This window comes from Cannabis sativa, chromosome X, assembly GCF_029168945.1.
Source record: "Cannabis sativa cultivar Pink pepper isolate KNU-18-1 chromosome X, ASM2916894v1, whole genome shotgun sequence".
Classification (NCBI taxonomy): Eukaryota; Viridiplantae; Streptophyta; class Magnoliopsida; order Rosales; family Cannabaceae; genus Cannabis; species Cannabis sativa.
The window spans coordinates 47,104,182-47,176,270 of record NC_083610.1 but is presented as its reverse complement, the minus strand read 5'-3'; the positions used below and the strand labels follow the sequence as shown (position 1 = coordinate 47,176,270).

At 33.6% G+C, this 72,089-nt stretch overlaps 3 protein-coding genes and 1 non-coding gene across 6 annotated transcripts; 2 read left to right on the top strand and 2 right to left on the bottom strand.

The window, feature by feature from the left end:
- Positions 1 to 27,257: 27,257 nt before the first annotated feature.
- LOC133031867 (HMG1/2-like protein) lies at positions 27,258 to 28,909 on the bottom strand. Its single transcript, XM_061105617.1, has 8 exons — positions 28,771 to 28,909; positions 28,630 to 28,678; positions 28,428 to 28,544; positions 28,273 to 28,330; positions 28,133 to 28,177; positions 27,965 to 28,045; positions 27,758 to 27,853; positions 27,258 to 27,643 (listed from the first exon to the last, which is right to left on the bottom strand). The coding sequence occupies exons 2-8, from the start codon at positions 28,668 to 28,670 to the stop codon at positions 27,626 to 27,628; spliced, it is 456 nt and encodes a 151-aa protein (XP_060961600.1). The 5' UTR covers positions 28,671 to 28,678; positions 28,771 to 28,909; the 3' UTR covers positions 27,258 to 27,625.
- A 7,079-nt stretch (positions 28,910 to 35,988) lies between these two features.
- On the top strand, positions 35,989 to 39,756 carry LOC133031866 (uncharacterized). Of its 2 annotated transcripts, XM_061105615.1 has the most exons (6): positions 35,989 to 36,144; positions 36,302 to 36,412; positions 37,936 to 38,095; positions 38,189 to 38,342; positions 38,423 to 38,772; positions 38,869 to 39,756. In XM_061105615.1, exons 5-6 carry the CDS (start codon positions 38,431 to 38,433, stop codon positions 39,481 to 39,483), a joined length of 957 nt encoding a protein of 318 aa, XP_060961598.1. In that variant the 5' UTR covers positions 35,989 to 36,144; positions 36,302 to 36,412; positions 37,936 to 38,095; positions 38,189 to 38,342; positions 38,423 to 38,430; the 3' UTR covers positions 39,484 to 39,756. The 2 variants fall into 2 exon arrangements, with proteins under 2 accessions (XP_060961598.1, XP_060961597.1); XM_061105614.1 differs by lacking the exon at positions 37,936 to 38,095.
- Positions 37,990 to 38,053, top strand: LOC133032874 (small nucleolar RNA snoR101). Its single transcript, XR_009685460.1, has one exon. It is a non-coding gene; the product is annotated as a small nucleolar RNA snoR101 (small nucleolar RNA).
- Positions 39,721 to 41,409, bottom strand: LOC133031865 (uncharacterized). Of its 2 annotated transcripts, XM_061105613.1 has the most exons (5): positions 41,142 to 41,409; positions 40,860 to 41,052; positions 40,456 to 40,671; positions 40,162 to 40,353; positions 39,721 to 40,059 (listed from the first exon to the last, which is right to left on the bottom strand). In XM_061105613.1, exons 1-5 carry the CDS (start codon positions 41,222 to 41,224, stop codon positions 39,883 to 39,885), a joined length of 861 nt encoding a protein of 286 aa, XP_060961596.1. In that variant the 5' UTR covers positions 41,225 to 41,409; the 3' UTR covers positions 39,721 to 39,882. The 2 variants fall into 2 exon arrangements, with proteins under 2 accessions (XP_060961596.1, XP_060961595.1); XM_061105612.1 differs by having other exon boundaries at positions 39,721 to 40,353; positions 41,142 to 41,404.
- Between the last annotated feature and the right edge of the window lie 30,680 nt (positions 41,410 to 72,089).

The window sequence follows — 72,089 nt, the reverse complement described above, 5'->3', positions numbered from 1 at the left end:
TTGCAAATATTTTATTATTAGGTGAAAACTTTAGTTTGATGTTGTTTTCGATAGGCATCCCCCAGTTTTGCGGTACTTTCAATAGATTTTGCCAATATTGTTAGGTGAAAAGCTTAGTCTAATATTATATTTGATAGAAATTCAACATTTTGCAATAGCCTTTTGATAGGTTTTGCCATTATTGAAATTGTTAGGCGAAAAATTTAGTCTGATGTTATATTTCGATATGAATTCCATAGTTTTGCGACAACCTTTCTATAAGTTTCAACGATATTGAATTATTAGGTGAAACTTTTAGTCTGATGTTATTTTTTATAGGAATTCAACATTTTGCAAATATTGTTAGGTGAAAAGCTTAGTCTAATGTTATATTCGATAGAAATTCAACATTTTGTGATAGCCTTTTGATAGGTTTTGCCATTATTGAAATTATTAGGTGAAAAATTTAGTCTGATGTTATATTTCGATAGGAATTCCACAATTTTGCAATAGCATTTCAATAAGTTTCGGCAATATTGAACTATTAAGTGAAATCTTTAGTCTGATGTTATTTTTTATAGGAATTCAACAGTTTTGTGATAGCCTTTCTCAATAAGTTTTGCCAATTTTAAATTGTTGGATGAAAATTTTAGTTTGATGTTCTTTTTTATAGGAATTCAACAGTTTTGCGATAGATTTTCGATAGGGTTAGCCAATATTGACTTTAAGTTTAAAAATTTAGTTTGATGCTGTCTTTTTTTGTGATAGCCTTTCGATAGTTTAGCACTAAGTTATTAAATTTCCATTTTTAAACTTGTGTTTATTGTTATTAACATTCCGTTCATTTTTTGTCCTAAACTGATTGTCATGAAGTGTATATTTGCTCGTCCAAATGTGGAGGAGTATGTCAGGACATTCACTAATAATGATACTCAGATTATTATTAAGATGGGTATCAACAAGGCGCAAGCTAAACTCTAAATCCTAAACTATAAACTCTAAACCTTGTTGCCTTCTAAAGCCAACCATTGAAAATAAACACATACATAATGTTCTCTTGGTTTTCTTGAGAGCTTTATAAAGAAGAATAAATAAACAAACAAAATATAAAATGAATAATGTTTCTATCTTTTTTATTAGGCGATCAGCTAATAAAGTGGCTCATAACTTTGCTAGAGCTTCTTTATTCTATCCTGATTGCACCTTCAATTTGGGGTCTGTCCCAATTGATTTGTTACCTGATTTGGTAACTGAATTCAATGGTTAATAAAATGATGATTTTCCATTCAAAAAAATATAAAATGAATTGATGATGATGGTGATACGTGTATCAACCGTTGAAAGAGAGCTGACACTTAAAATAGATGATTTCTAAAAAAGGACGTTAAAATTCATAACTTAATTTTTACTATATAATTTTTTTTGAATGCAAATATCAACTTTTATTAAATGCAAACTTCAGCTACTAAGCAAGGTAGCAAATCAATAGGAACAGACTCCATACTGAAGAGACGTTCAGGATATAATATAACAACTTTAGCGAAATTATGAGCCACCACATTATCAGATCATTTAACAAACGAAACCAACACATTTCTCAAACTTACAAGCAAGTTTTTACAGTCATTTATTACTTCCCCAAACAAAGAAACCATGGATAGTGGACTCTGTAATGCTTGTACAACACATAAGCAATCAGTTTCCACTTTACACATTTGTGGTATTGAATTCTTTATCCAACTGAGGGCTTCCCGAACACCTATGGCTTCGGTAAGGGAAGGGTCTACTTGGGCGTGGGCAAAAGTGGTACGGCCTTCAATTAGCATGTCGTTAATGTCTCTAATAACCATCCCCAAACCATAGCTACAACCCCCATCAAATATTGCTACATCGACATTGATCCTCACACTATTAACATCATTGGAAACCCACTACCCATTACCAACTGTAAGCTGAAAACCAGCTTGTGTTGTATCATTTTTCCGAGCATCTAGCCATTGGTGAAGATAAGTTTTAGCGAAAGCAACTATATTATCAGGTCGTACCTCTTTCCGATTCTAAACAAATTCGTTCCTTGTCCCCCAAATCGTCCAACAAGTGACTGCCAATAGGCACTTCAGGTTATTGCAGGCCACCTGAAACACCTTGCTGCACCAGTCGAAAAAATAGTCTCCAGGGATAGTCTGGGTACCTATTCCCACACAGTCCCAGCATTGTTTAATGATGTTGGAAGTAACTAAACAATGGAGAATGGTCTCCTCATGCTCACCACAAATTAGACAAATACTGGAAACATCTACCCTCTTAACCCGAAGCTGAGTAAGAGTTGGAAGGCAGTTTGCACCAGCTCTCCAAACCAGATTTAAGACTTTTGGGGGGAGTTTCAGACTCCAAAGTTTACGCCAGAACTGGGACGCTTCATCCTCAAACCATCTGCCCTTTAATTTTTGAAGTGTCGAGTATGCACTCTTAACTGAATAAATGCCCGAGTTTTCTTTACACCAGAATAATTGATCATTATTTTGAGTGATCGTCAAATGGATGTTAATGATTAGTTGTTTGTCCCTATCATTGACGAGATCAGAGATTAACTCTTCATCCTAAGATAAACCATATGTGGTCATTAAACTGGACACAAACGCACCAGTAAGTGCGGGATGATCTGATTCCACCATGGGATTATTGTCATCATTTAACCACGGCTCACCTAGGTCTGGGATAGAACAACCACTCCCTACACACCATCTAATTCCACTTTTCAACAGATCTTGAGCTTCAATGATGCTTCGCCACACAAAGCTCGGTTGGCGCCAATTTGGGCAGATAAAAACGAACCATGCGGAAAGTATCGCGCCTTGAAACCTTCAAAACAAGTGAGTTTGGCTTTGTCAAAATTCTCCAACCTTGCTTCCCTAGTAATGCAAGATTAAAATCGTGCAAATCAGGAAAGCCCATACCACCACCACTTTTGTGTTTACAAAGCTTATCCCATGACATCCAATGAATTCCTTTTCGATCCCCCTTAGATTGCCACCAGAATCTATTCGTAAGCTTCTCAATATCCCGAGTGATGTCAAGAGGTAGGAGGAACACACTCATGACATAACTTGGTAACGATTGAACCACAGCCTTCACAAGCACTTCTTTCCCAGAACGTGATAGAAATCTGCCTTCCCAACTCTGAAGGCGCTTCTTCACTTTTGTTTTTAAGTAGCCCAATACAGCTGTTTTGTTGCGACTCATAGTGCTAGGGAATCCCAAGTAAAAGTTATCCTCAGTTGCTGCATTCATTCCCAATAGAGAGCACAATTGATTGCGAACATTAGGCTCCATATTGGTGCTAAAGAAGATCGAGGACTTGGCAAAATTTACTTGTTGACCTGAAGCTCTTTCAAACTTTTGAAGAAGCTCATGAATTCTCCTTGCCTCATCCACCGTAGCCTTGCAATAAAGATAATTGTCGTCAGCGAACAGCATATGTGAAACCTGAGATGCACCATTTGTAACTTTGCAATCGTGGATCCATCCATTATTCTCATACTTACGCAGGATTACAGAAAGACCCTACGCACAAAGAATAAACAAGTATGGGGATAAAGGTTCGCCTTGTCTTATCACTCTGGTTGGGACGATAGGACCTAGGGGTGTTCATAAAATAGCCGATCCAATCCAATCCGCACGATCCAATCCAATCCAATCAAAGTGCATATATCCGCACTTGTGCGAATTGGATTATATTGGAAAATTCAAAATCCGCACTTGTGCAGATTGGATGTTGATTGACATGTAAAAGTAACCGATCCAATCCAATCCACACATAATTATAACAAAATTAACAAATTATTTATACAAATAACATTTTAATGTAAAGAAATAGTAATTTAAAAGTCTAATTCATATAATACAATTATATTGCAAAACTTAATAGATAAAATGTATATTCTATTCTTATATATTTTTTTTCTACATACAATTTAAAATGAAATTAAATATTTTTTATATATACAATTTTTTTCCTTTAAATTTGTTATTTTACTAATTTAATGTGTTGTTGTAGACATAAAATAACTATAATTTATTTTATTTTGTTGCTAGTTATGTGAAAAAAAAATATTTTTTTTATAAATATTAAAAAGTAACCAATCCAAAGTAACCGATCCAATCTGCACTTTTGTGGATTGGATTGGATTGGATTTGAGCTATTGTGAGGATTGGATTGGATCCAAAAATGAAATTCGCACTTAGTGCGGATTGGATGTTGTTTGACAAAAAAAGTGTGAATTGGATCGGATGAATAGCCCTAATAGGACCGATTTCATGATTGTCATGGATGACTGTATATGTATATGAAGCAACACAACTTAGGACTGAACATTTAGACCCGCAAACCCGAAAACCCGACAACCCGCCCCGACCCGCTGCCGAAAAAAACCTGAAAATTAAAAACCCGTGTGGTCGAGTCGGCTCCAATCCGAAAATACTCCACACGGGTATCGAGTTCAGATTTTAAAATAAGCTAAATATTATTTCGGGTGTTAATCCGAAACCCGAAAATTAAGCACAGCACAAATTTTCGTGCTATGAAAGTCAAAACAAAAGCACAGATTTTTATGGTGGATAATAAAATAAGAAAAGAAAGTGTGAGATAGAGGTTTTCTTTACCTCTGCCACCTATAAAAGTAGGTCATACTTCTTATGCCACGTGGGTACTTTTTATTTGATATGCATATTCAAATTGTTTTACTTAACAAAGAAGCTTCGTTGGTTTGTTTTATTTTTTCTTTTTTTATTTTACTTTCATAAAAATAAAAGTTATTACTTGTACTTTCTATACCAGAGTGAAATAAACACAAGTTTTTATTTTATTTTTCGTTTACAGTGCTGTCCAGAAATTTAAACTGTACACTATGATTTTTTTCTATGTAAATATTGATTCGGGTGTCAATCCGAACCCGACCGCAGCAAACCCGCCATACCCGACTCGAAACCCGCAGGACCCGACCGCCGAAAATCGGGTTCGGTTACACATTTAAAACACCCAAAATCTGAAAAACCGAACCCGACCATCCGAAAACCCAAAAATCTGACCTGTGTGCAACCCTAACATAACTCATAATTAGTTTAACTCATCTGTCCAAGAACCCCATCCTTTTAAGAATAGCTTCAAGGAACGACCATTCGATACGATCATATGCCTTACTCATATCGATTTTTAAAGCCATGAAGTCGGTCTTGCCTAACCTTTTCCATTTTAAATAATGAAGGACTTCAAACGAGATAAGCACATTGTCAGAAATTAATCGATCGGGGATAAAGGCGCTTTGGGATTCGGTAATGATAGTATCCATAAACGGCTTCATTCGATTAGCCATAACCTTCGTGATCACTTTATAAATGAAATTGCACAGGGCAATAGGCCTCAAATCTTTCATAGAATCGGAACACTTCTTTTTCGGGATTAATACTACATTGGCAGTAGCACATGTCTCCTCCAGTACACCATATTCGAAAAAATGTTGGACATAGGCTACCACATCCGCCTTCACAATAGGCCAGCACTTTTGGTAAAACGCAGGTGTCATACCATCCGGTCCCTGGCTTTTATTCGGATGCATATCAAACACAGTCTTATGAACTTCTTCCTCAGTAATTGGTCTATCAAGATCAAGGTTCATCATCTCAGGAACTATTTGGGTAACACATTCCAAAACTTCAACACAATGGGCATCAGACGAAGAAAATAACTCTGAGAAATACTCATAAATAACCTCAGCCAAACCGTGTTCCCAGTCAATCCATATACCATGCGAGTTTTTCAGCTTAGTGATGCTATTATTCCTTTTACGAGAGCTTGTTGTTGTATGAAAGAACTTACTATTTTGGTCTCCCTCTTTAAGCCACATTTGCTTAGATCTTTGCTTCCAGAATACTTCTCGTTGATCAAGGATGTCAAACAATTTTTTCTTCATCTCTATATAAGCCTGAATCGAAGCAGAGTCTCTCTTATTCTTTAACTGGTTTAGCTCTGTTTTGCACCGCTTGATACGTTGACGGAAGTTACCTGTAATTTCCTTTCCCCACTGCGATAACTTAGAGGCACAAAGGTTGAGCTTCTTCTTCACCAACATAGTTTGATCCGAAAGCCAACAGTCCTCAACAATCTTATAACAGATAGGCTCCTTTAACCACTTTACTATATAATTAACAATCCACATTCAACCATAGATTAACCATCCATTCATCATATATCATACATATATACAAATGCATAAAAACACACTTCAAAATATTCAATTTATGTAAATATAGAAACATCTCTCGTACTATTTGTTAGTTTCTATAGTCCAAATCAGAGTAGAAAGCGGAAAAAAAATTTAGAAAAACAATTTATGATGAAACTAATTTGAACCATAAGCCACAAGATCTCACCATATTTATAAATTATATCTAAATTACATGAAAATAAATTTTACCTCTTAATGTCTATCAGGGGATCCTCGATTTTTATATCTTTTAACGATCATCCAATCCAAAAGAAAATTGATTTGTGAAGAATTTATACCAGTGTCTTTCAGACCAATCCTCAACACAATAGGACAAGTGTAGTGTAAAATAATTTTAAGGAATGAATTTTACTATCATAGTGTGTACTCCACTCATGAGACACTGTGAATATGAGAGACAAGGATTACACCACCACCCTTGAGAGAGAGTGAGGTGCACGAGTAAGAGCGAGAGAGAGAGAGAGAGAGAGAGAGAGAGAGAGAGAGAGAGAGAGAGTAGGGTGGCTAGGGTTTTAAGTTGAAAAAAAATATATCATATATTTTTTTAATCTCAATTCTCATATATCTTATTATGTATATCATATATATTGTTTATAATTTAGGGTTTTTTCATTTTTACACTTTAAAATAGTTTTTTTTTTTTTGCATTTTTATGGAGTTTTACATAGAAACACATATTGCAACTAACGCTGCAACCACTTTAGAAACTCAAACCGTAAATTTGAAAAAAAAAACAATATATAGGATAATTCCCCTATAATTTAATTCTATAAAATAGAGATAATTTAAATAATATAACTAAATAATTATATTTATTTTGTCTTTATTTTATTGAATCATTTAAATCTTAAATATCCTATACTATAAAATACTTAATTAAATATTTAAATGATTTATTTATTTTGATTAATCTATTTAATAAAATAATCAAAACAAATAATTAAATTCTTATAACCATATTTAAAAATAAATACAACGACAATCAAGGTGAGAACAAAACATTGACCACAAAAACAACAAGAACACATCATGAAAACCCTAATATTACATAAGATCCAATTAGGGTGAGAATAAAAGGAACAAGTACTCCAATAAATTCAAAAATGCATTAACAACACATGTTTCAAATGATGGGTAGATTCATACGGGTAGGCAATGCACACTTTATAGAGATATAGATCTTGATAAGCGTACATGTATGAGAAGGTCATTAATGCCACCAACTCATTCGGAATGAGACTACAATTTTAATACAAATTCCACACAAGACTCATTCAAATCCAATTAGTAAGATAGTATCATATCATTTCTCCTTTCTTCTTCCTTTTTCTTTTCTTCTTTTTTTTTTTTTAACATGAGGCTCTTTTTAAATCATGTAGCACCATCTAACACTATCACTGTTTTCTTTTATTATGTTTGACTGCATTATGATTGAAACACTAACTATTTGTAGTTTATTTGTGGAATTTCTTTTTCTTTTTTTTTTTAGGAAAGGATACTTGTTATTATAAACTAAAAAAGAGTTTCGTTTACAACAACAGAGTAAATAGGAGGAGGGATATTCTCCAACCAAAAACAGGCTTCATCCACCCTTAGCGCATGTTTAGCTAACCTATGAGCAGTCATATTGGCATCACGTTTGACATGAGAAACACATACATTTGGGAAAAATATTAAAAGACTAACAACATCAACAATTAAATCACTAAAAGATAAAATTGAATTGAAGGGAGCTCTTAAAGCATTAGAGACCAAGAGAGCATCAGTTTCCACACAATTTATTGGCAATTGGTGTTGCAAAGCCATGTTTAAACCCAAAAAATAGTGATTTAGCTTCCATTTCATGTGACAAGTAGTTGCCTTCATCGGCATTGAAAGTGCTGCAACCACCTCACCATATTCATTCCGCACTACTGCACCCAAGCCAATTGTGTTTGTTGATGCTTGGACAGCAGCATCGACATTAAGTTTTAGTAGCCCAGCAGCAGGTGGTTTCCAACGTGTGTGAGATGCAGCAGCAACTGATGAAAGTAAAAATTATTAAAAAAAAAAGTAAAAAAAATATGCTCCTCTAATCCATATCACTTGAAAAATACATAATAACTCTTATAATAGTCACATTTTATTACTGTTAGTCTAACTAGAGTACATGTGGCAAGTATTATTAGAAATAAATTTCGTTTTACTTTGGCATGGTTAAACTTCACCCACAAATATTTGTACGAACATTATGTAATATTGTTGTAATTCCAGCAACAATAACATCAAGAATTCAATCATAAAACCTATAATAAACTCACAACTTGGACAGCAATAATGAACATAAACCAATTAACAACGCAATGAATCAAAACCATAAATTAAACAAAGAACAACACGAGAATTTATCCTGGTTCCGGTCCTAGAGATCAACATAATCCTTGGCCATACTCCAGCTAAGAAACATCACCAATTCTTCATTAATATGTAGAATAAGAGAGTATCAATACAATTACAAGATTCAGAGCAATCTCAGCCCTGTGGTACTCGAAACAGACTAGAGAAAACAGTCATAGTTTTCTCACTACCAACCCGAGTACACCCCCTTGTTCTTGACCCTCTTCAAGAACAGAACTCTCAACTTAGAATCCTAAGCAACTCTCTTAAATCCTCTCTCTTATTCTCCTACTTTTAAAGTGAAAAGACTAGACATATTTATAGGCCCAACTCATACAAGGAAATAGCACCAACTAACTAACTAACATAACAGAAAGTTAGTTAAGTTAGTTGGTTTAAGTGAGTTGGATAATAAGTTGGTTTAGAGGATCAACTTTCACAAATTTCCACCTTGATTCTCTAAAGCAATCTACCAGAATATTTTCACTAAAGCCTTGACGATGTGATATCTCGAAATGTTCAGCAAGAACCAATGTTCAGCAAACTGAGACAATGCATCAGTTTGCTGAATGTAAGAACCTTTGTTCCCATGTCAGCAGGGTTGTCACTTGTGTGCACCTTTTCCAATTCCAGAACCCTATCATCAATCTTCTCTCGAATCCAATACAATCTAATGTCAATGTGCTTGCTCTTCTCATGATATACAGGATTCTTGCACAGGTGAATAGATGGCAGACTATCAGAAGAGATTGTCCCTTTGTCTTTGAGCAGTAGCAGCTCTTGCAGTATTCCTTGTAACCAAATAGCTTCCTTGAAAGCTTCAGTGGTGGCCATGAATTCTGATTCAGTAGTTGACAGTGCCACCACTGGTTGTTGTTGTGATTTCCAACATATGCAGCTTTTGTTAACCATGAATACATAGGCAGTGGTGCTCCTTCTATTGTCCATGTTTGATGCATAATCAGCATCAACATAGCCTTCTAACCTCACATCAGATTTGTCTTTCTGATAGATCAAACCATACTTGATTGTCCCTTTCAAGTATCTAATTAGCCATTTTATAGCATTCCAATGCTCTAACCCAAGGTTTGCCATAAACCTACTCAAAACACTTAGAGAATGTGATATATCAGGTCTAGTACTAACCATGATATACATTAGACATCCAACAGCCATAGAATATGGAACACCTCTCATATTTTCCCTTTCAGTTTCAGTTTATGGCAGTACTCATTAGACAACTTGAAGTGCCCTGCAAGTGGAACTGCAGTGGTCTTAGATGAGTCTAAGTTAAACTTCTTTTCTCAGTGTAGCTTCTCTGAGTTAGCACCATCTTTCCTTCTTGCTTGTTCCTTATGACTTCAATCCCCAAGATTTTCTTGACTGCTCCCAAGTCCTTCATTTCAAATTCAGAGTTGAGTTTGTTCTTAATGGCTTGTATTTCAGCTTTGTCTTTGCTAATGATCATCATATCATCAACATATTGTAAAAGGTACACAACCTTAGGTGTCCCTAGTTCCTTGTAGTAGAGGCAAGAGTCAAATTTTGACCTTGAAAAACTTATACTCTGAACAAACTGGTTAAACCTTTGATTCCATTGTCTAGGTGACTGTTTCAACCCATACAATGACCTTTTAAGGAGGCAAACTAGATCAGTTTTGCCATTTTCCACCTGAAAACAAGGTGGTTGTTCCATGAATATCTCTTCATCCAGAAAACCATTTAAGAAAGTTGTTTTGACATCCAACTGCTCAACTTCCAAGTCATTGTGTGCAGCAATGGCTAACATCATTCTAATGGTTTTGTACTTCACAACAGGTGAGAAGATGTTGTTGGAAATATTTTACCAGGATCTAGATTTACTACCAAGTATGTTTCATTAACATCCTAATATGAATTCTAAAACAATGAAATAAACACATATAAAGTTTAGTAAACCTTACATTAGGTGCAGCGGAATATAATGACTCCTTCCGTTCAGATCTCTAGCCCTTGATTCCTTTCTATAGCAGAGCATAATCAAGATCTGAACCTGGATCTCTTTCTCTCCTTCCTTGATGCTGATTCTCCTTCTTGTTGTTTGGATTCTCCTACAGTCTTACACACTATGATTGAGATACCACTTGATGTGTGTGGGCACTACTCATTCACTCAAGGATTTCGAAATTGAAGAGAGGAAAAGAGAGAGAGGGGCGGCAGAGGCTTTTTCTGAAAGAAACAAATGTGCAAGTCATAGTTTCCTGAAGCTAACACTTTCTATTTATAGAATGCCATCTAGGTTTAGGTTAGAATTGTATGGCAACAAAATAATGGAAAAATAAATGGTAAAAGGCTTGCATAGTGGCCGGCCATATAAGGGATAATGGGCCTCACTTTGTAATTTTTCCATTTTGTTATTTTTCAATCCCATTTTCTCAAAAATGCCAATTTTCTAATTTTAGCCATTTAAATGCCAATTCTAATTATTTAATAACTAAAAATTAATTATTAAATAATATTACCATTTAATATATTTATTAATTTAGACATATAAAGTCTCTTAATTAATAAATAAACCTAGAATCTCTTTTCTTTACAATTTCGCCCTTGCTTAGTGAAAATTCATAAACTAGACATAGTCTAACTTTAGAATTATAATTGATTAATTAAAATCAATTAACTGAGTCTTACAAGCAGTATGGTCTCAACTAGTATGGGGACCATGGGCCTATATAACCGAGCTTCCAATAAGTCGAATCGAATTTACCAAGTAAATTCCCTAACTTATTAATTCCTTATTGAATCCACACTTAGAACTTGGAATTGCACTCTCATTTATATAGAATGCTCTATATGTTCCACGATATAGATACGCTATTAGTTATCCATTGTTATAATCCTAATTTGATCAATGACCCTCTAATAGATGATCTACATTGAATAGGCACTAAATTACTGTTACACCTTCAATGTACTTTATCCTTAAAACACTTAGCTCCGTATATATGATGTTTCAGCGAAGTGAAATGAGATCTCAACCATTTATCTCTGTTTAGCCAAGCTCGAAGGATATCATCGTTTCACTTCTAAATTCCTATAGAAGTTATAGACTCCATATTTATGTTAGCGCTCCCACTCAATTATACTATCATGTTCCCAAAATGTACGTATCACCCTAACCCAAAAGTAGGCTTAACTAACAAATCAAAGAACATGTATAATACTCTTGAGATCGAACCTAACCATATTAGGATTAAGATCATTTGATCTAGGATCAATGGGTGATATTGAATTGAATAGATATTACGGTAAATTTTAATATATCTAATCAAAGTTCAATATCGGTCCCTTCCGATGTATACTCCATACATCCGATACTGTTAAACTTTGCCAATGTCCTGGAAAGGACATAACACTTATCCAAGGTGTAAGAATACCTATCGTTGATTATCATGTCAGTGTAAATCCAGTGAACTGACAAATCAGAGAATAAACTTTCGAACATATAATTAAGATTATATTCCACTGTACTGACAACACTATAATCATTAACAAATTCATATGTTCTGGACTTAAATAGAATTCATACATTATATATATAATCATGAAATAAATCATGTGAACCATGCAACATAAAATGTTATTTCTGATCTTTATTAATAAGTAAATCTAATTATATTGAAATGGGTTTTATTTAGGGCACAAAACCCAACAGATATCTGTGTAATCAACTCCCTCAACCTGTGTGAATCTCTTAGCTACCAATCTAGCTTTATATCTAGGTGGTTCACCCTCTGTCATTCCCTCTTTTTCTTTGAACAACCATCTGCAGGAGATAACTTTCTTGTCTTTTGGCCTTGGCACCAGAATCCAAGTTCTATTCTTCTTCAAGGAATGCATCTCTTCTCCCATTGCAGCAAGCCATTTCTTCTTTAATTTGCATGCAATTGCTTCTTCATAGGTAGTTGGTTCAGGTTCACTATCAGATTGTATCACAGCCAGAGCATAGGCTATCAAATCAGCTTCAGCATACCTTCTGGGAGGTCTAATTTCTCTCCTTGTCCTGTCTCTAGCCAATCGATAGTTGGTCAAATCTGGTTAATCATCTTGACTGGTTTCCAGGGATTCCACCTCAGTTGTATTTGTACCAACCTCAGATGTGTCTACACCCTGTGTTTCCACCTCAGTAGATGTCCTTGCTTCTGGTGTCTGTGGTAATTCAATGGAGACTTCAATCTTGTCAGTGTTGATCTCCAACTCAGCAAGGTCATCCCTGTTAGTACCTGCAACATCAGAACCCTTGCCTTCCTTGGCTGTCAAGTGCATGAAATCATGCTCATTAAAGACTACATCCCTATATATAATAATCTTAGGCTTTCCATTTTCAACATGACATAGTCTATATTCTTTAACACCCTTAGGATATCCAAGAAAGAAACATTTAATGGCCCTAGGTTCCAATTTGTCAAGTTTCTGGTGTGCATATGCAGTGCAGCCAAATATTTTTAAGTGATTCAGTTTAGGTGTAGTGCCATGCAATTTTTCATAGGGAGTTTTTAAATCAATCACTCTACTGAGGCTCCTATTAATCAAATAACATGCAATGATCAAAGCCTCTCCCCAATAGATTTTACCTAAACCAGAACTAATCAACAAGCACCTAACCTTGTTCAACAAAGTTCTATTCATCCTCTCAGCAACACCATTTTGCTGAGGTGTGTGCTTAACAGTCCTATGTCTAACGATTCCAAATTCAGAACACAACAAGCCAAATTCAATATTAATTAACTCTAAACCATTATCTGTCCTAAGCACTTTCAATTTCCTTACATACTGATTTTCCACTTCAATTTTCCATTCTCTGAATTTCTCTACACATTCATTTTTAGTTTTAAGTAGATAAACCCACACATGCCTTCTGAAATCATCTACAATAGACAAAAAATAGTGTTTACCTGAGTGAGTTCCAACCTTGTGAGATCCCCATAAATCAGCATGAACATATTCTAATGGTCTTTTAGAACAATGATGACCTGCCATGAATTTCAATCTGTGATGCTTTCCCAACACACATGCTTCACAGAAGGGTAGTGAGTTTGGTTTGAAATTGCCTAAGAGCCCTTGCTTGGTTAGTTCTTTGATCCCTTGTTCACTCATGTGACCCATCCTTTAATGCCACATTTCCATCTCAGTTTCTTGGTGTTGCACAACACTGGCTTCACAAGCCATCACTGTTTCTCCTTGCAGAATGTACAAACCATTCTTCTTTTCTCCTTTAATGATGGTAAGAGACCCCTTTGCAATCCTCATCTGACCATTGCTAGACTTGTAACTTTAGCCTTCATCCTCAAGAGTACCAAGGGATATCAAGTTCCTTCTAAGTTCTGGTATATGCCTCACTTCATGCAGCATTCGAACAGTACCATCAAAGTGCCTAATAGCAACCTTTCCAATGCCAATTACCCTGCAAGAATTGTCATTTCCCATTAGTACAGTACCAGAATTTACTTTCCTATAGTCAATAAAATTTTCAAGAGTAGGACACATATGGTATGTGCATCCAGAATCAAGAATCCATTCATTTGTGATTCTTTGATCTGAAACCATGTACAAGTCACCATCAGATGAGCAATGATCTGATTCTTCAACATTAGAAGCAGAATCATGCTTCTTTTCTCTGTATTCCTTGAGTTTGTTCTTGAACTCAATGTAGAACCTCTTGATGTGACCTACTTTCCCACAAAAATAACATTTTCTGTCCTTATGGTATTTTCCTCTTGATTTCTATCTTGACTGGGATCTATGTTGGCCTTTGAAATGATCTTTTCTGTAGTGATCTCTGCCCCTATTGTTGTCTCTTCCTCTGGCCAGGTAAGCTTCATCCTTGACATTGTCTTTCTCCTTGGCCATTTCTTGTTCTTTGGGTTTCAGGGCTCCAAGAACATCATCAAGGGTAAGAGTATCCCTCCAATACTTGATAACAGATTTCAATTTCTGATATGCAGGTGGCAAAGATCTGAGAAGAATGACAGCTTGGCTTTCTTCATCAACAGTGTGCTTCAAGTTAGCCAATCCTATAATGATTTGGTTAAATATATCAAGGTTATCATCTAAAGACAAATGAGAAGACATTTTAAAACCATATAAAGATTCTAACAAATTAATCTTGTTAGTTAGAGAGGGTTTCATGTAAATCTCTTCAAGCTTGCTCCATAGTTCTCGAGCTGTCTTCATATTCTGAACCTTCCTTCTCACTGTATTGGACAAGTACATTATGACAGTGTAGTATGCCAATTCCTCCATATCTTCAAGTTCTTCCTTTTGTAACTTGTCAGTGAATTCTTCCTTGGGTTTCAATGCTTTGGCAACTTTTTGATGAACAAGAATTCCCTTCAAACTTTCTCTCCATAGGCCAAAGTCCCTTGTCCCATTGAACTTCTCAAGTTCAAATCTTGATGATCCTGTCATGACTGGTTGCAGATGAGTCTTGATTGAATCTTGATTCTTGACTTCCTCAATTGGATCTTGAACCTTAGCTTTGATTTTGTTGTAATTCCAGCAACAATAACATCAAGAATTCAATCATAAAACCTACAATAAACTCACAACTTGGACAGCAATAATGAACATAAACCAATTAACAACACAATGAATCAAAACCAGAAATTAAACAAAGAACAACACAAGAATTTATCCTGGTTCCGGTCCTAGAGATCAACATAATCCCTGGCCATACTCCAGCTAAGAAACATCACCAATTCTTCATTAATATGTGGAATAAGAGAGTATCAATACAATTACAAGATTCAGAGCAATCTCAGCCCTATGGTACTCGAAATACACCAGAGAAAACAGTCACAGTTTTCTCTCTACCAACCCGAGTACACCCCCTTGTTCTTGACCCTCTTCAAGAACAGAACTCTCAGCTTAGAATCCTAAGCAACTCTCTTGAATCCTCTCTCTTACTCTCCTACTTATAAAGTGAAAAGACTAGACATATTTATAGGCCCAACTCATACAAAGAAATAGCACCAACTAACTAACTAACATAACAGAAAGTTAGTTAAGTTAGTTGGTCTAAGTGAGTTGGATATTAAGTTAGTTTAGAGGATCAACTTCTACAAATATAAAAAAGAGTAATATAACAATTAATCCCTAAAATAATAATATTATTAAATGTGAAATATTTTGGCGCCACTATATCAAGTTACCAAAACTGATTAGAACGATAAAATTAAGCAATTTGTACCGCATGTTTAAAAATAATATTATATATAACCGAACCAACATTATATATATTACTTTCTTCCATACATAAATTTACATCCGGAACCTCTATATATATATACATATTTAATGGAGAATATTCATTTGAATGATAGGCTTAAAGTAAACAATGCCTTGTTTTAAAATTTACCCAAGGTTTAGAAGCAACCCTGATTAATAATGATTTTAAAATGACTATTGATCATACTTTGCTTGTAATGACTGGCTATTTCCTTTAACTATTGTCCTAGAGAAACTAATAGTGTTGTGTTGCCACTCATGGCAAAATTATTACAATGATTAAACACATATTTTTTTTTACACTTTCTCCATCTTAAAATACAATGACCAATAAAAAAAAGAGCATCCAAGGCTAATATTAACTTAGTACTTTTTCAAATCGGCAATTTAAAAGTAGCCGTAATTTTAACTGGTGAATGTTTGTTTGTTTGTTGGTACATAGACAAAACTTTACACCAATAGTATGGATGCCTTTCTAGGGGAAACTAATTTGTGAATATCCTTTTAATATTGTTCTTTCTAAATTTAGATTTATATACCGCATTTAATATTATACAAAATGCTACCTTCAACTTAATATTCAACTTCTTTCTTTATCTTTGTGTTCAAAAATATAAGTCAAAATATATAATATATAACCTGTAAATTTTAAAAAATTCTAAATAATCTACATTACTGATTATAGAATTCCTAATATTCCAATTTACTATTTATTCGATTTTAAAAAAAATACTGAAATAATATTAAAATTATAGAGAACATTGTGAAAAAAAAAATAGTTGAACATCGGACGGATTGACCAGATTTCAGGTCTGAAAAATGGAACCTAAACTAGCATGTTCAAAGGATTCAGGTTCGCGGGTTTTGCACTTACGGGTTCGAGTTGACCCAATCAACTCTCAGTCAACAGTTTCTTTTAATCACCCAAATTTTTTAGAGAAAAAGAAAAACATTTAAAATCCAAAGTAGAAACGTAAATCTAATAATTCAAAATCAAACAAATCATTCGTTAAACTTATGTTAATTGTTCATGAAAGAACATAATAATAAAAACTAGAACTGTCAAAATAAATTGTAACTAAAAATCAAAGTCCATCTATACATTTCGTAGTTATTGTCCACTATAATCCATATATATGATACATAAATACTATTTTGGATCCTGTGTTTTGCAAAAGTTACCGATTGGACCCTCTAATTTGTTAAATAACAAAATTGAAATTCTGTATTTTAATATTCCCAGTTTGATTATTTAATTAATAGATTAATTAAATGCGGAATAATGAAACTGGTACTGAAAACAGTTTTTCCGTAGTTACAGAATACAACTCTGTAACTCCAGAGAAACCCAGAAAAACAAACAGTGCATAAAAGTAAAAACACACAAGATTTTTGTACGTGGTTTCAACAATCCTTTCAGATTGTTACTAGTCCACGGGGCCACGCCCAGAGATAAGATTCATTAGATCGGTATCAAAAATACAAAGTAATTGACTTATGCATAAATAGACTCCCTCTTATTGTATGCCGCAAGCTTGATGTATTCCACCTACTAACCGAATCTTGATAAAACTCCAAGAGCTCGAACTCCCTTCGATCACCTTGAAGAGTGCTTGAATCCTCCTGATTCAAGGCTTAAAGGCTATCTCCCAAAAGCCTATACAACCATCTCCCAAAGGTTGTGTGCTTGTATCATCCCGATGCAAGACTTCAAAAGCAATCTCCCGAAAGCTTGTAAAAACCCTTCTCCCGAAGGTGTGCTTGTATCCTCCCGATGCAAGACTTCAAAAGCAATCTCCCGAAAGCTTGTAAATACCTTCTCCCAAAGGTGCACTGATGTTCTTCTTCGTTGTAGACTTGAATACAGACTCAAGACAATACAAACAACAAATAAACAAAGTAAGAGTAGAACAACCCTTCTCTACATAACAAAGACACTCTTTTCTTAAGATATGAAAATGAATAAAAGAGTTAACAAAACAAAGACATTCTTTCCTTAAGATATGAATACAATTCTAAGTGTGTGAAAGAGATAACAAAACCTAGCAGCTATAGGATGTATTTATAATGAATATACATCTCATAGACAGCTTACATTCGGTCTGAACAAGACCTCTACTCACTAGAAACTTCCCTAAAATAATTCTTCAATCAGTCCAGGAATTTTCGTTTCTGTACCTACAGAATCGTGGGCAGTAACTACAACTTTCCTTTTATAGAAAAGGAAAGTTTAGCTCCGATTTTCTCTTCAAGAAACCTGATCTTAGAAAATGGGAAACTCAAGACAAAATCAGATTAACAGCTGGTTAGAAAAGAATACATGTGTAATCAAAACTTACCATATTTACCTCAATTTCTATAAATAGGAAAGCTAGACAACTTTCCTTCCAAGTTTAGATATACACAAATAGGGAAACCATATCAATATATGCCAGCTGAAAATATATTAAATAATAAAATATTTTTGTCAATTAAATATGCCAAAAATGGAATTAACAATCTCCCCCTTTGGCACTTTGATTGACAAAATATTTTATTATGAGAAAACCTGCATCAAGTGTTAGAAACCAAAGCAAACAGCTTCTTAAAGATAAAAGAGTATAGAAAAATACTCCCCCTGCATGAAAGCACTCTAACACATAAAACAAAGAACTTTTTTGGACGGAAAAGCTTACAAACCGAAAACAAGCAACTCCCCCTAAAACCAAGGGTCCAGAGTTGTAACAAGGAATCCAAACAATGAATCCAAAAAATAAGTATTACTCCCCCTTTTTGTCTATCAAGGAGCCAAAGATAGCAAAAACCATGAACAAAGTCATAATAGTTTGAGCATTCACAAATAAAAAGCAAGAGATAGAGAATTGAACCACTTATTCATCATCATTGGATCGGAAGTATTTCATGATGTTGTTCATCTTCCTGAGAAGCAAGGCTTGACTTGTCTCCATTCTCCCCAAACACAAGTTGAATTCAGCCATTTCTGTAGAAGCAGAAGTGGAAGCACAAGCAGCAGCAGGTTCAACAGTAACACCAGGGGAAGCAAGGTTGTAAGTCGACTTTCAAGCTTTGGTCTTTGACTTTCTGGCAGTTTTCGTCGGAGCAGATGACGAACCAGGAACTTCGGTCACTGGAGCAGGCGGCGCGGGTGGGGCGATCGAAGATGCAAAGGCAGAGCCACGAGAGGGCTTCTTGGATGGTTGGGCATTCTTAGTTTTGGCCATTTCTCTTTGAAACCCTAGAACACAAACACTTGCACACTTTGAAAAAAAATTAGACCTTTGAGAAAAAAAAAATAGAAAGAGAAGAGAGAGTGGTGATCGTGGGTGAATGGGTAGTTGAGAATATATACACATGATTTTACTTACCCAAAATCAGAAAAATAACTGAAAAGGAAAGTAACTTCCTTACCTTTGAATCACGTGGGGAGAGAAAAAAAAAAAAGGAAACCAAAAAGGGTTTTAAAAAAAATGGTCAATGTTTCCTTAAATGGAAAAGGAAACCAAATATCCCCACAAAATCTAAGAATTTAAGTACCCCACCAAAACCGAAATTGCCACTAAAAAGGAAACCAAAAATAATTAATTATTTAAGGACAAGTTTTCTTAATTAATTATTTAAGGACAATTAAACCATGTTTCCACAAATGAAAAAATAAAAGAAAAAATATCTACAAAGAATCGAAAAATATGCCCCCCATTTTCTTTGATTTTTTCAAAAAATGCCCCCAAAAAAAAATTTGCAGATAATGAACAAGAGAACACAAAGAAACACATAAAGCACTAATCACCACTTAAGAGCAAAAAATAGTGTCTAAGAATATAATGAAACATAACAAGAATTTTTAAGAAAGCTCAATTGACAAACTCGGTCACAAATTTTTATTTTTTTTTGATTGAAAGACAGAAAAATAAAATAACCTTGATATTTTTGTAACTAGAATTCACAATGTCTGCTTGTCTTTGTCCCTGATGAAAAAATCAAACTCATAAGAATAGTCAGAAATTATTTTATCAAGCTAATGAAGTAATAGAATGAGGTCATACCGGTTACACAGGAAAAAATTGACTCAGGCACCAAGAATATTAAAGCAAATCAAACAGTATGTAACAGCTTTATAACACCATTTTCGAGAATGAAAATTTTCTACCACAAACTGTGTCAAGCATAAGTGTGTGAAAGTGTAAGCAGGGAACATTGCCCAATTTGTCAAAAAGACTTTTTCTGATAAATTGTAACCATAGGAGACGCTGTCACACTACCTCAATGGTAGCCCTTTTCAATGGTAGCGAATCTTCTACATAACTCCTAATTACATAGTTCCAACTTACTCAGAGATGGCTTTCACACATTGAGATAGGTAGCTCTATTCTTCCAATGGAGCTTGAACACACAGTTTTTAAACAACATTATTCAAAAATGGTAGCTTACATAACACTGTTTGATGAACCCGAATATTCCTGTGAGGAGTGAACAATTTTCCTGATAAACCTGTATGACACCATAATATTACAACATTAGCAATAAAATAATGACTGTAATTCTTCTGAGGTTGAGATTTTCTTCTAGGACAAGGACAAGACATTATGAACTCTAGGACAACTCAAATATCAAGGATTAAGAAGAACAAAAACATTAAACAGTACAAACCCCTAAGGATTTCCTTAGAGAAGTAAAACGGACCGAGTCAAGAGCTTTAGTAAAAATATCTGCAATTTGTTTGCTAGTTTCAACATATTCTAAGATAAGAATTTTATTTTCCACAAGCTCTCTAATAAAGTGATGACAAATGTCTATGTGCTTTGTGCGAGAGTGTTGAACAGGATTCTTAGAAATGTTTATAACACTAGTGTTATCACAAAAGATGGTTAAAGTTTTCAAATCAAACCCATAATCTGCCATCATTTGTTTCATTCATAACAATTGGGTACAACAACTACCCGCAGCAATATACTCAGCCTCAGCTGTGGACAGAGAGATTGAGTTTTGCTTCTTGCTGTGCCATGAAACAATATTGTTTCCAAGATAGAAACATCTACCACTAGTACTTTTTCTATCATCTGCATTACCTGCCCAATCAGCATCACTAAAGCAAACAAGGTTAGAGTTAGTGTCTTTAGAAAACCAAATCCCAAAATCAATAGTGCTATTTACATAGCGAATGATTCTTTTCACAGCAGAAAGATGGGATTCCATGGGATTTGCCTGATATCGTGCACAAACACCAACACTATAACAAATGTCAAGACGATTAGCAGTAAGATAAAGCAAACTACCTATCATACTTCGATACAAAGTTTGATCTACCTTTACTCCTTGTTCATCTTTGCTTAATTTCAAGGTTGTGCTCAAGGGAGTGTTGGTATGTTTGGCTTTCTCAAGACCAAACTTTTTCACCAAGTTCTTTGCATATTTGCTTTGAGTGACAAAAGTTCCCTCATCTGATTGCTTCACTTGAAGATCGAGAAAATAAGTGAGTTCACCTACCATGCTCATTTCAAACTCCTTTTGCATTTGGGAAACAAAAACCTGCACTTCAGAGTTAGAAGTAGATCCAAAAACAAGATCATCAACATATGAAAAAATAATATCAAATTGAAAGTGTGTGATGAACTGTGTTTTAATAACATTTCCTTTTCTATAACCATGAGAGTGTAAGAACTCAGATAGACGCTCATACCAAGCACGGGGTGCTTGTTTCAAGCCATACAAAGCCTCGTCTAAAACATGATCAAGAAGGTGGGAATCCTTAACCGCTCCATTTTGTTGTGGGGTTTTAGGAGCAGAAAGATTATGAAAAATACCATAAGATTTACAGAATTTACCATACACAGTATTTTCAAAATCTTTTCCATGATTACTCTTACCACGAACTATCTTACCAATGTTGCAATCTTTTTGAACTTTTAATTTCAAGCAAAGATACTTAAAAACATCAAAAGTATCAATGTTTTCTCTAAAAAATTCTACCCATGAAAACCAAGAGAAATCATCAACACACACAAAAATATACCTCTTACCATTCAAGCTTTCAACCTGGATCAGACCCATTAAGTCCATATGTAGGAGTTCGTGAACTCTGGAAGTATTCACATTAGAAACACTCTTATGAGAAATTTTCAGTTGCTTACCAAGCTGACATGGTCCACATTTTCCCAAAGACTCCTTACCTAATTTAGGTAATCCTCGAACAATTCCTGCATTAGACAATCTCCTCAGATTTTTAAAATGAATATGACCAAGTTTTTCATGCCATAAATCAGTGGTGTTAATAACAGAGTGACAAGTAGCATAGGTAGTGATGGTGTAACAGTTATCATTAGATCTGAACCCTTGCAAGACAATTTCATCAAGAATATTATACACATAACAATGATTACTATCAAAGCTCACAGTATAACCCTGATCACAAATTTGACTAATGCTAAGAAGATTAGCTTTTAGTCCATCAACCAACATGACATTCTTTAGTCTAGGAAGCCCTTCGAAATTGAGAGTTCCTATCCCTATGACTTTTCCAACAAGACCGTTACCAAAAGTAACTTCTTCACACTGCATTGGTCTAATGTTCTCAAGAAATTCTTTTTCACCTGTCATGTGTCTAGAACAACCACTATCAAAATACCACATGTTAGAAGCAATAGTTTTAAAACAAGAAGAACCTACCAAGCATTTATTTTTGACAACCCATTTTTGTTTTTGTAAAACATGTTTATTTCCAAGGTAATTAGATTTAAACATGTTTTGCATAGTGATGCATTTAGGTCGAATGTGACCTTTTCTCCCACAAAAATGGCAAATAGGGATGAAACGTCTTCCATTCCCTTTAGAATTGTCAAACTTACCGTGCTGCTTCTTTTCTGTAACAGCAGAGTGTTTCGCTGAAGTGACAGAATCCTGCGAGGTAGAAACAGTTCTTCCAGAAACAAAAATATCAGATTTAACAAAAGTGGTATTGAAATCAGATTGAGTAGAACCATAACCTAGACCAGTATGATTAGTTTGGCCAGATTTTTGAATCTTTTCAAAAATGTTGGAACCTGGATTTAACATTTTGACATTCTTTTTAATGTTTTCAAGTTCCTTAGTCAAAGAAATAATTTCAGACTCTTTTAAAGACAGTTCAGATTCGCAACATTTAATTTTTTCATCCAGATCATTAATGTTGTTACACAAGTCTTTATTATCTTTAACCAGGGAACGATTTTCAGCACATATTTCCAACCACTTACCAAACATTACCTTGTAAGATTCAGCCATAGAGTTCTCATCAATTTCTGACTCATCTGATTTGGATCCAGCTTCTTCTTTGTTGTCATCGATCGAGGTATTATTCATGCACATGAATTTTCCTTTTTCCTGCAAAGACACTCTTTCCTTAAGATATGAATACAATTCTAAGTGTGTGAAAGAGATAACAAAACCTAGCAGCTATAGGATGTATTTATAATGAATATACATCTCATAGACAGCTTACATTCGGTCTGAACAAGACCTCAACCCACTAGAAACTTCCCTAAAATAATTCTTCAATCAGTCTAGGAATTTCCGTTTCTGTACCTACAGAATCGTGGGCAGTAACTACAACTTTCCTTTTATAGAAAAGGAAAGTTTAGCTCCGGTTTTCTCTTCAAGAAACCTGATCTTAGAAAATGGGAAACTCAAGACAAGATCAGATTAACAGCTGGTTAGAAAAGAATAAATGTGTAATCAAAACTTACCATATTTACCTCAATTTCCATAAATAGGAAAGCTAGACAACTTTCCTTCCAAGTTTAGATATACACAAATAGGGAAACCATATCAATATATGCCAGCCGAAAATACATTAAATAATAAAATATTTTTGTCAATTAAATATGCCAAAAATGGAATTAACAAAAATGAACCATGTATTTTCTAAAATATTAAAAATAAGACTCTGAGCTTAATTTTTAACAACTATTTTTTAATATAGCCACCTTGAAGACAATCCCTAACATGAACAGACACAAAAAATGTTAACAATTGTGTCATAATACTTTTAGATTGGATTATTATTAAATTTTATTTTGACAAAAAATTAGTTTAAGGTGTTATTTGTAGGCCTGAACATAAAAACCGCTAAACCGTGGGAACCGCCTAACCCATTAGAATCCGCCCGTATGGAAACCGCCCATTAAAAACCCGCAAAAATTGGATTGGGTTGAGTTTTAACCCGCTGTTTGGCGGGCGGGTACGGGTTTGCCTAAAAACGGGCGGGTCCAACCCGTACCCGTAATATATTATTTTTTTTTATTTATTTTTTAAATTTAATTTACACCTAAAAAAGGCTGCCTAAAAAAACTAAAACAAAAAAAACCCTAAAACTAAACCCCTCTTCTCCGCTGTCGTCCCCCCCTTCTTCACAGCCGCCATCGTCCCCCCCCCCCCTTTCTTCTCCGCTCGTCGTCCCCGCCCTCTTCTCTGTTCGTCATCGTCTTCTCTTCTCCCATCATCGACAGTCGCTGCCGCCCATCCTCAGGCCATCAACAACTCAACCCCTATGCTTCTCCAGAAAATTGTCGCCAAATAACCACCGGTAAGCGCCCCGACGAACACTCAACACAAAATTTCTATTCTTCACCATTTTCGGTGGCGTAGCATATTTGAGGTTAGCTTTCAATCTTCATTCCTATTTTTTTTTTTTCTTTTCTGTTTGTTCTTTGCTTTACTTAATTCTTATTTTTTGAATTTTTTCTTTGCTTTACTTGACACTATTTCTTTATTTTTCCTTTTATTTACTGATAATTTTGCTATTTTATTTTTTGATTCTTTGTTGGAAAAGAAAAAAAAATAGTTGCTGGAAAAAAAAAACTTGTTGTCTATCGATGACTTCTTTTTTCTTTTTTTTTTAATCATGTAAATGTTATCTAGTAATGATATTTTATTGCGCCCAGTCAAAATTTAATTTGATGTGTTGATTTTTTTTTCTTTCGTTCAAATGTATGAATGAGCTAGAATGAGTTATGTTTTTTCAAATGTTACAAGCTTATATTACACTTTATTTGATATTAAACTTATTTGTGTGATGTTGATAATTGTGAGTTCAATATTCTAAAATGTGAAAGATTGGTGAAAATGTTGAGGGCCTCACACTTATTCCTTCACATTTATATTTGATCCAAAAAACTAGTTCTTCTATAAGGTAGAGGTGGAATCTATGATCATTATCAAAGTGTGCCATTGAAGAGTTCGTTTGTGTACTCTGTTACACTTAGTACACTAATCCGTAAAACTGTATTCTTAAATTGAAAAATGACATTTTTTCTTGAGAGTAAATATACAAAATGGATTACTAAATTTAATTAAATTTTTTTATTATTTTGCAGAGTTGCATTTCATTTGGAGCCAACTTTTGAAGTCACTTTTGTTTTAATTATGGAGACTTTATGAATTATTATGAACTTAGATTGTGTTATGGACTTAAATTATGGACTTTTTTTTTGGATTGTTATGAACTTGTATGGACTTTTTAAGGACCTTTTCTAGATTGTTAATTATGGAGTAGTACTATGGACTTTATAAGAATTGTTACGATATTTTCATGGATTATTATTATATGCCTTGTTATAGAGTTTATAAAGATTCATATGAATTTTTTAAGGACTTTTATGCATTGTTATTAACCGGTATAAATTTTTAGTTAAATATTTTTTTTTTTTCTTGTGACAATATATTTTGAAAGTTTTGATTTTTAAGCAACCCAAGCCGCCCAAAAAACCGCATAAAACCGCCCCCTAAAAAACCGCCCAACCCAAACTTTTATTGGGCAGGTATGGGTTGTGATTTTAAAAAACCGCCAAATAAAAAAACCGCCAAACCGCCCAAAAACCGCCCAACCCAACCCATGTGCAGGCCTAGTTATTTGTACCATTTTAAAAAATACATGATTCATTTTGTCATTTAACAAAACAGATGATCCAATTAATAAATTTTACAAAATACAAAGTCCAAAATAATATTTACCCTATCCATATCCGTAAAAATGTCTAGATTAAAAAAATATTTAATATCCACATGATACAAGTCATAAGCCTTTATAAAATAACAGTTATACACTAATATGGTATACACATATTATATATTACATACATAACATAATATAATTATAAGAAACACCATTAAAAAAAAAATACCAACATATGTTTTGAGAGACGGAAGGTTAAAATAGAAATTGTAATAATTTGTAAATAGCACTCTTGTAGATAAATCAAAAGAATAAAAGGTAAGAATAGAATGATAAAATGATGAGTGTCTTCTTTTTTATAGAAAACAAGTCGAACAAAACGAAGTACATATTTATGGTTGGCATGGGGCACAGATACATAACAAAGTTTGGATGGATATACAAACATGGATAAGAAAACACCACATCCCAATTGTGTGTTCTAAGTTGCACCATACACCTAAAAGAATTGGATGTACCTTTAGGAAAAAAATAGAAGCCTACAAGACAATAAGTGATCCCTTAATCAAATAAAAGCTTATTGAAAAGATGTGAAACCACAATTAGTATTATTGGTTGGTGAGAAGTGTGAACCCTTCCTAATCATTACCAAGCCCTTTATTGCCCAATAGTTGATATGTTTTACTCTCTTAAAATTTAATTAACAACCTAATGACCACCACCCGTTAAACTTGGATCTTTTTTCTGTATTGTTTAACGCAATTAATGCACTAATTTAGTAATTACTATAAGATATCTCCAATTCTACTCTCTATTTTTGTAAGCTAAAATGTTAAAATAGTCATTAATATTGATGTTACTCCCATAATGCTCCCTAACTATTAAATTATTTTAATAATATTTTATCATTTAAATTTGTCAAAAAAATAAATTAATTTTACAAAATATAAAAAAGTAATAATACATTTAATTTAAATACTATTAACTTACTATAGAAAACCCTGTATTTATTCCCTAGAGATGCTCTAATATAACCAAACCCTTGAAAAATAATCACAGAAATTACCAAAAATAAATAAATAAAACGATAAGGACTTGTTATAGAAGGTAACAGTATAGATGACTTAGATTAGTACAAATATCTTCAAAAGTAGCTTATTTCAACGATTTTTTTCAAAGAGAGCATGTGAAATGACAATAAATAAACTAAAAAACTACGAATAACAACGTGGCCCATGTTATGCAGATCACAACAAACTTTGAAAATATCTTTCGTCGATTTTTAAATAACGTAGATAAAAGGGAAAGAAATAATAATAATTCTTTAACTTAATAATGTCAATTAAAAAAGAAGACAAAATAGATGACCAATCGATCAAATTTGCAACGATCAAAAGACATATAGAACACAAGAAACAAACAATAAATAGTAACAATAGTAAGTAGACCAGATTGGAATTAACATTTAACAGTTATAAACTAGTTAGCAAAGTAAGTATGCCAGCAGCTCTACAAAAGACAGAATCACCTAGCTAGTCATTAGAGTTTTTCAAAAAAAAAAAAAGAGGTACGATTACACAGATGATTCTCCCCTTTTCTATAACTATAAAAATTCAAGAGCCCAAAATTCAGTGGGCCAAAAGGGGGAGACAGCACAGGAGTATACTTCTTCAACAAAATAAATATTAAGAAAAAGAACCGATGATTAACAATTAACAATCAAACCAATCACATGGTATTGATTCAATCTTAAGACAGCCTAGAAGACTATGCTATCATCTTCTCCAGCCAATTCCTACTCGTCATCATCATCCTACACACCACAAAACCAAAAAAACAGTATCACAAATTATAAACCCCAAGTTATGGAATGAAAAAACCATGACACAAATTAGATATTAAAAAAATGAATTCAATTCTAACAAACCTCTCCACTGCCATCTTCATCTCCTTCATCTTCATCATTCACCTCAGACATTGATTTCTCAGAACCTTCTTCCTCAGCAGCATCAGCACCTTCAGCCTGCAAACAAACAACAAACAATGTTGAATACACAAATAAACAATTTCTAGAAGGGTATATATGAATATATCAAAATCAGCCAAAATAACACAATTTTGATATCCCACTTACTTGTTTCTTGTTATATGCTTTCATGTTTTTCTCATACTCAATCTTTCTTTTCTCAGCTTTGGCAACAAATGGTGCCTTGTCCTGAAAATAGTTTGCATAACATTACCATATATATAAATATATATACTTGAAAAGGTTTTACCACTAATAAAAACAAAATACACTTACAGCCTCAGTCATCGACTTCCATTTCTCACCAGCAGCTTTACCAACCTAATATATTCAATAAATACACAACGTCAGATCATAATGAAGAATAAATATAGATTCCTAAGAGCAAAGTTAAAACGACGAATATAGATTCTTACAGCAGAGACTGCTTTGTTGTTAGGGTTTTCCTTGTTAAATTGCTTCCTGAACTCCTCCCTTGAACCAATAAAATTAAAAGTAAATTAAACTAATATTAAGAACTGAGAATTACACTAACAAAAAGTTATTTTTATTATCATAACCGAATACTTACATGAAAACGAAGAAAGCACTGGAAGGCCTCTTAGGCTTGTTAGGATCCTTAGCAGCTTTCTTCGATGCTTTCCGACCTTTAGTAGCAGCACCAGCGGCCTTCTTATTCACCGCAAGCCTACAATAAATACGACAATCAAATTTAATCTTCATAGATCTAAAATCCCATATCAGCATAGAAAGAAAGCCAAAACACAACTCACTTGGGTTCAGCTCTCTTGGATGTAGACTTAGCTCCTTTCATAGTGAAATCTGCAAAAATAAGAACGATTGAACTAAGAAAACAGATCGAATTTGGAAGATAACAGAGAGAGAGAAAGAGAGAAAGAGAGAGAGAGTGGTACCTTTTGAGTTTTAGGGTTGAAAGGAAAAAATGATTTTTAGGGTTTGAAAAAGAAGGGAATAGAAATAAAAGGAAAGGTATAAAGAGATATTATTATTATTAAGATTTTTTTGGGGAAATTGAAATTCAATTGCGCACGAAATGAAAATTTAGGGGTTTAGGCGGGAATTTAAATTTCATGCCACGTCATCAATCCTCGTACTTATTTCTTATTGGTCCATTCTTCTTCTTCTTTTTTGGCCAGTCTTTTCTTTCCTTTTGTGTTTCCTTTGTGCCTGGTTTCTCTCGTTCTTTTTCTTTCTATTGTACTGTAGTTCTTTTTTTCCAAAAATATTTATCATTTTCTTTTAACTATTTTTAAACTCTTATTTTTTATTTATTGTATAATATGAATTTGTTGGTCTTAATAAATGTATGTAATGAATTATCTTTATTCGAAAAATGTAATAAGATAATAGTTATGTTTCTTTCTTTTGGATTGTTTTCAAGAATATTTATATTATATTTTAACTATTTTTTTTTATTTAAGGCATTATTTTTTTACTATGAATTACTTCATCTTTTTTATTTTGACTTTGTTGGGTTTAAAAAACATGTATAATAAATTATCTTTTAAAATACAATAACTTATAGTTATTGTTCTTTTTGTTTCTCTATTAGTAATTTGTATTATTGTGTCGTGTTTGTGTTAACATATTTATAATACGACACAAAACGACATAATGAATTAGCATGTCACACAACAAGCGACAATATATTTATAACAATTTTTAAAAAATAATAATAAAAAACTTATGAAAAATAATTCGTGTCATTGTATCATGACACGACACGATTATAAAATGTGAATACGACTATAGCATGACACGATTATGGTAAATACTAACACAACAGAATTATTAAATGTATTAAAAACTCAAACGCAAATGCGACACGAGTATTAAATGTGTCACCCAAACCCATTTATTTTGTATCGCCTTTAAGTTGTCTCATCGTGTCCTGACACATCTTGCCAATCTTTCATTTACGTTATTTTTCAAAAATATTTATTTTATTCTATTTAACCATTTTTCACTCCATTTTTAATTTTGTACTTGTTGGTTTTTCATAAATCTATATATAATAAATTATCTCTTAATAAACTAGTTCATTTTTCCACACTTCTCTTCTTTATCAGATTGTTTTTCAAATATTTTTTGACATTTTATTTGAACTTTTTTTATTTTAATTTTTTCGGTTATAATATATGAATATGATAAATTACATCTATTTCTATTAGTTTTTATAGAATTTGTTCGGATTTATTGTCTAGAATTTCTCCCAAAATACGTGGCAATTCTGGAGAAAGCCACGTGGCGATAGGACCCACACTACGGAGTGCGCAATCTAGATTACCCCTAGAGCTTAATGTTACAAAAGGATAATGACAAACTGGTCATCTTCGAGAGGTGCTAACTAGACAATGGGCATTCGCTGCTTCTTCCTCTCCGCGAGTGAATTCGACCTGGAGAAAGGTACGAGAGGACAGGCGAAGTATACACATTACTCGAGGCTAAAAACACAGTATATGCATTTAATGCAGTATGTGGAAGAGCATCCGACACTTTACACTGAACAAACGTGCTTAAGAGTTTAAACTCGTAATTCTCTGATTTTACAAGACCTCATACATCAATTGACGGCTGCATAAATGAAATGTCTAATCATAATTAAGAGATGAGTCAAGTCTCATCAAACACCTATAGACAACCTAAATATATCATGGAAAGTAGGCATCATGCCCTAAGATCATTTTTTTTTTGGAAATTGTGCAAAGCATGACTCATGTAAACACGATAAGAGTGGCCTTTTACCACCATTATGAGACTATAAATATCCCAATGATGTATAAAAAATCAATCAAAAAATTATATGTAATGAATACTCCTCGTTAATACAGTGACTCGTGGATTAAGGTTCATTAATGCTCCAACCACGTAAAAATCTTTTCTTCTACCATTCATTAACTACTTCACACAGCTCTAATTATTTGCTGCCAACAACCTTGGTCAATATTTCGGTGCTTTCATTGAGAGTTGTAGGAAGCTCCTAAACATAAAATCATAAATAACCTTGTGGTACGATGGTGATGACAAGAAACACTTCACGTCCACAATAACCTAACGACCAAAAAGACCCAGGAGAAGAAGAGGCAGCGTCTAGGGTGGACGCTGAAAGAGAAGGAGACACCAATGACCTCGAGGATACAAACCAAGAAGAATATGAAGAATACGATAAAGACAACTACACGAAACTAGTTGAGCTAAGGCAAAGGTTTGCTGACCATGAGATTGTTGTCGTCAAAAGTGAGTGTTTTAATATTTATACTCGCAAGTGCACGAATCATTTCGAAATATAGTGTTCATGTAAGTGCAAGGTCAAACTCATGGGAGTTGACTAACATCAAAAGAAACTATTTCAAACAAAACAAGAATATTCTAACCTAGCTCCAAATATTTGATGGGATTTTGGTTTTGCAAAATAAAATAAAAGACAAGTAACTAAAATACTTAAGATTAAATATGAGTGAGTATGAAAATGATTTTTAAATAAGATGTGTAAATAAGATTATTAAGATATTAGAATCCACAAAATGCAAGTTCAATAGTATTTATAAGTATATTGATTTCCGAATCCAAATATGGTTGAAATAAATCACACTATATTTTCCAAAATATATTTTCTATTTAAGCACAAGTTATTGTAAAAAAGATAGGATTTTTCTTCACTTATAAAATGTATAATTTCTAAGCATTGAATGTGTTACAATTTAATGAAACTACACAAAATCAAAGAAACTATGTTTAGGCAAAATATAATACTTATATTCTAAGAAGTAGATGTAAACAATTTAATGAAAGACATTTAATCAAAGAGTATTATATTTTTGCATGATGAAGTTCTAAGTGGAAATATGCTTTAACAATCAAAAATACATGATATTGAAGATGAAAAATACATATTTTGATAAGAAAAATTCATGAACTTCAAAGCACAAATAGGAAATCAACATATAAAAATAAACACTATCTAATTACATTTTGCTTCATCATTATCTTAATAATCTTGAAAAAAGATTAGAAGCTCATAACTACCATTGGGCCCTATCGGGCCTTCATCCCTATCCTTGGAACCAATCATTATATCAGACTAGAGTTTTTAGCGGCTAAACCCTCCCAATTGTTGTTTCACTTGCATTTAACCCTTCAAGCTTAATTTTTGGTGTTAAAACTCTTTAAACTACTGAACTGGTGCCAAATTTAAAGTGTTATCCGGTTAACTGTCACTATGGACTGCTTATGTGTATACTATTGTACACATGACACGTTTATATTGGTACACTTAAAATTATTATTTAAGAAATATTTTTAAAATTATAAAAATAAAAAATAAAATATTAAAAAGTAAAAAAATATTATAAATTTTGAAATAATTGTATTTTTTTAAATAATAATATCAGGTATACTAATATAAATGTAGCACATATACAAAAATACACATAAATAATTTATATTGGCAGTTGTGGAAAGTGAATGAGACCTTAAATTTGTTAGCAATTTAGTAGTTGGAGGGTTGTACCATCAAGATTTGAGTTTAGAGTGTTAAGTACAAGTAGAGTAATAGTTGAGAAGATTTTGCCGCAAAAAACTCTATCGGACTATCATTCGGGCCCTATCGGTCTATATGAAAAAAATCATTGAAACTAGAAAAAATACAGTATTCGCACACAATAACTATTTCAACACACAAAACAACAAAATAACAACAACCCACAAATCATTCATGAAAATAACATTTCAAATTAAATATAAGAACCAATAATAATAAAAAAAATAACTTACCCATGATTGTTTCCTAAGTTCGTTCGGTACCAAAATATGGAGTCTTACACCAAACTTCCTAACTTGTACTAGTTTGTAGTAGCTTAAAGAGGTTAATTGTATACTAACAATAAAATTTTAGAGTGAATTGGTTAGTGAATATGAGAGAAAATAAAGTTTCGAGAGAAGAGAGAATGAGAGAAAGAGAGCAACTGAGAGAAATAGAGACGTGTATAGGGGCATTTTGGGAAAAAGGAAAATGTTGACCTTTTCGGCCAATATTTAATTTTTTTTTTTGACAATGAACTTTCATTGAAAACACTCAAAAGTTTATACATAGAGAAAAGATGAAAAATCATCTATCCAAACTAGTTTATCATCCACCCTGAGTGCACGAACTGCTAATTCATGTGTACAATAAACATGAATCAGAGATGCCTCAGGAAAATCGGATAGCAAACTAGCAAAAAAAACTAGGAAAGATCCTACTTTAAAACAAATAAGAAGGATCTCCTAGAAAATAATCAACTAGCCTCAAAAGATGTATTAGGTAGCCTAATGCAAGAGATCAATACAGTGCAACCACTAAAGCTACATAAGTTTAGCTTCTGCTAATCTGCGAACTTCCCTACAAAACCAAAGAAAAAAAAAATAATAATTAGAACATATAATAATAATAATAATAATAATATAATAGATAAAATAAAAAAAGATAGAAACTTATCTCCGACTCGAAAATTTGAAGAGAGATCTTGTTCAGATGTATGCATAAGGTCCAATATTACATAGGGCCGGCCCTGATGAGGTTATTGCAATGATTGTCGTCCCAACTACTCTATTACGACAATTTTTAAACCTAGTGCAATGAGAAATATCATCAGAATAGCCTTTTATTATTTTTAAGACATTTTTTTTAGAATAATAAGATTGCCATTAGCAAGCGTTGAATTTGGCTGTAAAATTTTTGTAGATAGGGTCTTACATAATTACAAAGATTTTTATGCTCTAATGTAATCCAAGACATAAATTACTGATGCTCCTAGACAAGCTAATCACTTTAGCATATAAGATGGCTAGGAAGACCTAATGACGAGATGGAGAGATGGTATGGAATTGTTATCTACAAGTTTCTAAGTTGTAATTTGTTTCTGTATAATTAATGGAAATTACAATCTTTTAAAAAAAACATATTGTTAAGTATCCCAATGATGTGGGAATCAATGAATTGTAGTGGTGGAAATAGTTGTTCTTTTGATGGCTTACCCATGGGGGAAAAAGAAAAATAGGCTAAAAATGAGTTTTCCATATATTTTGAAAACAAAGATTTTCTTTTTTATAATTTTTAATTGAGTTTTTTTGCGGTTAAACCATTTCAACTATTATTTTATAACTTGCTCTTCCAAGCTTAAATTTTGTTAATAAAACTCTCTAAACTACTAAACGGTTAACAAATTTAATGTGTCATTTATTTTTCATTGTTAACAATTAATATGGACTGTTTATGTTAATTAAAATTTATAAAGATTATTTTAAAATCTATAATATATTTTTTTATAATATTATTTAATTTTAAAATAAAATTTTGAAATAGTATTATTAGGTGTATCAATATAAATGTGTTTATATGTACAAAAATGTATACATAAGCAGTCCATAGTGACAGTTAACCGGATAACAATTTAAATTTGCTAACAGTTCAGTAGTTTAAAGGTTTTACCACCAAAATTTAAGTCTGGAGGGTTAAGTGCAAGTAAAACAATAGTTGAAAGAGTTTAACTGCTAAAACTTTTTTTAATTTTCACTTGAATAAATGGTAAACTTATTGTGTTATAAATGAAGTTTGATAGTAAGAATTACTTTCCTAAAGGTTTTTCTTTTAACCGTATATTTGAGACTAAATGTTAAAAGTAAATCAATATTATAGAATTGTAAATTAATTTAAAAAATTAGAGTTTTTCATTTCTAAATTTATAGCTGCAGGCAATCATCTTTTTTCTTCGACCAAGCTCGCCGACCTTCTCTGGGCATAGGTACAGCTTGGTTGGGGTTATGTTTTGCTATCGTGATTCGATTTTTCTATTACGATTAGTCTTATTTCTATGACATAGTTTTAAATATTTTAGTCTTGTTTGTATGACATGATTTTGTTTTGTTTTGTTTTATTTCGTTGTTGGTTTTTCTTTGTTTTTCAATGGCTCGTCATCAAATTACTGTTAGTGGTTGGGAATAACAAGGTTTTTTTTTTTTTTTTTTTTTTTTTTTTCTACCGAAGGGGTTGTTAGTAGTGCAGTTACGTACCTTGCTATGTACCTTGCACAATAGTACGAGGTTGAATGAACCTGCTTAAACAATTTTACTGTTGTATCTTCTGAGCTGTAGATGAAACTGAATATAGGTGTTCTTAAGGTTAACTGTGATGCTGCAATCATTTTAATTTGATTTTTTTTTTAGTTTTTTTTGTGAAACGATCTGGTAGGCGGCTGATTATTTGGCTCGTTTTTTAAATTCTAATCCTGATCACGCTTCCAATAAGGGAGATGTCACAGTTAGATTGTAGATTATTATTTTAGCTGATTTTTATTAATAAAATTGCATGATTTATTAAAAAAAGGTAAAAGCAAAATTAAGTGATATAATTGAGTGGAAATTACATATTATACCCGCTTTAGCTTAAGCATTTTAATTTCTACTTTCTATTTCTTATTCTTTCATTTATACCCACATTTATAAGTAATATTCCTATTATACCCTTTATTCATTATTTAGGTTAATAAAATTGCAAAGCCACACACTCACTCTCTCTCTCTCTCTCGCTCTATCAAGGTTTTGTGTGGAACTAAAAAGAAAGAAGAAGACTTTCAAAGTTATTTCAACAAACAATTAAAATGCATTATATTAATCTCATACAATGATCCTAACAAATACACACAAATATAAACATAAGCAATACAACCAGAAAATTGGAGGGAGAAACTAGATCTAAGGAGAGAAATTAATACAAATTTAAAAAAGGAAAGACAAATGTTACATACATTTAAATCAAAGGACAATATGGAGGTTGTGGTTGCCGATGTGTAGTTTTGATGGTGGTGGTGATGGCGGAGGTCATGGTGGAGCTTGTGTACGATGGCGGAAGCTGGAGTTGTGTGCGTTAAGGAGTCTATGGCTGAAACATGAAGGAGACTTGTGTGGAGGGCATATTGGGTAATGTACTTGTAAAATTAGGTATATTTCAATCAAATTTAAAGTGCAGGTACTTTCGGTAAATTGATACTTAAAAAAGGTATTTTTTAACTTTGAGAGTAGTAGTAGGCCCAAAACAAGGCCTGTTTGAAAAGCCCAATCCCAGCCCGGTTTCGGAAGAAAGCAAAACAAAGCAAAGCAAAGCTGGTAATAATGGTTGTTGGGGGAGGACTGAGGAGGATGGTCCCTACTTCCTACTTCCGGCTTCATTCGCTTCTACTCATCGATAACATCGCACTTTTCAGCTTCATTCCTTCGACTTCCTTTCCTAGGTACTCTTCTTCTTCTTCTCATCTCTTTCAATTTTGTCTTTTGAATTTCGAGTTAGGGTTTATAGATATCCCCCTTTTACAGGAATCATGGTCGTTTTTTCTGTTTTATGTTATTATATCTTTATTTATTTATTATGGTCCTGGGTTCTTCTTGTAGGTCTTATGATCAAACCCATTGGACATTCGAATGGTGCAGTGGACTGGAATAGTCTGATGATGGCTTACAAGAATTGGGATGAGGAACAACGGCATTTCATGAATTTTGTTCGTAAGTACCTCAGAATATTGCATATGAAAAAACCAAACCATTATTCATATGTAGTGCTTAATACTGATACTATTTTAAAAACTTGAGTGAATTTAGCTTATGTTGTTTTAATAACTAAACCATTTACAAGGAACTAACGTTCATTTGGAAAATTTTGAGCTTGTGCTAACTGTTACTGATTGATTACAATTTCTTGGTACCTTTTCTCCTTTTCTACAATACTGTATTTTTCCTTTTGTTTTCTACGACATGCTCTTAGCACTTAGATTAGCTATACAGTTTTCTGGATGCAAAACTAGTGCAAATAATGGCTTACCACATCAACATTGTGATAGGTTTGACCTGTCACATTAGTTCCACAAAAGCAAGATATAGGAATAATGGAGAAGACAATCAATGAGATAGCTGTCTCTGACACCCAAGAATTCGAAAGCTTGGTTCTCTCCCACAGAGGTTACACTCTACTCAAATCATTCACACCGTATTCCCTCAGCCTTTTATTCCTACCCAAAGCACAACTAACAGCACGACACCCCACACACACACAAGTATTAGTTACTATCCCTCGTAACTAGTTTTCCCTCTAACTTGCTGAGTCACTTGCTGACCTGGCTTTCCCTTTGGGTCTCTGCTCATACATACGTACGTAATGGGAGGCTTATCAATACCCTCGACCCAAAATGCACCTTGTCCTCAAGGTGAAAGTGTGGAAACTGCTCTTTAGTAGCCTAAAAATCCTCCGAAGTAGCCTCAAACGCAGGTATTTTGTCCACTGTATGAGAGCTTGAGGTTGCACCGGCGGGGTCCCGGACGAACATCAAGCACACTTTTCGGCTCAAAAGTCCACTCAAACTTTGTAGTTAGCCCAAGTGGCGTAAAGGTGGCTTGTTGATGAGGGCCCAAAGCAACGTGAAGTAGCGAAACATGAAACACCAGATGTATTTTGGAGTCCTGTGGTAGTTGTAAATGATAAGCAATTGCTACTATTCGAGCTAAGACGGGGAAAGGTCCAAAAAAGCTAGGCCCAACTTCATATTGCGACGTCGTGCCACAAACCGTTGCCGATAAGGTCAGAGTTTCACATGGACCAAATTACCCGAAGCACAGCTAACAACACTGCACCCCAAAGCACAGCTAACAACACTGCACCCCACTCACACACAAGTATTTCTCTCATAACTAATTTTCCCTCTGACTTGCTGAGTCACTTGCTGACCTGACCCTCCCTTTGGGTCTTCGCGCGCACACATATGTAAGGGGAAGCTTATCACATTGAATCAGTGAAATTTCAGGACATTTTTTTTCTTTATGTAGTGCTTAATACTTCTATTATTCAAAATGAATCGATTTACTGTATGTTGTTTTCAATTTATTGGGAAAATTTTGAGCTTGTAACAACTGCTACTGATTACATTTTCATCGTACTTTTTTTTTTTTTTTAATTTATTATTCTTTCTTTTCTTTTCTACAATACTGTTAGTTTCTTTTTGTTTTCAATTACATACTTTCACCACTTTGTTTAGATGTACATTTCTCTGCAAATTTTATTTCCTGGGTGCAAAACCAGTGCAAGCGATGACTTACAGTTGATCTCTGAACTTGAAGTAAGTTCATGGGGGAAATGGTCTATTCGCTGATGCTCTATAGTCTTAGAACCTTTCTTGTTCTTCGTCACTACCTGTGGTGTGTTTAATCAAACATTATTCAATTAAAGGTTAGCAGAATTTGGTGCTTGTCTGTTAATTTATCCTTAATAGTATGAACTCTTCCTTACAGGCACTTACATTTAGTGAATAAATGCCGAGAATTAGAAGATTTGGAGCAAAGAGGAGCATACTTTTGCTACTGTAATTAGCTATTCAAGATTTCAAGATCAGAGTTTCTTTGATATCAAGGCACTTCTCTTGGGCTTCTCGGAAAAAAGTAAAAGGTACTTCTCTTGGACCTTTTTGTTATTAAATTACTGAGTTGATAATTTGATTTTTTTACAACCATTATGTGCATTTGCAGGTGTATAAATGGGACACAGAGTAAAGAAGAATGGTGAGGATAAGAGATTTAATGTGAAATGGACCGAACGTTGGGATGATGTTTTTGTTGAGGCTCTTGTGCATCAGCAAACCATGGGGAACAGGGTTGATAAGGTTTTCACCACTGCAGCTTATAATAACATTTTGAAAGAAATGCGTGATAAACTTGGAGAGCCATTTCAGAAAGATCACTTGAAAAATCGTATGAAAACTCTTAAGCATCATTTTAAAGAGTGTCATAATCTTTTTAGTGGTATTAATGATTTTACATGGAGTCCGGAGACAAAGCTCTGGACTGCAGAGCCTGAAGTGTGGAAAGACCTGATCAAGGTAAATTATCTTTCGGTATTCCAGATTGTTGGACTAAAGTTTATTAGTGCATATAGCTAGTAATGTATAAAACCTGTTGCACTCATTTTTTAATAGGCAAGACCTGATGCGAGAAAATGGATGTCAACACCAGTTGGCAACTATGATAAATTACTGATGCTATTTGCAAATGAAGCGGGTGACAGCTTTGCAATGGCCAAAGAGGACGGAAACCATCTAGTTAATTTGAACATTGGTAGCGATTTGAACGGTGATCTTGGGGCCTCTCAAAATGAGGTAGCATTTACTTTAGAGGACTTAAATGGTGGAAATGGTGGAAATTATGTGCTGCCAATTTCAGCAGAAGCCAATTCGCAAATCGATTCTCAAGCACCTTCTCTGTCTGCAACATCATTGAAAGGCAAGAAGAGAAAGGCCTCAAGGAATTTGGACTTTGAGAGAGAGTTTGCTAGTGTTAGGGAAGCAATTAAAGATGTTGCGGCGGCAATCAGGGAGGGAAATGCCATTGCAGAGAGGAGTCGAGCTCGTGTTTATTCAGAGGAAGAAGTTTTCAAAGAACTAGTAAGCATCGGTGTTGATTTACAGTTACGGTTTAGGGCCTACACCTTCCTAATTGCAAATGCTGCAAGGGTGAGAGCCTTCTTTGGATGCCCAGTTGATGAACGCAAGGACTTTCTGCTTCAGATGATGTATAGTCCTCAAGACTGTTGAGTGTTGAGGTATAAGTTAAGTCTAGGCTTGAAAAGTGATGTTAATTTAACATACCATTGTTGCGACTAGAATAAAAACAAATAATTTAGTGTTACAGACATTTATAGTTTTTCAGACCGCTCGGATGTTTTGATTGATTATCAAGAAGATAGAATCATATTTTCTAGTTGATTGTACTTTAAACACAAGAAGATAGAATCATATTCTCTAGTTTATTGTACTTTAAACACTTGTTCATTCTGAATCTGAAACTCTGGGCTGTATTTTTTTCTTCTTCTTCATATTAATATAGATAAATGTGCCTTACAAGGCTTTCTTTTAAAACATAAATACGCATGACTTGAGTCATACGGTAGTAGAATTATAGATATACATATTCACACAGTCCACAGAGAAAAATTATATATGAGGCAGAGCTTCTGAATCTGGATTGGTTCCATTTTCTTGAAGCTTCTGAATCTGGTAACTGACAGTTTGTTCCTTCCACATGTCTTTGTCCAGATAAGTCTCGTAAAAGGTAACTTCACCATTTGTTTTTGCAGTTAAAGCAGCAGTGCTCCTAGTTCCATAACGACCCTGCAGATAAAGACAAAAATCCCAGGTCATGGACACCAACTTTAATGCATATATAAATACAACTTTTTTAAACTTGTAATGAATGAATGAGTCAATGCTCACCAGTGGGGTGTCAACTTCAACAAATATAGAGCTTAGATTGAACTCCCAGTCAAGAGCACATATACCAGGCAACTCACTTTTATCAGCTTTAACTTTGTCTCTCATTAGTTTCTCAACCATCTCTTTCACTGGTATCTCACTTTCATGGTATTTAGTAAGCTCTTCCTTGAACCTCAATTCCAACCGCTGAGCCTATAAATTGAATGTATAAAGCATTGTTGTTACTGAAGAAAGATTAGCTAATGAACCCCATTCTACTGTATATGCATTAAATTTAGAAACAACAAAAAAAACCTTGTGCCAAGGAGAGTTAAGCTTAGCATTGGAAATGACATGAATGCCAGGGGGAACCTCCTGCACCAGAATTGGCTCTCCCTTGGGGCGGTTCGATATGTACACCATGGAATTAGAAGAAGATGATGATATATCAGCCAGAATCAAGTTGAACCCATTATACTGGTGAGCCTCTTTTACCAGTTCCTCTGCAAATTCCTTGGGACTTTTATTGCTCTGCCATCATTAAACACAACCCAAAATGTATCATCTAATTGAAAGAGAATTGCTAAAAGACATTGTAATTAAGTATATCAATCGTGAATTGCCACTTATAAAAGGTGTTAGTCACTGGTATGCAATAGCGATGCTCTAATTGAAAAGGAAGAAGAAAAAGGGTGTTCAGTTTTCAAACACACACAGACCTGTAAGAACAGCAGAGGAAGGTCTCCACGAGTCCTAGCCTCAGGGAGTGAATGAAGCTCTAAAACATTGGTAAGTAAAGCCACTCTTCCTTGTTTAGAACAAGCCATCCATGTCCCTCCAGCAACCTCATCTCTTCCTCCTAAAATCCCTCCATTTTCACAATCTTCCCACCAACCCAACGGCTTCGTTTCCCTTTTTATTTTTTTCAACAAAACAATTATCATAAAAGAAAGAAGAAGAACAAAATCACACACCCTTTTCATGATTGATTACGAATTTACCTGTTGTGATACTCATCTCTGTTTTGGAAAATGATAAGAGGGTAGAGAGGATGAGCTTGCCATACAAACACTGCTATACACATGATAATATATTATCCTTTGTTATTATAACTAAATAAACTTTTATTGATTACTCTGTTTCTTCTAGTCGGTGATTGAGCTTTGTTTGTAGTTTGGCTTTTATATAGGGTTGGTTGGAGTTGGAAACTATGGGTACCACTGCTACATTCCTTACGCACTTCCAAACGAAACACGTGGCAGCCAGAAATTCCCATTGGACATTTGGACTTCCATTAAAGCTTACTGTTATAGGATTGGTATTTGGCACCAATTTTAGGTGGTGTTGTACGATCCATTAGAGATATTTTTAAAGTTATTTCTTTAAGTTATATGAAATGAGATACTTAATTACGCTATTTGGTATTCGGTATGATACTGAAGAGCATATTAGACACCATTGATATTTTTTAATAATTTTTTTATTATTATTAGTGTAATTAAATATTATCATTATTTATTTTTAAAAAAAAATTCAGAAAAATATTATTTTTTATATTTTATTTATAATTTTATAACTTAATTTTTTTTTACTATTTTAAATATAATTTTTGATACTATAAATTATCAAAAATTTTGTAAAAATTGATAAAATACTTATTATAGCTATAATATAAAAAATTGAAACATAATTTCTGTAAGCACCAAAACTAAAAAAAAAAAAAAACATTCTTACAATAATAGTAAAAGTGAGACGATTTTCTAACAAATTTCTTATATATATACATATTTTTCTCTTTTTATTTAATATTATATTATAATTCAATTTTATATAGATATTATTAATAGGCATAGATCATTATTCAATAAATTTTTTTTTCAGAGACAATTTATTCAATAGAATCTTATAAATGATAACTAGTGATCTATCTATTTGTTTGATTACATAAAAGTTTCAGTCCATAGATTTTATTATTATATAATAAACATTGGGACAATTATAAGTGTAGATAAATTGAGATGACTTTTTATTTTATTTTTATAATCAATCTTATTATTAACTGCTGAATGGTTTTGATAAAGCCAGCCCCCACTTTATCCAGTTGATAATTCATAATATATAAGAAAGATATATAATGTTTTGTGTTGACCATGCTATATACTACTCTACTAGTCAACATTTCTTTCTTCTTTTCTCAAAACTATTGAGTAGCCGCGGCGGCTTTCACCACACATTTTAATAAATTTTATGCCAAACTAAAACTAGTTAAATTAATCACTCACTACTATGGCCTACAATTAGTTACAAATTAAATATTTACATTCTATCTATTTATATAAGGAAAACCTAAAAGTGATAAGATTGTTATAAAATAATATAAAATAATATAAAGTAGATGAGAAGAAAGAAGAAGAAGATGAAGAGAGAAAGAGAATGAGAATTTCTGAGTTATTTATTCCAATGGGGTGAACCCCTATTTATACAAATACAAGAGTGAGATATTAAGAAACTAAGAAAAAGGGAAACTAAGAAAAAGAGGAATATTGATTACAATTAATGGTAATAAATAAAAGATTTGGACATCCACATAATTATTAATATTTATAACACTTCCCCTTGGATGTCCATAATAACTGATTTATTAAAAATCTTACTGAGATCTTGATCAAAGGAAAAAGAGTATAGTGTAAACTAACTCCCCCTCATTTAGGCATTTGTGGAGATCTTCTAATCGACGAATTTCGATCTTGTCTGCCGTCTTCTCAAATGTTGATGTTGGTAATAACTTTGTGAATAAGTTTACAAGATTGACACTTGATTAAATATGTTGAACACCAATATGTATTTTCTTGAAGCGTATAAAGAAGAATTTCGTGAAATGTGTTCTAACTCTATCTCCTTCAATGTACCTCCTTTTAGTTGAATGATGCAAGCAGTATTATCCATAGAGAATTGCTTGGGTTGATACTTCTTTATTGAGTGCAATCCATATGTTTCCCGAATATGCTATGCCAATGATCTCACTCACACACATTCTCTACTTGCTTCATAAAATGCAAGTATGTTAACATGATTTATAGTTGCCTCGTTAAAAACCTTGCCAGAAAAACCCAGTGGGACAAAATCTGAGCTAGGGAAAAAGAGTACAATATATATTTCATATTCATAACTATTTGTAAGTTGCCTCGTTAAAAACCTTGCCAGGAAAACCCATTGGGACAAAACCTGAACTAAGGGAAAAAGAGTGCAACATGAATATGTCTCCCACTCATGCACATATGATCCATAATTCTTTTGGTGATAATATATCTCATAAGATTATTGTTATCACTTTTAAAATATCACCATATACAATCTTTGATCATATATTTTCTATATCTCTTTCAGAGTATGTATGGACTTCTAAATCATAGATGAGGGGTTCGTGGAACATTAGTCTTTATCCAACTAATTGTATCATTCATGTGTGTACACAACTTTGTTCATACGAAAATTTAACATTTCAAGTAGATATGAACATAACACATTAATGATAATATGAATTTTCATTTGTGACAATGATGGTACTCCAAGACCATATATTTGTTCCATCTTGTTGTATGATCTTAATTTTCATATCAAATGATCATATATCTATAATTCTTGATACATATGAAGTACTTCAGGACTTCAATACTAATGAACAAACTTTATACATTAATATTTCTCGAAATACAAAAGAAATAAAAGTTTGTTCTTCAATTAATCAAAAACTCTTCAAGAGTCTATCACAACGTATAATTTACGTATTTATACTGCATAGACAACCATATGTATTTTTCAAACAATAATTTACTTACATGTCTTTATTTCATACAAAGATCTTTGTCATATAGTGCGCGCGACAAATCTAATACCATGATCCTTGCTATCTCATGTTAGTTTATTGCATATGCAAACATTCAACATCTATTGTCGACAAAAATTTCATTATATGATAATTTCCTCCCATATTGACATAACTTATAGAGATCTCTTTAAATTACATATTTTCAAATATGTTTATCATTTATAGGTACCTATATAGAATCACTTCAGGGATTCAATTATGATCAAATGTGTTATGTCTAACTTCTCTTGGGAGTCTTTTCGAGTACCGTTTTCATCACGGTTATCATTTCAATACTTTATAACAATAAGGTATCTCCATGAGTACCTTTAGATTTAACAACTTCAGGGCAAATCAAATGAACATTTACTAACAATTTCTATATTGTTCATTTACGCTTCAGGCGTTTTCAACTCATTCTAACTCAACTTTGAATAATATTGATTTGCAGTTGGTATATATCATTTTGAACTATATTGTTCTTATATACTTTGTGCAAGGATCATTTTTCAAAAATTATCATCGATCCCAACTGCTTCTCTCCCCCTGATCGAGAGAATTTTTAAAAATTGTGATATCTAATAATATTAATATACCTGTAGGGATTTCAGTATATCACAATGAATCAATATTTGTTTAAACTCATATATACTATATGACATTGAACTTCAGGTTCAATAAACTTCAGTTTCAAGTTCAATCCTTATGAACTTAATTCATTTCTAAGAATGAGTCATACGTGTATAATTAGAAATACATAAATTTACACATTTTGTAAATGCATGATTATATAATCTTATCACATCGATAAGAAACTATGCAATAAAAATCTAATAATGGCTCAAGATTGTTAAAGAAATATAATTTAAATATTTTCTATGTGCAAATATATGCACATTCTTCTTTTGAGCCTTAATTCGAATCCATAATACTCTTTTCAATATTTTCTTTATATATATTTTGGAAGGTCCTAAATTGTCAGGGCTGACCCTGAAAGTAATTTTAATAATAAATGCAATGTTGTTATTTTGTCCTTTAATATTAATTTTAAGGTTTTTTTTTTTTTCTAAAAAAATGAATCAATATAAATTATAGGTAGATGAGTGTTAAAGAGACTCTTTTACACTATTTTTATAATTTAATGACAAATTTTGCACTAGTTTTATAATTTAGTGGCAAGTGTCATCTTTGAGAATAATTTCTGTACAAGGGCATAATATTATTATTTTATTATAATTATGTCATTCTAATAAAATTATTATAAAATCTTTAATTGACATATTTTGTAAAAATAACAAAACTAAATATGTAGTTGGCATATTGGGTGTGATTTTTTTTTCAAAATCACATTGTATTATATTTGTCAAATAAATATGTAGTTGTTATAAAATAATATAATATAATATAAAGTACATGAGAAGAAAGAAGAAGAAGATGAAGAGAGAAAGAGAAAGTGAATGAGAATTTCTGAGTTGTTTATTCTAATGGGGTGAACCCCTATTTATACAAATACAAGAGTGAGATATTAAGAAACTAAGAAAAAGGGAAACTAAGAAGAAGAGGAATGTTGATTACAATTAATGGTAATAAATAAAAGATTTGGACATCCACATAATTATTAATATTTATAACACTCCCCCTTGGATGTCCATAATAACTGCCTTATTAAAAATCTTGCTGAAAACTTGATCAAAGGAAAAAGAGTATAGTGTAAGCTAACTCCCCCTCATTTAGGCATTTGTGGAGATCTTCTAATCGACGAATTTCGATCTTGTCTGTCGTCTTCTCAAATGTTGATGTTGGTAATAACTTTGTGAATAAGTTTGCAAGATTGACACTTGATTGAATATGTTGAACACCAATATGTATTTTCTTGAAGCGTATAAAGAAGAATTTCGTGAAATGTGTTCTAACTCTATCTCCTTCAATGTACCCTCCTTTTAGTTGAGCGATGCAAGCAGTATTATCTTCATAGAGAACTGTTTGTGTTGATACTTCTTTATAGAGTGCAATCCATATGTTTCCCGAATATGCTATGTCAATGATCTCACTCACACACATTCTCTACTTGCTTCATAAAATGCAAATATGTTAACATGATTTATAGTTGCCTCGTTAAAAACCTTGCCAGAAAAACCCAGTGGGATAAAATCTGAGCTAGGGAAAAGAGTACAATATATATTTCATATTCATAATTATTTACAAGTTGCCTCGTTAAAAACCTTGCCAGGAAAACCCATTGGGACAAAACCTAAGCTAAGGGAAAAAGAGTGCAACATGAATATGTCTCCCCCTCATGCACATATGATCCATAATTCTTTTGGTGATAATAGATCTCATAAGATTATTGTTATCACTTTTAAAATATCACCATATACAATCTTTGATCATATATTTTCTATAACTCTTCCAGAGTATGTATGGATTTCTAAATTATAGATGAGGGGTTCGTGGAACATTAGTTTTTATCCAACTAATTGTATCATTCATGTGTGTACACAACTTTGTTCATACTAAAATTTAAAATTTCAAGTAGATATGAACATAACACATTAATGGTACTACAAATTCTCATTTGTGACAATGATGGTACTCCAAGACCATATATTTGTTCCATCTTGTTGTATGATCTTAATTTCCATATCAAATGATCATATATCTATAATTCTTGATACATATGAAGTACTTCAGGACTTCAATACTAATGAACAAACTTTATACATTAATATTTCTCTAAATACAAAAGAAATAAAAGTTTGTTCTTCAATTAATCAAAAACTCTTCAAGAGTCTATCACAACGTATAATTTACGTATTTATATTGCATAGACAACCATACGTATTTTTCAAACAATAATTTACTTACATGTCTTTATTTCATACAAAGATCTTTGTCATATAGTGCGCGCGACTTTGAATTTATATCACTTAAGACATGTATTAAATTCTTCTAGAATTTTTAGATAAGGCTTATTTCAAATTCTCACTACATTAGGAGCTCCAAATAAATAACCTTTTGTTGCAACATTTATGTGACGCTTATAAATCCTCATAAAATATATTCCAGGCTATAATCAAATCATGATTATATTTTCTCAATATTTAAGCCTTACTTCAATCAATCTCATGTCTATGCAAACTTTGTACAACAATTCATTATGTACAAATACATATATGCAAATTTCTCATTAGAAATATTTATTTGCACACCCTACAGGTCTTACTTCACTTTATGTGAGTAAATTTGCCTGGATTGCGTCATAATATTTTGGCCAAAAATCAAAATGTATGTCGATGATTCTCGACAAATCTAATACCATGATCCTTGCTATCTCATGTTAGTTTATTGCATATGCAAACATTCAATTTTTATTGTCGACAAAAATTTCAATAAATGATAATTTCCTCCCATATTGACATAACTTATAGAGATCTCTTTAAATTACATATTTTTCAAATATGTTTATCATTTATAGGTACCTATATAGAATCACTTCAGGGATTCAATTATGATCAAATGTGTTATGTCTAACTTCTCTTGGGAGTCTTTTCGAGTACCGTTTTCATCACGGTTATCAATTTAATACTTTATAACAATAAGGTATCTCCATGAGTACCTCTAGATTTAACAACTTCAGGGCAAATCAAATGAACATTTATTAATAACTTCTACATTGTTCATTTACGCTTCAGGCGTTTTCAACTCATTCTATCTCAACTTTGAATAATATTGATTTGCAGTTGGTATATATCATTTTGAACTATATTGTTCTTATATACTTTGTGCAAGGATCATTTTTCAAAAATTATCATCGATCACAACTGCTTCTCTCCCCCTGATCGAGAGAATTTTTAAAAATTGTGATATCTAATAATATTAATATACCTGTAGGGATTTCAGTATATCACAATGAATCAATATTTGTTTAAACTCATATATATACTATATATACTATATGACATTGAACTTCAGGTTCAATAAACTTCAGTTTCAAGTTCAATCCTTATGAACTTAATTCATTTCTAAGAATGAGTCATATGTGTATAATTAGAAATACATAAATTTACACATTTTGTAAATGCATGATCATATAATCTTATCACATCGATAAGAAACTATGCAATAAAAATATAACAATGGTACAAGATTGTTAAAGAAATATAATTGAAATATTTTCTATGTGCAAATATATGCACATTCTTCTTTTGAGCCTTATAAATTAACAATGAGAAGAATCTTCTGGTTCTTCAACAAAATTTATTCAAATTCTTTGACAATTTATTGCATATGATTGATCATGTCAAAATAATTCAATTCATGAACTTCAGGTTCACTATAATTTGTATTTCAATGAAACTTTCAAAATGTAATGTAAATTCATTACAACATAATCATTATAAGTTTCATTTTTATATACACGAATAATATAATTATATTATTCTCCAAAACATATACACTCTTCAGGAGTCACTATTATGTTTATCAAACTTTATATTTCTTCAGGAATCACTATCATCAATTCAATGATGTGTATAATATAAAATGTACATGACAACTTCATCATGTTGTTATAATGATCAAATAGATATAACCATAATATATCATTCATGTTTCCTGGTATCTTTTTAACAAGTCGTCTAATTTATTAATAGACTATTCATCAGTCTAATTATCATGACTTGATATATTATATATTTAAATGTACAACCAGTACATATAATAAGTTATTTCTTATCACTTTTATAACTAGATAAAAGTTATACATCTAGGTACATACAAATATATTTTACTACTCCAAGTAGCAATTGTATGTAAGACTTCTTCAGGAAGCTTTTCAAATAATCATTTTGTGATTCTTTATCACTTTGATCATATTGGATCACTAACAAATGTTAGTAAGTTATATATCCACTTTTGGGAATATGCAAACTGAATTATATGGTAACTATATATTTACATATCATGTACCAACAATAGTTTGAAACTATTGTTTTCAAAGAATAATAAAATATGTATATATTAATTTGCTTCTGGCATTACCAATATATGTGAAATCTATATTCTTTGAAATAGAATTTCATGCCTATTCATTCTCTTTAGGTAATGATATTTAAATATTCTAAATGTACAATAAGTTTGTACAATTCACATTCTATTAAATAATCAAGTATACTTTTATCTTGATTATAAGTGTGTCCGTACTACAGGTACGCGACCACTATTATTCAATTCCACACATGATATATAGATTTCATGCACTTTGATTGTGTGTGGTATCTCATCTTTTGGTTGTTTCCACTTTTTTCTGGAAATATTTGAGTAGTAAATAATGTCATTGATTATTTAAAATCATTACATTCACTTCGGGGAATGACGTTGAACAAGTAGAACATTATTATAAATTTCTTAAAAATTTATTACTTGTTCATCCATAAAAATATAAGAAATTATTCAACAATTTCTTTTACGATATTTTCAAAGAATATATGAATGAAATTTCTGCATAGTCTCCAAGATGTATGCAAAATTTAATCTTTAATATATGTCAGATTCAATAATTTTCAACATTGCAAGTAATAACAATGTATAATAACATGACTAATACGAGGAATCTTTAAAAGTAATTGACTTCAATTCGTATCATTCTCTGCAGGGAATGATGAACAATAAATACATGCCTCATGTATTAAAATAACATTAGTCATGCTCATTGTTATTCTTATACTTTGATGTTTCAATGCAATTTTCTTAACATTCTTTTTGGATATTCAAAACCCACTATAAAATTGCATCAATAATAATCATTTTTAATGATTCTTTAGTTGTATTCACATAAATACAATCATTTTTTTTTCTTCGATAAATATAAAACATTTACTTCAGGAAATGTTTGTCAAAATCTATATCGATATTAGATTACTTTTCATTGTCCTCAAAGAATACAAGAACATATATATAAATATGTATTCATCTCTTTCATTATATATCCATCAACTATATAATGAATATTACGTTTGCATAATCTTCAGTATATATGCAAGATTTTATTGAGTACGCATAATCATCAGGATATATGCAATATTTTATCGAGGATGCATAATCTTCAGGATATATGCAATATTTTATCGATGATGCATAATCTTCAGGATATATGCAATATTTTATCGATGATGCATAATCTTTAGGATATATGCAATATTTTATCGATAATACATAATCTTTTGGATATATGTATAATTTATATAGATTTTCTCTATCATATATATCATAGGCACACATATATTGTAAATATTATGAATGATAAGAACATAATATATATATATATATGAAATCAATAATAAATATATAAAAACATATACATACATATATAATATATAGATATATAGATAAAAAGAAAAAAGAAACCAAATGATTCTTGAAATTGTTTCAGTCAGATGAGTATATATATAAATATATATTTAGTGTATCGTGACTTTGAAACAATTCAAGAACTTTAGCAAAATACTTACATTGGGTCTTAGGCAGAGATTCATGCTTGAAGCTTGGGCAGAGACTCGTGCTGATAACGTGTTATAAAATAATATAATATAATATAAAGTACATGAGAAGAAAGAAGAAGAAGATGAAGAGAGAAAGAGAAAGTGAATGAGAATTTCTGAGTTGTTTATTCTAATGGGGTGAACCCCTATTTATACAAATACAAGAGTGAGATATTAAGAAACTAAGAAAAAGGGAAACTAAGAAGAAGAGGAATGTTGATTACAATTAATGGTAATAAATAAAAGATTTGGACATCCACATAATTATTAATATTTATAACAGTAGTTTTTTTATTTAGAATATTTTATCTTGAATTTGTATGTTTAAGGAAAGTATTAATATTCATTTTATTTTAATTGATCTAATTTTTTTTTCGCTAAAGAACCGTGCACTAAAACTGTTTAAACGGATTGACATTGAAAAAAATCCAACTTTTCTTTTTAGGAATATTTTTCATTTATTGCTTCATTATTTCCTTGTTTGTAAAGTACGACTTAAGGTGTATTAATTGAGTATGTATATCCTTACTCAGGTTGTAATTTTATATGAAAATAATAAAATGATTTATTGTGAAATAAATACTATATCGATATATGGTATTTCTTTGTTTTTGATATATTTTATTCTTTTTCTGATATGATTTACTTTAATCTCTGCAACTAAGATTCATGATGTCCAATAAAAGTTTGTGAGGATAAACTTGACTTTGAGGGAGTCTAGATTCACAATGCTTATTAGATAGATTAGGATTTCGTCTGCATACTTTCCATATCTATTCAGTCAGAATTTCGTCATTTAATGAGTTTTTGCAAGAAAGCTAATTAATATTTTCTCTTTATACTCAGGCTGTTTGAGTTCAGTTTTGGGTGTCATTTATTCTTATAAATATCACCTACACTAGCAATAAAAGATTGAACTCTTTCACTTCTTATTTTCTTATATTTTTAGAAGAGAGTATTTCTTTTGTAAAAGATAGTTGTTCTCATATTCCTTGGTGAATTTGCGTGTCTTTGCGATTACTTTTACATGAAGTAAATTTTGAAGGGAAGAATAACCTTCGCGAGAAGGTTCATCCAAGTCTTGCATCAGGAGGAAGCTAACACCGCTATCTTCGGGAGAGAAGATACTACAAGTCTTGCATCGAGAGGAAGCAATCATTCACCAAGTAATTTGAAGGGAGTTCAAACCATGGTGTCCTAAGGAGATTTATTCAACAAATAAGAGTACATCAAGCTTGTGGCAAAATCATGAGAGAGAGTTTAAGTTTTATTTAAGTCAATTACTTTGTAATTGTTGAATTTTGACTAATAAATTTTATCTCTGGACATGACTCCGTGAACTAATAGCAATCTATAAAATTTTTTGATACCACATATAAAATATCACGCATCATTTTGATTTCTGGACTTTTATTCTATTGTATCAAGTTCAGTTTTTGATAGAGGAAATTTTGATTTTGTTCAAATAATTTTATCACATTAATTAAATTGTTTGTTATTTTTATTTGGTAATCATAAAAATGAAATTTCAATTATTTCATTAATATTTGACTAAAATTAATTATAATGTATATTTTTATTAATTAAGTCTTTTTGATCCTGTTAAAATAATACTGACTACTTATAATTGGATCTGTAATGTAGGGATAGGGAGTATGTTAAATGCACAACATAGGGAAACATTTTTTCAAACACATTATTAAGAGGGTAAATACTATTTTGGATCCTGTATTTTATAAAAATTATCAATTGGATTCTGTATTTTGTTAAATGATAAAATGGACCTTATATTTTTCAAAACCGTAAAAATAAGACCCTGAGCTCAATTTTCAACAATTTTATTTTTTAATATAACTAATGTTAAGACAATTTCTAATACGAACAGATACAAAAAATGTAACTAGGTTTGTCATAACATCTCTAGATCAGATTATTATTAAGTTTTATTTTGATTAAAAATCAGTTCAGGGTCCTATTTGTACAATTTTGAAAAATACAGGCTCTATTTTATTTTTTAATAAAACAGAAGGTCCAGTTAATAACTTTTACAAAATATAGGGTCTAAAATAATATCTACCCTTATTAAAAAAAACGTATTTATTATTTAAGGCATGTTGATTTAAGAATACATAATAATTTATCATGATAAGGAATTGATGTATACATATATATATATATTTTTTTTTTGAATAAAAGTTAAAAATTTCATTAACCAGCAAAATCAACCAGTAAAATATTACGCAATTCAGGACTTAACTGATAATCCTGAAAAGTACGATTTGGAGAAAAATAAGAGCTACACGCCAAATAATGGGCGGCTTTGTTCACAGATCGTTCAAAAACTGAATAACAGCATGACTCAAAGAAGATAAAGCAATTTTGCAATCATTTACCAGTAAACCGAACTCAGACGGCATATGCAACTCACTCTGGATAGCCTGAACATAGACCAAGCTATCAGTTTCTAACAAAACATTTTGTCAATTATGTCCCTGAATCCAGCTTAAAGCTTCCTTAATCCTAATGATTTATGCAGTCTCTGGCCTAACAGTTCCCCTTCTGCTAGTAGTGAAGGCCTCAAGAACTTGACCAGCATGGTTACGGTCTAAGCAACCCATCCCAAAATAGCTAACATCATTAAACAAAGCTCCGTCAGCATTGACCTTGATCTGATCAGTGGCTGGTGTAGTCCAATGCACACGCGAAGACAATCCCACTGAACTGTTAGACAACAAATTCGTCGTCCGTGATTGTGCAAAAAGAAATTGATCAAGGAGTGATCTTGCTGACAAAACAATTGATGCAGCAGTAGGAGATTTTTGTTTCCAAACAACCTCATTACGGGCCTTCCAGATACCCCATGCGACCATCACTGCTTCCTCCAATGCTTGAAGATTGACTCCTGTCGAAAGAGATTGAAACCAAGAGCCAAAACTAGCAGTTGACCAACTAGAAATATTAACCATAGATCTATTCCAATAGGCTCTAGCAAAAGAACAACTCACTAGAGCATGAAAAATAGATTGCTCAGCCTCATGACATATTGGACAAATGGGGCTAATAACCACATGGCGCTTAAGAAGTTGCAAACAAGTTGGGAGGATACTCGAAGTTGCTCTCCAAATAAATTTACTAACCTTTTGGGGAATCTTTAACTTCCAAATTTTCCTCCAAAAACTAGTGGTTTCATCTTCCAACTAACCGTCTTTGAGATTTTCCAAGAAGCGATACACACTTTTTACGGTAAACAAGCCATTATTCTCAAATTTCCAAGACCAGCAATCTCTATGATAGTTTGAGCTCAGATGAATAGATGTGATAAGAGCACTGTCATGGGCAGAGAATAAGTCATTGATGATTTCTATGTTCCACACCTTATCATCCAAACGAAAAAGACTGTGAACTGTTTTGTCTTGTAAACCAGGATGGTCCGAATGGACATACGGATCTACAGGGCAAGATAACCAAGGATCATGTAAAATTGAGATCGTAGAACCATCTCCCACAGTCCTTCAAGCACCCGCCCGAACAATAGCTTGCACCTCATGCACACTTTGCCAAACAAAGCTCAGATTATTACCCAAACCAGTATCCAAAAAAAATCCATTTGGGTAGTAACGAGCCTTAAACACCTTTCCAATCAAAGAAGATTCATTTGTAAGGAGCCGCCACCCTTGCTTTCCCAGTAAAGATAAATTAAAATCATGAAGGCTCCTAAAACCCAATCCACCCGCATGCTTGTGTCTACACATTCGACCCTAGCTCATCTAACTAATATTCCTTGTATTTGAAGAGCCTGTTCTCCACCAGAATTTAGCCATAAGACCTTTTAATTCCTTGCAGGTTTCCACTGAAAGCAGAAAGACACTCATTGCATAGTTGGGAATAGCTTGCGCAATAGTTTTTAGTAAGACCTCCTTCCTTGCACGAGAGAGTATGCGACCTTCCCACCCTTGAATACGCTTTTGCAATTTATCCTTAAAAAAACCTAAAATGGTAGTTTTCTTTCGACCCATGATATTTGGTAGACCTAGATAGGTGATGTTATCATCGACTTCATAAATCCCCATCTGTCCACAGATCGAATCTCTCACAGAAACTTCAGTATTAGAACTGAAGAAAACAGATAATTTCTCAAAATTCACTCTTTGACCCGAAGCTAGCTCATAAAGATGTAGTAACCCCATAATAGAATCAGCTTCTCGAGTATTTGCTCTATAAAAAACATAACTATCATCAGCGAAAAGCATATGGAAAATCACCAAAGCTCTACGAGCCACTTTGCAACCATGAATCTTGCCATCAACCTCATATTTCCTCAAGAGACCCGAAAGCCTTCAGCACAAAGAATGAAGAGATAAGGAGATATAGGATCCCCCTAACGAATACCACGCATAAGAAGAACTGGACCCATCTCACAACCAGCATGCATAAAAGTATAAGATACTGATTCCCCACAGTGCATAATCAAGTTCACCCATCTCCCATCAAAGCCCATCCGTAAAAGAACCGCACGAAGATAACCCCACTCCATTCTATCATAAGCGTTACTCATGTCGAGCTTTAAAGCCATCACTCCTTTTCTCCCTTGAGTTTTCTTTTTAAATAATGCATGATTTCAAAAGAAACCATGATATTGTTTGAGATAAGTCGGCCTTGAAAAAAAGAACTTTGGGTTTAAGATATTACAGAGGGAAGCACAATCTTCAACCTATTTTCTATGACTTTTGTTATGACCTTGAGTAGCACATTACAAAGCAAAATAGGTCTTAAATCATCCATGTTGCTAGGTTTTTTTTCTTGGGGATAAGAACCATATTTGTATTATTGAGACCATCTGTGAGAACCCCTGTCAAGAAGAAGTTTTGTACTTGTGCAACGACATCCCCTCCAACTAGGTCCCAACATTTTTGGTAGAAACCTGGTGCCATGCCATCCGAACCTGGAGACTTGTCAGAATACATTTGAAAAAGAGCTTTTCTAACTTCATCTGCTTCAACAGGTCTAAGAAAATCCTCATTTTGAGCAGCCGAGATACAAGGAGAAATATAATTAGAATTATGAGACCAATCAGAGCCGCTGGAAGAAAACAAGTTTCGAAAATAATGCATCATTAACTCAGCCATACCCGTGTCCCACATGCCAAATCCTATTCGAATCTTTAAGCTTGGAAATTAAATTGTTACAGCGACTGGAAGAGGCTGATTTATGGAAAAACTTACTATTGTTGTCTCCCGCTTGTAGCCATAATTGCTTGGATCGCTGTCTCCAAAAAATCTCTCTCTGAGTAAACACCTCAAACATATTCTTTTTTGTATTTTTTTTTTAAATTTTGAATAGAAAGAGCATCTCAACCATACTTCCATTTATTAATCTCGGCCTTACAATTTTTAATTCTCACCTTAAAATTGTCAATATAATCCTTACTCCACTCACTCAACAGCTCCCCACAATACAAAATTTTCTCTTGTATCCCCTTACCAATACAAAGATCCCAACTATCTTTAATAATTTAGAAACAAAAAGGTTCTCTTAACCAAGCATTTTCAAATCTAAAATTCTTCTTATTAAAGATAGCCACCTCATTCTTAGGCACTAAAAATATGGGATAATGATCAGAACTAGAAAGCTCAAGATTAAATAACTTACAATTTAGAAATAAGTCAAGCCAAGCATCAGAAATAAGCACCCGATCAAGCCTCACTTCTATCCATTTGGGAGTCCCTCTACTCCGTTCTCATGCAAATGGATACCCTATTGGGTTTTATGCCCTAAATAAAACTCTATTTCAATGTAATCCAGATTATTCAATATCAATAAAGTAACAGAAGTATTTTTCATTCATTTGTGTATGTTTTGGTTCACTTAATCAATTGTTTGTCTATTTGATTCATAAATTCATCCAAACCCCTTTCACATACTTGATCATGTTTATTGTGTTGTCAACACAGTGGAAAGTAAACATGACTATGTGAATAAAGTATTCCTAGATTTATCAGAACACTAGGTTTTACTGATATGACAATCTACAACAGAGTTTACTTTCATTTGGAGAAATGCTATGTTCTTTCCAGAACATTGGTTAAAGTAAAGCTCAGGTTGGATGCATGGAGTATGCATTGGAATGGACCGATATTGAACTTTGAAATAGATTTATGAAACTTACCGTAAATATCTATTCAATTCAATATCACTAAGTTGATCCTAGATCACATGATCGAAATCTTGATATGGTTAGGCTCAATCTCAAGAGTGTTATTCGTGTTCTTTGATTTGTTAGTTAAGCCTATTTTTTGGTCAGGGTAATACATATATTTTGGGAACAGGGTAGTGCGATTGAGTGGGAGCGCTAACATAAATATGGAATCTATAGCTTCTATCTGGCGAATAGTAAGCAAAGGGTGATTTCCTTCGAGCTTAACCAAACGAGATAAATGATTGAGTACTCATTTCACTTAGTTGAAATATCATTTATACAGGGTTAAGTGTTTTAAGGATAAAATACATTGTAGGGTGTTACGGTAATTTAGTCCCTTTACAGTGTAAATCATCCATATAGAGGATCATTGATCACATTAGGATTATAACAATGGATAACTAATGATGTGTCTATATGGTGGAACATATAGAGCATTCTATATACTGAGAGTGCAATTCTGAGTTCTATGTGTGGATTCAACGAAGAATTAATAAGTTAGTGAATTTAAGTAGTAAATTCTAGATCTGCTTATTGGAAGCTCGGATATATAGACCCATGGTCCCCCCACTAGTTGAGATAATATTACTTGTAAGACTCAATTAATTGATTTTAATTAATCAATTGTAATTCTCAAGATAGACTGTGTCTATTTGAGAATTTATCACTTATTAAGGGCAAAACAGTAAATAGAGATTTTGAAGGGCATATTTATTAATTCGGAAACTTTAATTAGTTTTATTATTAATAAAATAAATGACAATATATTATTTGATAACTAATTTTAATTATTAAATAATTAGATTTGACATTTATGTGGTTGAATAAAGGAATTGGCAGTTTTTGACAAAACAGGAACTATCAATGTAGGAAAAGGAAAGTTGAAAAAGTGGCAAGCCTTGTTTCCACAATGCCTAGGCCGGCCAATCAAGCTTCCTTTTCTCATTGATTTTTTCAATTTTAAATGTCAATTAATTCAATCATAGCCCTGGGTGGTCTTCTATAAATAGAAGGCAAAGGCTTCAGTTTTCAACAATCACAATACACAACATAATTCTGACAGAATTTTCTCTCTGAAAATTCTCTCTGAGCCGCCACCTCTCTCTCTCTCTATTCCTTCACTGTTTCGAAATCTATAAGTGTTAGAGTAGTGCCCACACACATCAAGTAATACCTCAATCATAGTGAGGAAGGCTCTGTAGAATTCAGAAACAACAAAGAAGGACTATCGGGCTCAGATCTTGATTATACTCTGCGACAGAAAGGAATCAAGGGTTAGAGATCTGAGTGGGAGGAGACATATATTCCGCTGCACCCAATGTAAGATTTCTGATACTTTTATGTGTTTAATTTTCCATCGTTTTAGAAGTTCATATCTAGGTTGTTAAATCAACATACTTGTGAGTAGATCTAAGTTCCTGGTAAAATAACTTCCAACATACCCAACCAACTCTAAGTCTTGCAAATGGCAGTCATCAATAGCCTGCTGAAACCCCGACAGAAGCCAGTCGGGATAAGGATTACCACCCCGTTTGTCATCATGACTAAAAACATTGTTGAGGTCGCCTATAATACATCAAGGTAACGATGATTCAGAGGACAAATCATGAAGTAAATCCCAAGTTTTACGTCTGAGATGCCGATTGGGTTCACCATACATCTCCGTCAACTGCCACGAGGGTGTACCAGAAACTGTGATTTTCAAATCAATATGCGAGTTTGAAAATCCCAGTAAATTAGCTTCATCATCAAATCTCCAAAGAAGAGCCAAACCACCACTATGTCCTTGCACATCAACCATAAATAAGCCTTCAAAGCCCAACGAAATACAAACTCTCTCCATGTAATCTCTTTTACTAAGAGTCTCACATAAAAAGATAAAATTGGGTCTCTTTTGGATTACCAAATCCTTAAGGAATTGTAAGGCCCACGGGTTTCAAGCCCATGGCAATTCCAACTGAGTAGGTTCATAATTCTCGGTGGGCATGAAAATTGTTTTTTGACCCCTCAATAATATCATTATTTATATTACCAACATTTATTTCCTCTTCCATACTAACCGGCCCATAAGACAGGCCCAATTGAGTCATTTGACGTTTAGTATCAATTACCACAAGCATATTACTTGTGACAGCTGGCAAAGGAGATTGGCTTGTGGATTTATTAAAATCCTTGTGAGTCAGCGTGTGAGAATCCCCAGGATTATGGGATTTATTGGCCGAAAGAGTTGGGTCAACTCTAACATTAATCTCCCCAAAATCCATGGCCCCAACATTAACTCCCCTGATCTTCTCCATGGCTGACGTGATCCTAGCTGTGTTCGTAGTCAAGTCATCCTCAACCTCTGGTAGCAACAGCTCCTCGCCGGCGTCAATAAATTCCGAGCAGCTGCCCAGCCACTTGGCTCTGATCTTATGGTTACGACGATGTGGTTGTGCTCTCATGAACGATCCATATGGCTTCACTATTTTCTCAAGAGGTGTAGTGAACAAAGAAGGACAATATCCCTCCGAGTGACCCAATATCCCACATATGAAGCAAAACAATGAGACATGTTCATATTTGAAATTGCAACAGAATTCCTCCGTGGCATCCTTTTTAACTCTCCTCCTCCTTTTCAAAGGCTTATTGACATCAAGTGTAACCCTCACTTGTAGATAAATTCTCCACAATTCCCATGAAGTTCTTGGGATTGGACTCCACAAAGTTTCCAATATAATTACCCATATTTTTCACCACAGCCTCGGACATGAATCTTGGACGGAGATCATGTAGTTGAACCTAGATACCCACATTATTTAGATGGACAACCAATGGATCATCACCCAGTTTTAGTCGCTGGAATACCAGTAAAAAGCCATTAAATGTCCAAGGACTTTTTTCAATCACCCTCCGTATATCGACTTCATGATAAAATTGGAACAAATACCGATTATCATCTAGTTCTTTGACAAACATTGTGCGGCCTGGTTGCCATAACGAGGCCATCAAGTGTTGCATGGTGTCAAAATCGATACTTCGTTGGGCTAAGAACCGTCCCACCAAACACCAGCGATCGTCAATAGTTGGTGTCGGTTGAATAGTCTCTGAGAAGGCTAAAACATACTCTTTCTCATCCTCCAAAGTAATATTAGCTCCTTGCTTTGACATCTTGAATTCTCATACTACTAGAAGCCATAAAAACCAACTAGAACAAAACAAAAAATGGACACCAGAAGCGGAAAAACCTTAAACAATATGATTAAACCAACATGTCACAAGGACAAGACTCAGTACTAAAGTAATATTAAATGATGTATACACAATTTAGAAATAGATGGGTGCATAATTCCTTTTTTTTCTCTAATTATAAGTACACACTATTAATTTAATAGTTGCAGCAAAAGAATTAATAATAAGATCAAAAAGAATTTTAATAAAAATTAAACATTATAATTATTTTTTAATTTTTATTCAACTGTGAGTAAAATATTAGTGAAGCAATTTTATTATATTGATATAATTTTGATAATTAAGATAATAATATTAGGCCTAATTATTGTATAAATAAATCAAAAGATAACACTTGTTGTTAAATTATAAAAATAGTACAAAGAAGAGTGCAAAAAAAAAAAAAAATCATTTGCACTCCTAGTTAAACATTAAGTAAAAAAAAAAAATCAAATAAATTTGTAAAAAATAAAAATAGTAATCATTTCTAAACTTTTTAATTATTATATATTTGTTATTTTTTTTGAACAAAAATATATTTTTTATTATCTATTCTATATAAAATGTGGCTACATAACAAAATTCTTGATTTATAAGAAATTATTGGGTGACTTTTTTTTAAATAAAAAAAATAACAAATTATTAGATGTTGCTACATAAGGGGTCAGCATCCATGTAGTTAGTTAAACCTAAATATAATTAATTCAGCTAAAGTGTTGCAATTAATAATAAATTTGTTCATATTGTTTATTTTTTTATTAAAAATTATTTTCAAATTTTGATATTTAGAATTAGTTAAATTTTAAATATTATTTTAAATTAAATTTGAATGTTTTGATAGTTTAACCAGATAAGCATTTTTATTAATTTCGAAGATAAATTTAAGATGAATAATAATTTTTTTTTAATTACTATGACAAAATATAATAGTAATTTTTGTTTTTATTTAAATCACTATTATGCTTTCAAATTTCAATGATTATCACTACATTGAATATTATTAATTTTAAAATTATGATATTAAAATAAAACTAAAAACTAAAATAAAATTAACATACGTGACATGACACGTGACATCTATCTAGTCTACATATAAGTAATAATAATTTGAAATTTCTAAATTTAGATTTATCTAAAATTAATTATAAATCGCGTCAAAAAAAAAAAATTAATTATAAAATTTTAGAATATTTATAATATAATAAAATTCTGTATGTATTAATTAATATAATATGTTTAAAGAGCACGTGCCACCACTTAATTCAGTATAAAAAGGGTTTATAGAGGCATTTAAGTTGAATTATTCCCTTTCAAAAAAAAAAAAAAAATACTGGACTATCTAATGATTTAACTACTAGGTTATGATATATATAAAGAGATTACTAGTAGCGCTTAATATTTTGTATAGGTGTAAGTTAGCGATATTTATTAAAAAATTATTTTTGTTTAAAGTTATATGAATCTAATATTTAATTATATCAATAGTCACTAAAAAAAATACTAGACACCATTATTATCTTTTAACAATTTTGGTATAAACATATAGGGACCTAATACAATAGGTGTTGCAATTTATATAATAATTTATAGCCATTGATTTAATCAGATAGCTTAAATTAATTCTTGGAAACTACACCATATTTAATATTTTTTTATTTATAATGAATTTTAAATATTAATTTGGATCAAACAATACTCCAAAGCTAACTCCAAACTTATAATTTTTCTTACTTATTTACCTTATAACATTTTGTAATTTTAATTAATTATTTTTTAATTTTGAATTTATATATTAATTTTATTTTCTACTCAACAATAATTATTAGGCCTGCACATGGGTTGGGTTGGGCGGTTTTTGGGCGGTTTGGCGGTTTTTTTATTTGGCGGTTTTTTAAAATCACAACCCATACCTGCCCAATAAAAGTTTGGGTTGGGCGGTTTTTTAGAGGGCGGTTTTATGCGGTTTTTTGGGCGGTTTGGGTTGCTTAAAAATCAAAACTTCCAAAGTATATTGCCACAAGTATAGACTCCACTTTTTGCTTAAACAATATATGTAAATTTTACTCAGCAAAAAAATATAATCCTCCCTTCCCCCATACAAATACAACCTGTGGTATACTATATTATCACCAAAATTGAAGCTTTGGTTTGGTTGACTATCACAAGTTAAAGCCACCATCTAAATAACTATAAGGCAATTATTTATTTTCACACATAGTGCGACAATTAGTTTTAGGTTTTTTTTTTTTTTTTTTTTTAGACAGCCTTAGAAATAAATTTTTTTAAAATATATATATATAATAATAAATAACGGGTACGGGTTGGACCCGCTCCTTTTAGGCTAACCCGTACCCGCCCGCCAATCAACGGGTTAAAACTCAACCCAACCCAATTTTTGCGGTTTTTTAATGGGCGGTTTCCATGCGGGCGGATTCTAATGGGTTAGGCGGTTCCCACGGTTTAGCGGTTTTTATGTTCCGGCCTAATAATTATAGCTAAAAGAGTACAAAATATTCAAGTTATTTAATCCTAAAATAATCAATACAATCAACAATATAATCATAGTATAAGTGGTAAAATTCTCTTACATCAACTACAATACTTATATTGATTATTATAAGTTGAACATATTATAATTTTCTATAAGTATAATTATTGTTTTTAAAATAAATTTAATTAAAATATATTTTTTTTTGAATGAATTAAAATATATTTTTATGTAAATTTAAAATTAAAAAATATATATAGTTAAAATTAATTTTTTAGTAGATGTAAAATAAAAAGTAAAAAAAAATTATGGTTTGGAGTTTTGTTACTTAAATCTATAATTAATAATATTCAAGATTAATTATAAATAAATAAATATATTAATTATGGTGTAGTTTTCAAGAGTTAATTTGAGCTATTAGATTAAATCAAATGTTATAAATTATTATCCCTATTGATTATTTTACCCAATACCTACCGTAATAGTCCCTAAACATATAATATATATATTTATATAATTTTAGTTGAGTTGAACTTCATTTGACCTAACTCATAATATTCTTCTCATCATTCTCCAAACTATTTAATTAGTAGTATTAATTTTGTAGGTTATTGGGTTGCTTTCAATACCGGCTAATAAATTAATCTTTATGCACATGCTTCACATCAATGTTCACTTAATTAGCTAGGCTTCCACTCAGATTTATTACTATTTTGTTTTTAAATACTAATAATAACAATAACGGATATAATCCCAACTACATGTGAGTCTGTGAGATAAGAAACTCAACAATTATGTCAAGCAATAATGGCAATAAATATTTTTTTTTTTTAAAAAAACAAAACTAATTGTCTTTTGTTTGGGAGTAGTTAAAGTTTACGTTGCAATCTTGGAATTTTTATGATTAATATCTACATGGGAGGCCCAGTGGGGACGACAATTTGGATTGGCACAAATACGATATGAGATTTTACATACGAAAATTATGTGAGTCGTATTTGTTTGTGTCAATGTTTAAATACATTTAGGAATTCTATATGATACAATAACACTGAAATATTAATTTAGCTTACAACGCGCCAATACAATACGAACGTGACACAAGATTTTGGGTTTGAGACGACATAAAATTTATGCGTGCCAGTGTTCATGTTTATATTTTATAAATTTTTTGTTGTCATGGGTTGCGTTCGTGCCAGCATTCGTGTTGATAGTTTTTCAATAAACTTAAGACCTCAACACAATATGAACACAATATGCTAACACGAATTACCACTTATAAGGCCCAACGCCCCATTTAATGTTTTTTTTTCTACACATAATAAAGTCCCAATCTTTTAAACATTTTACATTCAAAAATTAAAATAATGAAAATTTTGTATTAGGCGTCACCCCTCAAAACCAGTTCAATAATGTTAATATATTTTAAACCACGTGTTGTGTGGTGTAGTGGTAAGAGGCTTTTATTGGCATTCTCTTTTGCTTGGGTCAAAGGTTCAACTCTCATCAGACCCCTCATTTGTGAAGAATTATGTTTGGCCCTTGAAGGATGACTTGTTGTTTGGGATAAGAATCCTCATGAGGTGTAAGTACCAATGATTCAAGTAAGACAGAATGAGGTATAAGGCTCCTATAGCTAGCATGTAGTCTCTGGGACTGCCATAGACCGAAGGGGTAGAGAAAAGATCTGCATCACGTGATACCGTTTATTTTAAGCAAAACAAATGTTAATATGTTTTTAATTTTTTTTGTTACTTAACATTGATAAAGGAAGGTTCTATAGGAAACTAAAATTTGTAAGTTAATGAATCTATTCTCTAGTGTAAAATCTACAACTCTAGTGATTAGAAGATAAATTAATGAAAAATTTACATAATTTACTAAAATTAAAACAAAAAATATAAAAATACCTGAATACGATTTTTTTTTCATTTTTATGTTTTTCATTTTTTATTTATAAAAATATCACTTCAATAAAAGCATTAAACCGTTTCTTTAGTTATTTTATAGTTTATTTATAATTGTCGTAATGTTAATTTCTCGTTATTTTTTACTTTTTTGTTAAGTAAAATATATTATTATAATTTTAAAGTTTTACGAGTATATTTTTGTAAATAAAAATTTTAAGCCGTAAAAGTATAAATAAATATTTTAAAAAATATTTATGAAAATTCCCATCATAGAGCTAAAAATTAGGTATAGGGAAGTTCGAATAGAGTTGTAATTGAAGAAGAACAAACTATCTAGCTAGGCTACAATCACTTTTATTAATAATACAGCAACTTTGGAGGCATTTTAATTAGTTGCATATATTGATTGCATATCATAAATATATATAGTTTATTGGCTAAGCCGACAATATGGTATATAATCATATATAATGTGGAAAAGAAGGGACAGCCGATCTATTCACCTTACTTTGTACCAAGGGGTTTTTCAAACTAAACTGTATATATAATTTATCAAATCGTAATTGCACTAAAAGATCTAAAAGCCACAAAAACAACACCGAGAAAATACAGTATAATATAGTTTGAACGATTTATACTGTTATTATTATTATCAAACATTATAATAAAAATTCAAAATCAATCTTATAAAATTTTAATATTACAAAAAATATATATAAAAAAGTTTTAACATCATTACATTATATATACTAATTATTAAATTATAATATTAAATTGTTTCTAAAAAATTATGTGATATATTACATATATTTAAAAAAACAAAAATTATATTGTAAAATTAGTAATTTTATCGCAATTATTAAATTCAAAATCGTAAATCGCACTGCGTAATTTGAAAAAAATACAAACTATAACTGTATTGCAAAATTTTTTAAATCACATGTATAATGTAGTGCGGTGCGTGATAGTTTGTACTGTGTGGACAATTTAATGAACAATTCTAGTTTCTCTCTCTCTCTTTTTTTTTTTTTTTTGCTTAACTGTGAAAGATACACGCGCTATGTATGTGAAATCTATTTATGTCCATCCAGATTTTTTTTCTTGAAAAAAAATGTAAATATATTATTGAATTTGAGTAATGGTGTATTTATTTATTTTTAAAGCAATGGATATAGGGCAAGTTTGGCACGTGTCTTTGTGGGAAAAGATTTTAGGCCGTATCGTGAGAAAAAACATTATATGAACCGTGGAAAAAAGCCGAAATTTGAGTGTTTGGTAAATTATAATTTTTAAAGTGCTGCGACTTGTTAAGATTATATTATAATAACGATAATATTTTAATCTAATTAATTATAATCACAAATATATAAAAAAAATTATGTTATATAAATTTTTTATTTTTTTTTATATATTTTTAATTATTTTTTTTCTTTAGTATAAATTTATATGCATTTGATAAAAATAATATTTAATATTTTTAAATTATATTTTTATTACTTGTTGTTGCCCCTGATTTTGCCAAAATACGCGGACCAACCGGACGATGACACGTGGATGGGAAGGGGTCAGCATTTAAATAAAACAGCGAAGTCTCCTTAAAGCGAAGGATTACCTTAGACATGCCTCCCAGAGAAGGCATGCAGGTCTCGTATGCTCCCGGAGAGCAAGATTGCAACAAAGAATCTCCGGGTGGTGTCAGATTCTATCTGAACAGTCATCTCGCATTTAATGCCGCATGGGAGGAGGCGTATTGAAACTGCCATACGTAATGAAGTCTGACGACACAACCCCCAATCTGTACCTACTAGGCTATGATTAATAAAGTCTAGTGACGGCTACTCTGTGAGGAATCACATCAGTCAAAAAGGATTAAGGACTGCCCCCATAAAATCCCTACAGAACCTAGGGATTAGACCATGCATTACCTATGATAATTTCATCGGGAATGTGTGGTTTCACTGATAGTTACAGAAATACATGTACCTTAATTCTAGGGATCACCCCACAAAAACACCATAAATACCCCCCAAACTCATTAAAGAGGGGTCGAGAATTCTGGGTTTCATAAGAGCTAGAAGAGTAAAAACTCACCAAGAACATTCTCTGTATTAAATACTATCATAAATACACAGACTCGTAAACTAAGGCTCATTAACGCCCCAACCACGTAAAAATCCCTCTCTTAACTTCTTATAGCTCTCTAAATTATTATTATATTGGTTGCCGAAAACCTCGGTCAATATTTTGGTGCTTTCATTGAGAGCTGAAGAAAGCGTCTGTAAGTAGACACTGCATTACAACAAAACAACAATGGTGGAGACTCGAAGCACACGTCAACCTCGCCCTCTTCAAGATGCTCAAGATCCAAACGTGAGGACGTGGCCTCAAGAGCAACGGTGGGTTCTGAGGAAGAAGAAGGACCCCCTGATGACGACTACGAAGGAAACTTTGACGAGTACGCCTATGACGAAGGTAGCTACTCAGAATTGGTACCCTTGAGGCAAAAGACAGTCGATCATGAAGCTGAGATCGCAGCCCGAAAAGAGCAAAACCAAAAGATGCAAGAGGTGATGCTGGCCATGCAAAAAGCCATGGAGGCAGCAGGAATCCACGTGCATCCTAAAGCCATCCCTGCTGGACTTGGAAAGGAACCGAAGGAGTCCTCGCCAAGTACCCAAAAGTAGAAATTTAGGGAACCAAGCCCTATAAGGTATCCCGCTGAAGGGAACCAAAAGAAAAATGCTACTTCCACTCCTGGGAAGAAGAAAAAGGTGCAGGATCCGCGAAAAGTCCGCTCGGATTTCCCGAAAGGGAAAGGTCCGCAGAGGGGCAAACTCCAAAAAAGGAGTCTTGGCCCTCAGGATCGAGAGGACCGAAAGAGCATTTCTGTGCACCAAGAGCCCGGAGGGAGAGGAAGAAGGGGGCAGAAATGTCCTCCCATTGATCTGAGAAATCAGATTAACGGGAACCAAGGTGACCTCCGGGATCACCTTGACTAAAAGAAATATGGACCCGCGGTTTCCACGGGAACGTTAAACGAAGGAATCATGGCAGAACTTGCCATACTCCGAAAAGACATTGCCCAAGTCTCCTGGAGACAGAAAGGTGACGACTCCGACTCTGATTGTGAGGATTGGGAGCCATGTGCCAAACACATACTGGAAGCAGAGCTCCCCAAAAACTTTAAGATGCCCGAAATGGCAGCTTATACCGGGAACTCTGATCCCAGTGATCACCTGTCACGGTTCAACCGAGTCATGACAGTCATGAGGGTCAGCAATGACGCCAAGTGTTTGTGCTTCCCGCTTACTCTAAGAGGGTCCGCGGAAGAATGGTTCAAGAAATTGGAACCAGGATTCGTGGGTTGCTGGAATAAGTTACAAACCAACTTCCGGAGACAGTTTTTCGCCGCAAGAAAAGTCAATCTGGAGGTCAGCGCCTTGACTAACATCAAGCAGCTGCCTATAGAGACACTAAAGAATTTCATAAAGAGGTCCGGGAAGAAGCCTTTAAGACCAAGAAAGTAGATGACGGACAACAGCTTGCCCTTCTCCAAGTAGGCATCCGTACGGGGACTCCATTCTGGAACGAGCTGCAACAAGAAGGAGCTTCAAACCTTCAAGACTTCCAGAAGAGAGTCCAGAAATACATTAATCTTGAAGAAGCCCAAATAGTGGCCTATGGAGGATACTATCCCACCGGGGTAGCAGGATATGTGCCCGGAGCCCAGCTCTCAGGCGCTGTGCCAGCAGCAGCTCCACCGATGAGCGGCATACAGTTTTTTGCTACTCCCAGATATAGCCAAGGCCAGGCCTTGGCCCCCGCATCTTCCCATTTTGGAAATCCCTCAGGGATAAATGGACAAGCCCCCTTGCACTCCGCTCCGACAGCCAGTTTAGCCGGTCCTTCCCAGGGCTCGAAGAGTAAAAGGTCCTCCAAAGGCAGCACTCGGACGGAGGATAAGCGACAGAAAAGGGGGTATACTCCCCAATATACCCAATACACGGAGTTAACGGACTCCCAAGAACGTGTATATTTTGCTACTAGGCAAAATACGCACTACCAGAGACCGCCTCCTTTGTACAAAGACAGCTCCCGGAGGGATCCCAGCAAGAGATGCGAGTACCACAATGACATTGGGCACAACACCAACGAATGCAAAAATCTCAAGGACGAGATTGAAAATTTGATTCAATTGGGACACCTCTACGAGTGGATCAAGAATCGGTGGCCTCATCTCAACCCAGGTCAGGCGGCTGGGGCTTTGCCACAAGGAGCACTAGGGGGTGCAGCAGGAGTATTGGCTCCAGTTGTTCCCCCCGGAGATGCCCAGCATGTTCTCGGCCTGCCACCTAGGCTCAACGAGAGAGTAGCTATGATCTCAGGAGGACCCCACATCGGAGGAACTACCCGCAAGGAGCTGAAGCGGTACGCAGGAGCCGTGAAACACGATGAGGTTTGGGAAGTTACTCAACTCCTAGCTCAAAGGCCTCGACTAATGGATCAACCCATTACATTCACGGAAGAAGACGCTAAAACAGTGCGTTTTCCTCACCATGACCCATTGGTCATAGAGACCCCCATTGCCAATAAGATCGTGGCCAGAGTCCTGATCGACAATGGGAGTTCCGTGAACCTACTGTTCAAAGAGGCCTTCACTGCAATAGGCCTAACAGACCGAGACCTTTCGCCGAGTGGTTCCCAACTCACGGGGTTCAATGGAACAACACTTATCCCAATGGGAAAAGTGAGGCTTCCTGTCACCTTGTGCCCGGACACACCCCAGAGCATTTTCAAGTATTGCACGTTTGTGGTGGTGGACTGCCCAACAGCTTATAACACAATCCTCGGCCGACCGGCCTTGGTGGACTTCTGTGCAGTCACGTCAATACGGCACTTGTGCCTGGAATTCCCAACTCAAGAGGCTGGGATAGGGACTGTGAGGGGAAATCAAGGGGAGGCCAGGCAGTGCTATAACGTTGCTGCCCACCTACCCGTGTTGATGGTCCGAGAAATTATTGAGCCAGAAATGGCTGAAGAAGATGAGTTAGATCCCCGTGTGGGATCCGAAAAAATTGTAGAACCAATGGAGGATGTCGAGGAAGTGTCGGTGTGCGACCTCGACTCCACCAAAGTACTCCGGCTAGGAAAGAGCTTAGAACCGAAGGAAAAAGAAAAAATAATAAAGACGTTGAGGGGCGCCATTGACGTTTTTGCATGGTGCCAAGAAGACATGACTGGCATAAGTCCCCACGTTATCACCCATGTCCTCAATGTCAACCCAGACATGCCGCCGGTCCAGCAAAAACAACGTCCCCTCGACTCAGTAAAGGCCGAAGCCTTAGAGAAAGAGGTGGACAAACTATTAGCAAGTGGCATGATCCGAGATGTCTACTACCCGGAATGGCTAGCCAATCCAGTCCTGGTGCCGAAGCCTAATGGGACCTGGCGAGTTTGTATAGACTTCACTGATCTAAACAAAGCTTGCCCAAAGGATTGTTTCCCTCTGCCCAGGATCGACCAGATGGTAGACGCCACCTCTGGATTCAAACTACTGTCCTTCATGGACGCATACGCCGGTTACAACCAAATCAAAATGCACGTGGCGGATCAAGAGTGCACTAGCTTCAGGACCGATAAGGGGGTATACTGTTACCTAGTCATGCCTTTCGGACTGAAAAACGCTGGCGCAACTTATCAAAGAATGGTGAACCGGATGTTCAAAGGCCTCTTGGGGCGAAATATGGAGGTATACGTGGACGACATGCTAGTCAAATCAAAAGCATATACTAGCCATGCGGACGACTTAGAAGAATGCTTTGAAGTGGTCTGGAGATACGGAATGAAACTCAACCCGAAGAAGTGCACTTTCGGAGTTAAGTCAGGCAAGTTTCTGGGCTTCATCGTCAGTCAAAGGGGAATTGAGGCAAATCCAGAAAAAATTCAAGCTCTCCTGAGAATGCCTTCCCCAAAGAAACACAAAGATGTGCAAAGCCTAACCGGAAAGGCTGCGGCCCTGAGGCGTTTTATCTCCCGGTCCACAGACAAGTGCATTCCCTTCTTCAACATCTTGAAGAAGTGTCAGAAATTTGAATGGTCCGACGAGTGCGAGGAGGCATTCAAAAAGCTAAAAGAGCACATGGCCAAGCCTCCAATCCTGTCAAAGCTCGCTCTCGGAGAAGACTTGTTCCTGTACTTGGCCGTCTCCAAAAACGCAGTCAGCGCAGCCTTAGTCCGGGAAGAGGAAAAAACTCAACATCCCGTGTACTATGTCAGCAAGCGCATGATAGGGGCGGAGACGCGATACCTAGTCATCAAAAAACTAGTTTTTTGCCTCCTAATGGCCTCGAGAAAGTTGAGACCCTATTCCAAGCTCACCCAATAAAGGTATTGACCAACCACCCACTCCGGAAAGTCCTACAAAAGCCAGAGGCGTCCGGAAGGCTTCTCAAATGGGCAATGGAGTTAAGCATATTTGGCCTGCACTACATTCCCCGCATTTCCATAAAGGGACAGGTGTTAGCAGACTTCATCACAGAGTGCAATGAAGCCGAGGCTACCGCGAACATACCCACACCATCTGTCCCAGCATGGAAGGTATTTGTAGATGGAGCCTCCAACGAGAATGGATCCGGAGCGGGGGTCGCAATGATATCTCCGAGCAGACTTCGACTCTAAGCAGCTCTACAGTTCGACTTCTCAGTTTCAAACAATGAGGCTGAATATGAAGCCTTGATAGCAGGGCTGAGACTAGCGAAGATTGTGGGGGCCAAAAGAGTAGAGGTCTACAACGACTCACAGCTGGTAGTGAACCAGGTGTCAGGAGAGTATCAGACGCGCGGAGAAAGAATGGCCGCGTATGTAGCAATAGTCCGGGAACTTCTCCACGAGTTCCCAGACTATAAAGTGGAAAGAATCCCCAGAGAAGAGAACACTCACGCGGACTGTCTGGCTAAGTTAGCTTCGGACAGTGAAATTGAGAAACTGGGGGTAGTACCCGTGGAACGCTTGGCAGAGCCAAGCATCAAAATAAAAGAGGCCATAACAACGGTTGGACAAGAACCCAGCTGGATGGTCCCCATCATAGAATACATAACAAAAGGTGAGTTGCCCCAAGAAAGGGCACTGTCCAGAAAGATTCAGTATCAGGCTCACCGTTATGTGATGATGGACAAAATTCTCTACCGAAGAGGACTCAACATGCCTTATTTAAGGTGTGTATCGGACCCTGAAGCTAAGCAAATTATGCTAGAGGTCCATGAAGGGTTCTATGGAGATCATACCGGAGGACCGAGTCTCTCAAAGAAAATATTGAGACAAGGGTACTTCTGGCCAATAATGAAAAAAGATTGCATAGACTACGTCCAAAAATGTGATTCATGCCAAAGGTTCGCGAACATACCGAGAGCTCCTCCCAATGAGATTACCCTGATGACTAGTCCCTGGCCCTTCGCGGTCTGGGGAATAGATCTTATTGGGTCCCTGCCAACAGGAAAGGGAGGAGTAAAGTATGCAATAGTAGCAGTAGACTACTTCACCGAATGGACGGAGGCTGAGCCAATGAAGACTATAACTGCTAAAAAAGCACTAGACTTTGTTATTAAAAACATAGTGTGTCGATATGGCTTGCCTCACAAAATAGTTTCTGACAATGGAAATAAATTTGATTGCGAAGAGTTCACTGACTTCTGCAACCAACACGGAGTCATTAAAAGCTTCTCCGCGGTGGCAAGGCCGC

Bases quoted from the DNA above. Each gene is read 5' to 3' on its own strand.
- LOC133031866 (XM_061105614.1), top strand. From the start codon at position 38,431: ATGGGACACAGAGTAAAGAAGAATGGTGAGGATAAGAGATTTAATGTG. The intron at 38,773-38,868 runs GTAAATTATCTT...ATTTTTTAATAG, and splicing joins TGTGGAAAGACCTGATCAAG to GCAAGACCTGATGCGAGAAA.
- LOC133031865 (XM_061105612.1), bottom strand. From the start codon at position 41,224: ATGTGTATAGCAGTGTTTGTATGGCAAGCTCATCCTCTCTACCCTCTT. The intron at 41,053-41,141 runs GTAAATTCGTAA...AAAAATAAAAAG, and splicing joins AGAGATGAGTATCACAACAG to GGAAACGAAGCCGTTGGGTT. The intron at 40,354-40,455 runs GTTTTTTTTGTT...TTCAATTTATAG, and splicing joins TTAACTCTCCTTGGCACAAG to GCTCAGCGGTTGGAATTGAG.
- LOC133031867 (XM_061105617.1), bottom strand. From the start codon at position 28,670: ATGAAAGGAGCTAAGTCTACATCCAAGAGAGCTGAACCCAA. The intron at 28,178-28,272 runs GTAAGAATCTAT...TGAATATATTAG, and splicing joins ACAACAAAGCAGTCTCTGCT to GTTGGTAAAGCTGCTGGTGA. The intron at 27,854-27,964 runs GTAAGTGGGATA...GTTTGTTTGCAG, and splicing joins AAGCATATAACAAGAAACAA to GCTGAAGGTGCTGATGCTGC.